The 72,089-nt window shown below is 36.3% G+C and overlaps 2 protein-coding genes across 6 annotated transcripts; both read left to right on the forward strand.

Moving 5' to 3' along the window:
* Positions 1-15,461: 15,461 nt before the first annotated feature.
* On the forward strand, positions 15,462-57,127 carry LOC125242274. Of its 4 annotated transcripts, none has more exons than XM_048151034.1 (4): positions 15,521-15,537; positions 26,043-26,172; positions 38,860-38,945; positions 39,778-40,226. In XM_048151034.1, the coding sequence occupies exons 3-4, from the start codon at positions 38,930-38,932 to the stop codon at positions 40,158-40,160; spliced, it is 399 nt and encodes a 132-aa protein (XP_048006991.1). In that variant the 5' UTR covers positions 15,521-15,537; positions 26,043-26,172; positions 38,860-38,929; the 3' UTR covers positions 40,161-40,226. The 4 variants fall into 4 exon arrangements, with proteins under 4 accessions (XP_048006990.1, XP_048006991.1, XP_048006989.1 ...); XM_048151032.1 differs by lacking the exons at positions 15,521-15,537; positions 26,043-26,172 and adding exons at positions 36,872-37,003; positions 56,805-56,938 and having other exon boundaries at positions 39,778-40,161; XM_048151033.1 differs by lacking the exon at positions 26,043-26,172 and having other exon boundaries at positions 15,462-15,537.
* Positions 57,128-60,869: 3,742 nt separating this feature from the next.
* LOC125241890 lies at positions 60,870-71,666 on the forward strand. Of its 2 annotated transcripts, XM_048150586.1 has the most exons (4): positions 60,870-60,913; positions 64,251-64,577; positions 67,707-67,832; positions 71,225-71,666. In XM_048150586.1, the coding sequence occupies exons 1-3, from the start codon at positions 60,892-60,894 to the stop codon at positions 67,787-67,789; spliced, it is 432 nt and encodes a 143-aa protein (XP_048006543.1). In that variant the 5' UTR covers positions 60,870-60,891; the 3' UTR covers positions 67,790-67,832; positions 71,225-71,666. The 2 variants fall into 2 exon arrangements, with proteins under 2 accessions (XP_048006543.1, XP_048006548.1); XM_048150591.1 differs by lacking the exons at positions 60,870-60,913; positions 64,251-64,577; positions 67,707-67,832 and adding an exon at positions 70,330-70,935.
* Positions 71,667-72,089: the final 423 nt, after the last annotated feature.

Consider the following 72,089-nt stretch of genomic DNA (forward strand, 5'->3'; position numbering starts at 1 on the left):
CTTGCAACTCAAGGGATGTCACATGCGCGTTGCCGACCCATTAGAAACTTGTACACTCCTTTTTTGAAGAACCCCATACTGCATGAATACCGAATTTCACATGCCGAATGGCAGAATATAGTATAATATAACTATATAAGTGCATGCTCTGTATCTGTATCTTATGTGTATGTTCTTGTGAATAAATCATTCATTCATTCATTCACGGCGTTAGTGTAAGGCCTGAGTGCACGCTTATATTGGGCGTGCAGCGAGGCGGGGCGTGCGGCGTGCATGTCAAACAATTGAAGCTCATGCAAGTGTGCTAACGCCGTGTCTTGCGTCGCGTCGTCGCGTCTCATACTTCCATATCGATAAGGTTTGATTTCGTATGCATCGCATCGCCGTCGCGCGACCATCGCGCGACCGTCGCCCACGCAAGCCACGGCGTGAGCCGACATTGCATAGGGTGGACGCACGCTCGCCCGCCCCGCCAAACGAACATCCACTCAGTGGAAGACCCTGGGTACCGTGAAGTTCTAAAGCTGTTTATTTTAGATCGAGAGAATGAGACACAGCTACATCAGTTACATAACTCCGTCTCTCTCAACCTGAATTGAACGGCTTCAGCACTTCATGGTAAGTTAACTTCGTTTCTAATGGGTTGGCAACGCGCATGTGACACCCCTTGAGTTGCAGGCGTCCATAGGTTACGGTGACCGCTTTCCATCAGGCGGGCCGTATACCTGTTTGCCACAGACGTGGTATAAAAAAAAGCCTCCAGCCGGCGTATAATGCTTCCAATTTTATCATTTACATGGATAAAATATCCGTCACGCTTAGGCGAGTAAATATGTCAGTGTGAGAGTGACAGATGTTTTATTCACGTGGATAAGTGATAAAATTGGAAGCATAATACGCCGGTAGGTCACACACATAGTACACTGAAACGTATATAACTCGTGGTAGGAGCTGAGGGGGCCGATTTTTGAGTCTCACGCGTTCGAATTCAGAAAATTGTCACTGAAAATAATAAGCAAGTCACCGTTTTCAACCGGTATTTTAGTGACAAAATTCCGTATTGAGATTTCATTTCAAAAATCGCCCCCCATGTCCGTTTATAATGCATGACAATTACAGGATTTCAATGGAAACGTGAATATTGCGAGCGAGAACGAATGCACTAATGGTGTTGTGCCTCTGGCGGTCAACACCAGTAGCCAAGATAACATTAGTCTGCAGAATAGCAGGCACTGGAAAAAAAACAATTGTCACTCAATTATGATGTACTTACTTTGTGTACTTATTCACTAGTCACCCAGTATAAAAAACATTGTAAAAAATTCCATCCTATTGGAATTAATTGATCATTTTGTTTTTTATTTATAAGGTATTTAGTTTTTTAGTAATAATAGTTCCAGTATAAGTACATCACTACTCTCGGCATTCGATATTATGCTGACAACCGTGACTGCAGTACTATTTTATGTTGCAGTTAAATAGGTATCTCATAGGTAAGCGTGCTCCACCGTAGACCGCATCATCACTTACCATCACTACCATCAGGTGTGATCGTGGTCAAACGACTACCTATTCATACTAAAAAAAAAAAGTTAAGTACACTGGCTATGATATTAAACTCAACAACATAAGTGTCACACGTTATAATTATTTTCTATTTCAAACCTTGATTTTTTTATATTATTATTATAAATGTGCTTACTCTTGGCCATAGACTAGCCAAAGGCAAAGACGTGGCTTCCGATGGAGTGAGCTCGCCCAGAAGATGCCCGTTAAGTGTTCGCCGTTGATTTGAAGGTTAATTAGTGATTCTGAAATACAATTTTGTTCAAGCTAGCCTTTTTTTAAATTTTACCTGATTTAAACATAAAATTTCCATTATTATTATCTCACACAAAAGCTGTCTTAGAAATAGGTTTAAAGTCCTAATAAATATTTATAACAATAGACAGCAAAACGTGTCTCCCAAAACTGGGACTAAAATCGCCATCATATATCCGTCGTGTGACGCCCGATGTGCTTATGTCGACGTAAAAATGGTGCAACGTAAATAAGTAAGAACGGCCACATACGTGCAGTTGCTCACACGAAGGCCGATTCAGAATTGACTATTCGATACATGGTTTTGATTGTGATTTAATAAGACCGTGTAAAGACATCTTATTTACAAATAAGTTTAACCGATTATGCATAAGGAAAAGCCTTAGTTACTCACCTTCATTTATGTGGTCCTACAAAATTTTGTGGTAAAAAATACTTTTTTGCAATAACTCACTAGTTACTTTTCGATATCTACTTATCAACGAGGATAGTTAGATTATGCCCGATAATGGCATCATCGCCATCAAAGCAGCGTTTTGTTCTGAGAAATAATAAGTAATTTTTATTTTTTTAAATGCTTGTAACTCTGAAAGTAGGCGACGAAATCCAGAAAAGTTTATATGACATTTTACTCTTCTAATATGATGACGAATACGCTGATAATTTTTTTCGGTTTTTTCGTGTGTATTTGAGTCAGAATAGGCAAGAACACGGTATCTTTAATAATTCAGCGGGGGTTCTGCCGCAGACTGATATTTGGCTGTAAAAGAAAGGTAGGTACGTCAACGTGTTGCAAATGTTACAATTTTATTACGTCTTGTTCAAAATTTCGGACAAATTCTAGGTGTTTTCTGAAAGAAATAATTGCCTTGCCGCAAGCCGTCACTGTCAGTATTCAGTATGTATTCTCGGAGCGAGATTTTTTTTGCACACACTAGACAACATCAAAATTTGATATATTTAATATAGGGTACACCTTTAGGCATCTTATGGGCGATCAATCCATCGTAGGCCACGTCTTTGCCTTTGGCTAGTCTGTGGCCAAGAGTAAGTCCATTTATTATAATAAGAAAAACATTAAGGGTCAAACTCGTAGTAAGACTAAAATATGTACCTAATTAAGTAGTACCGATTTTTTGTTTTAACCTATATTGTGATAAAATAAATACGGATTTTTTTACATAATGAGCGTGAACGATTACGATTGTCACTTCGGCTAAGCTGACCCGTACCAAAAATTACCATAACTCTAATTATTTTGTTCATAGTGCTTGATCTATGTACTTTAATCTAGTATATTTGTGGCTACCTAACTTTTTAATACGTTACTGCAAGGGTGCTTTGGATGGCTTCCAATGATTTGTCACCATGTCTGTCACGTTCTGACAAATATGTAATTGACGCAAGACAAGTGACAAAAAGTCGACTATGACGCGGCCACTGAATAGTGTACTTATAAACGTTACGGAAGTACATTGTGTATAAGCGGAAAAAAATAAGTTTTGAAAAACCCCCGACCGCGACATAGTGGACCAATTTAAATAAAACATGGCTAAGAACACTCCCGACTAACTCAGCTTTCAAACGAAAACAAACTAAATTGAAATCGGTTCATCCGTTTGGGAGCTACGATGCCACAGACAGACAAACACACAGACAGACAGACACGTCAAACTTATAACACCCCGTCGTTTTTGCGTCGGGGGTTACAAAAGAAGGATCACGAATGAGTATGTTTGCCTTTAATAACTCGAGCGAGCCGCCCGTGATATACCTACACAACGTTTTTTATCACACTCGGGAAGTAATAACCAAATTTTAAACTAAATTGTATTGAAATACCTACGCTGATATTTCGAACATTACGAGCGAGTGTGATGAAATCTTCATGAAATTTTAAATATGTTCAAGTAAATAAATTTATGACATAGTAATTTTTGGTTGTAGTGCGTAACCGTTTTGAGGCGTTGTAATATTCTACATACAATACGCTATACATATTAAAAAGTCATGGTACACTCTCAGCCCGGTAGCACCCCAAGCTGTAAAGTAAATGAATGATTAAACAGCCCATGTCGGACAGCATTAGAGGTCTCGCCTTCTTACAGTTGCACATACTACCTCTATATGTGCCCACTTTGGTAGGGCCGGTAGCACTGTCAAATAAAATCAATGCTTATTACAACTTGTATGAATTTAAACAAGAATAAGTAGTTACGCAAAACCGTTTTCATCCACATGAAAGCGTCATTAAAATGAAAATTGGATATTAATAATTTATTTATTCAGTTTAGTATCGCAATATAATTGGAAACCTAGTATTTAAAGCTGCGCTTATAAGTTAAGTACAATATTAAAATGTATAGGTATTATGTATCCAATTTTCATTTTATTGCCTCGCGTACAAATTAACTAATAGTATAGTATGAATTTTTTGAAACGAACGTTTCTAAACAAAGGTATTGTTCCTTTTGTGTTGAGCGGGAGCTTCTGTATTTGCACGCGCTAAGACAACAAGAAGCAACTGTATCCTGATAATTGTAAGGTTCAAATCTGTACAGCAGCAAATTTGAGATAGATTGTTTTGGAAATGTGAAGCGATAGACCACACCGCTATAGGTGCGAAAATACAGCGCTTCTAATACTTTGATACTTGATGGTGTAAGTATAGTACATATAGTTATAATAATCATCGGTAATATGTCAGTCTGTATAATAAAAATAACACGTTTAAACAGCGAAACTACGATTAAAAGGTTGATAAGCACCTGGCACCTTAAGGTGTCATCGCAAAGTGACAATAAACACTGATAAGGTTTTTCAATCTGACCGCCATTGTTATGTTTTGTTATAAATACGGTTTACGGTTTGTTTAGTTATTTATGTTATTTTATTTATCAAGACTTGTACCTAATATTTATGTAATTACTATTTATATATTGCTATATACAATTGTTGATTGTTAACAAAATCATTAATAAAAAATAACAGTGATAATATACGTGTTTCATTACTTACAGCACCACCACCAAGTATCAAAGTATTAGAAACGCTGTATTTTCGCACCTATAGCGGTGTGGTCTATCGCTTCACATTTCCAAAATAATCTATCTCAAATTTGCTGCTGTACAGATTTGAACCTTACAATTATCAGGATACAGTTGCTTCTTGTTGTCTTAGCGCGTGCAAATACAGAAGCTCCCGCTCAACACAAAAGGAACAATACCTTTGTTTAGAAACGTTCGTTTCAAAAAATTCATACTATAATCTTTGCTAATGATATGTAAGCTTGACCTGGGTGCGTAGCCGAATGGCACAAACGCTCACGAAACGCTCACGAAACGAAACGCTAGTAGATATCTATCTCTATCGCTCGGGCATATTGGCGCGACAGAGCCAATCAAACTGGCGCGGCGTTTCGTTTTCGTTTGGCGTCGGAGAAATGCCATTCGGCTACGCACCCTGATTCTATTTTTACATATTAGCTTACATGTTTGATGGATAAATCATCATCATCATAAGGCCTCGTACATCTTGACAGATGATTTAAACAGCGTCTGAATGCAAGAGACAACTTCTCTCGTGACTATATAGACCTATCCGGGAGCGATATGAACATCCGCATTACGGCTGGATGATAAATATTTCTTGAATTATAAATTGACAGGCTAGAAGCGTTTTGTAGGCTCGGCTCATTTTTATACCCCACTAATATTAAGGCTGACACTTGTCATTTTACGTCATTATAATGAACTCCAATATTCTACAAAAACCTTTAAAACCGGACAAGTGCGAGACGGTTTTACACACCGAGGGTTCTATACCATCAACCAATTTTCACAGTATCATGTTTTAGTACTTAAACTGGTGCGTTTGCCTTAGACCTCCCTTAACTCTAGATCTTACTTGTGATTTTTGATTAATATTTGCGTATATGTTTCCTTCCTGAAAAACATATATTTTTATATTTTTGCAGGCATCTTATAAAAAAATTTAAACATCGGCACAAAAATAATTGATTGGTCATAACTTCACCGAAACGAACAAAGCTCTTAACTTTGTTCCATTTAAAAAATATAGAGGAATATCACAGTCAGGTATCAGGTATATTAAGTAAATTTTACGATATTTTGAACTGCGACGGTATAAATAATATATCACAGTACGGTTCAAACAGAGGAATATACGTCGTGATTAAAACCTCAATCAATCTGAAGAGTTAATGTGGATCAAATAATACTGTCTCTGTAAACAAAAAAAGTTTAAACAAGCGACATTTTCGACAATGATATTCAACTCATATCCTATATAAAATTAATACTTAAGGTAGAATAGAATAGAATAGAATAAACATTTATTCGTGAACACAGACAAGACAAAGAACACATAATAACAACAAGACAGAAAGTGATGAAGTGCCACGAAATGGCCTCATCTCAGCGTGTTGCTGGTGACTTCCAGCGCTGATCTTCCGATGAGACCATCAAGTGAGAAAGATTCACGGAGGGCAACAGACAGAAGAAATGCAAAACACATATACAAGAAAAATGGACTACAGTTAAAAAGAATAAAATTGAAAACGTTACAAGAAAAATAACAACAGGCTGTGATATAAGCAAGATCTAAGTATACAAATAAAGAATAATAACAAACAGAACAGGACAGAACACATTGAATTTATTAAAAGAAAAAAGGAAAGCGTCATACACCAGATCGCACACACAGCGTTCTATCGTTTGGTCGTACCATACTATGGCTGTTCATTAAGGCGGCCATTGCTAGTTGCAACTAGCGCCAGCGGTAGCTACACTAACTAAAAGGCAGGTTCTGTCACTACAAGACAATAACAAACGTAATTTTATGTGAAAGCTAAAAATCATTCAGTATTTTTTATCATCCTGTAAACTTATACATTTGATTTCGTTATTCAGTATTTTTTATCATCCTGTAAACTTATACATTTAACATCGACGGCATAATAATCATGCTGCAGAAGGAGCGAAAAACAAGTGGTAAACATATTAAATGAGTAATTAACTATTAGAATAGGTAGGTATTCCGATATGATAAACTTCGAATCACGCTTTAGCTATGTTTCAGTTTGCCCATTGTCTACGGAACCCCAAAATAGCCGATTAAACTCCGAAGAGCTTAATGGCCCTAAATGATTGATGGTTTGTTTCTCTAGGAAACTGAATGATAAGATCTAAAGCCCTGCATTTATTGCAACGTTTAAAAAGGGTATCAATCTTCTGTATCGAAGTGTCATTTTTGCCACGCCTCGATACAGGTTTATGGGGGGTTAAAAGCGTTTGTCATTTTTTGTACCCTAATGGGGCATTCCACGAGAACGGTTTGCAATATAACACTTTAAGTTCTAGCGCTTTGTACACATATTTAAAGTCACACACAGGTCGAACGCGATTAATTAACATTATTTTTACCTTTTTTCCCAACGTTTCGGCCAGGTTGCACTGGCCGTGGTCGCGGAAGACTGACGTCCCAGCAAAGTGTCACCGGAGATGTAAACAACACAAAACTACCCGATATTAATTTATATAAATGTTCGGGGTAGACAAATAAATATAATCTACCCGCTTTTAGTTATTGTTTATTTCCCACCGCACGACACACAGCACTCACAACATCCGCGCACTGGTCCGAAGATAGATCTTTTGGTTTGAACATTTGAATCACTGGTCCCCATGTTGGCGATAATTAATCGATTGATGTTAATTAATTGCGTTCGACCTGTGTGTGACTTTAAATATTCCACGAGAATGTCGCAAACGTCATGCAATTTTTCTAATACTTCTGAAGATGCTGAGAAAGCTAAGTGGTGTCTGACAACCTTTCATGACTTGGTTAACAAATTAGCAGTATGTATTTTCTCTAGCTTTACCTACGGATGATTCAAATAACTGCCATACAAGACAAAAGCATGTCGTAAACGACATTCTCGTGGAATGCCCTTGATTTAATAGCTTTAGCATGTGTTGAAAATGAAACTGAAAGTTTAAAATACAAAGTTTTTTTGTCGTAAACGATTCGGTAAACCTCAATTTGTATGCGACTTTGAAGAACGCCTCAAGCGGGTCGTTTTGAAACCACAGCTTTAGATGCGACAGATAAAAAGACGAATCCATATTTTGTACTAGGGCCTAGAAGAATACAGTACCTATTTTATATGATCGTTGAAAATCGTTTTATGTTGTTACACATCCAAAGATATTATGGGCATATTTTTATTTTCTTGTCTGTCTTACTTTTTCTTCCAAATGTGGGATTTTTTGTACTTTTTCTACTCAGAATCATGAGTTTCAATTCCGCAGAAAAAGAAATGTCTCACAATTTTTTTTCCGCTGAGTTACAATTTCTCATACAACTTGTTTGATCGTTACTCAGAGGAAGACAAAAAAATATATAGTCATTTTTTGTCTCCTAGTAGAATCAAAAGAGCTCATGATTATCAGTAGAAAGAGTGAAAAAAATTCCAGAATAAAAAAAGGGAAATCAACAACAAAATAAAAATATGCCCATATACACTATGTTATTATGGAGCTGTTGTCTTACTCGCATACATAATTAGTAAATTTTATAGTATATAAAAGTCATAGTTAAGGTTTTTGCTCAATAATATACGAATTAGGTTGCCCTGTGCTGAATATGCTAAACAGAAATTATCACCGTCTTCAACACTATCCAAAGCAACTTCAACAAAGCACAAAGCGTTACAAACTAACCGGCCAACTTAAGTGGCAGCTAACTGTAGTTTAATAAGTTCACGTCGCCCGCTCCTTAAGTTAGCCGGTTAGTTTCACTGCAATTCATAGATTAATATTATTTCACTTTAAAGAAATGTGACGTTTTAGCTACTACAAAAATATAATGGAAAATTTACCCAGCAAAATTACAGCGTGACACGTATTGATGCCGAAAATGTCATGCTTTTGACATTTGACTTAAACTGCTTCTAACTGCATTACTTAACACAATTGTCAAAATGCATGTAAATTACAACAACTTAGAAGCATTTATTCATAGTTTTTATTTCACCGGAACATAACATTATCGTCAACTTTTCTGTCACAAATGTCGAAACAGTACATTTCCTTATAAGTGCGAGATGTATGTCATTACTTCACGAGTCTCGAGACATTTTGCCACAAACTCGAGACGAGTGAAGAATGATATTCTCGCACGTGTGACGAACGACGTTTTTAATACAGTTGCAAAAAAAACACTACTATAACGTAATAAAACAATAAACAATCCGAACTCCCAAGTTTCGCATTGACATTGACGCATTTTTTGAAATTTAAGGTTTGAAACTTGCGTTCATATTTTCGATTTTGCTATTCATCCAACACAATTTATTTATTTCATTGTGTGCCATAAAAAACATGAACATTTACGATTTGGGACGATTGTTTAATATATACCTACATTTTAATTCAATCGACCATTTACGAAGTATTGCAAATAACATAAAATAATTATGACAAATCGCGTAACATATTAAGGTTTTTGAACGTGCTTGCATTAAGTTGGTAACATTGGTAAGACGCCACTACTTTAAATGACAGACGACGCGTTTCGTTTCGTTCCATTTCACGTTCTGTTTACAAGACTCATTATGAGCCACTTTTTCAAAGTATAAACCATTTTATAAATTATGTTTAGTATGACTAAAAATAAACAATTACATATGAAATATCAATGTTTTAAACATTAATCACTTAATAGTATGTTTAAAGTTTTATTCCGTCTTAGTCAAATATACTAATATTAAAACAGCTCGGTATGTAGTCGTAAAATGGAACGCATACTTTATACGCACGAGTACGAAAAAAAACAGCAACTGTATTAAAAAAGATGTTGCTGCCCATGTTATTTGTGGCAGCACCGCAGTCAGCAGTAACGTCACACTGCTATACTACAGCACAAGCGCTAGTGAAATCATGCTAAATTTCCTTCTGAATTTGACTATAGCACTAACAAACTAACCGAGCAAGTTAAGTGGCGGTTAACTGTAGTTTAATAAGTTCACGTCGCCCCCTTAAGACGGGGACTGCATTATTCAGGGGTGGACATGTTCACTCGATTCCTGGATTCGGACTTCAGTGTAAATTGAGCCCATTTTGATATACAGGGAGTTTCAAAAGTATGGATACATTTTAATAAATTCACTTAAAATAGAATTGGTAAGGTGCATTGAGACGATAAAAAAACAACTTTCGTAAGACAGAAAATCGGTTGTGATCCTGCCTATACGTAGAGGTATAAACGACGTCCTGTGTTCTTGTGATTCGAATCTCGGTAATGTGTTATGAACACAAATGTTTTTAAATTTAAATACCTTCTTGAGCTAACCAGGTAACCATTGGACTATACTAAGTTAATTAAAAAAATACTTCTAATGTACTTATTTAAATCCGGTCCGGGTTGGCACCATACCCTAGGTTATTTAGTGTTTAAGTTTGACAAAGCCTGTTGCGGATTATTTCGTTTGTATATAGTCGACAAAGCCTTTAGCTGATTTGTTTTATGTCCACTTGACGAAGCCTGCGCTGCTGATCACGATCTATTTTGTTTTTATTGGATGGGTTTTGGGTTTAGTTTTAATTTAGTTTTTTTTATTGTATTTATTTTGAAATTTGAAATTACCAAATAAATAAATAAAATAAATAAAAATATTTTATTCAGTAACAAAAATATCGATTACAATTTCTGTGCTGGTGCCTCTTTTTAAGTATATTAGATACTTGTGTTAAGAGAACACCGCTCTTCCACAGGTTGTTTTACTTACAGTCTAGTGTGTATGTTCATACATATACCATACCTTTTTATTAGAACAATCAAGACAAGAGGATTGCATGCTATAAACTAAACAGTATATGTGGAGAAGAAAAAAATATAAGATGCCTAATACAACAATTATCTTCTTTTACCTAATATAAGTAACTAATTTTCTATTTTGTGATAGATTTGCGGTTATATATATATATTATATATATATATACATATTATATAATGTGTGTGTGTGAGTGTGTGTGTGTGTGTGTGTGTGTGTGTGTGTGTGTGTGTGTGTGTGTGTGTGTGTGTGTGTGTGTGTGTGTGTGTGTTTGTGTGCGCGCACTTGATGTAAATTTTATATTATTTTATCAACTCTTCAATTTCATTAAAGCTTTGAGCCTTCAACCAGTTACTTACTTTATTCTTACACTCTCTATACACGCAAGGATAAATGTCAATTTCACTATTTATTTTATTATATACACAAGCGGACTGAAATTCGTATTGTCTTTTAGCAAATACCGATTTTGTTAAAGGTGCAGAGATTGCATTTCGTTTCTTACGCCTATTCGTGTCATTAGTAATAATTTTGTAATTTATTGTTTTGTGGCGTTTCAGGACAGCGTTTAAAATATATAGCCTCCTAATAGATAACAGATCACAGAGTTCGTATAGATCTTTCGTAGGGAACCTAAGGGGCTTAGAGTACATTACCTTTAGTAGAGCTCTTTGAGCTCTCTCAACTTCTAGGAATTTCGTTTTTGTAGCTCCACCCCAAACCGGTATACAATAGCTGAGAATTGATTGTACTAAGGACACATAAATTTGTTTCGACAGATCTTTGGATGCAACATGTCGTATATTCTTAAAAATATAAATTAGTTTTCGTGTTCGAGACATAATCAGCTCAGTGTGCACATGCCAGGTTAGTCTTTGGTCAATCATTACACCAAGATATTTGGTGGACTCTACTTTACTAATAACTGAACATGAACAACCAAGACCAGGTGTGTCGGGACAAGTATGTATTGTGATTGTAAAATTAGACGTTGGTTGTGTCCTGTCATACTTTGTGAAACAGATGTAATTTGTCTTTTCAGTGTTAAGGGTTAGCAGTTTGGTTTGTAGCCAGCGGGCTATTTTTGCGAGACCTCGCTCTGTCGTTTCCTTTACTGCATCCCAGGTTTCTCCCCAGAAAACGACTGCCGTGTCATCAGCATAGGTATAGATGGACCCTTTATCGATTTGCAAATTACACAGTTCATTGATGTAGATGAGAAATAGAGTAGGACCAAGTACACTACCCTGTGGGACTCCATAACTAACAACACTTTCATCGCTCACATAATTATTTATTTTTACGCGTTGTTTTCTGGTTTCAATATAGCTACTCAGCAGTGACAACGGGGTACCCCTGATACCTATAGACTCCAAAGTGTTTTTTAGTATTACAACAGATACAGTATCGAAGGCTTTTTTGAGGTCAAGGAATACCGTGATACATTTTTTATTGTTGTCTACAGTTTTCACAATTTCAGAGGAAAGAGCGGTTACGGCATCCTCAGTGCTAAGACCTTGCCTGAAGCCGTATTGGTTCTTTGATAATATGTTATACTTGTCTAAATAATTAATTAACCGTATATTAATGAGCTTCTCTATGACTTTTGAAATTGATGACAATACTGATATAGGCCTGTAGTTAGAGATGTTATTTTTGCTCCCACCCTTATACACCGGTGTAACCAAAGCCATTTTTAAACAATCAGGGAAGACACCCTGTTCAAAACATAGGTTAGCTAGACGAGTCAAGAGAGGGACCACTATACCGCTTATTCTTTTTAAAAATTTGGTAGGGATATTATCCCACCCAGGTGCACTTGAAGACTTCATATTTGACAATATAACGTAGACTTCATTTGGGTTTGTGTTATACAAAACAAACGAGTCTAAATAAGTGTTAGCATTACGGCCGATTAGAAAAGGTACTTGACAACTGGGAGGTATTTGTTCAGCAAGATCTTTACCAATACTAGAGAAGAATTGGTTAGCAACGTTGACAGAGTCCATTGGCGACGTGCTGCAATCGAGTAACTCTGTGCTTTCCATCTTTTTTGATTTCCTGTTAGTAATATCATTTACAGTCCTCCATAAAGATTTAGAATTCTTGCTCGCCTTTGATAGTTGGTCCATGTCATATTTACGTTTCAGTTTTTTAATGAGCCCGTTGCAGAAGTTCCTATACCTTTTGTACGTAATTTTCAAAACAGTATTTTCGGGCTCCGCCCGTAGCTTTTTCTGCATGTTATTTCTATGTCGTATGCATCGAAGGACACCCGGGGTAATCCAGGGCTTAATAATACGGTGGCTTCTTGACAGTACCGTAGTGGTGGTATTTTCTAAAAGGCATTTCCTAATGTGAGATATCAAAAGATCTGTTAGTTTATTTGGATCATTAATACTAAGTAAATGTGTCATGTCTTCCTTTAAGAGTGAACTAGCTGCTTCCTCAAAGTTTGTATTGATTTTAGTTTTCTGAATAGATTTTGTGATTATATTACTACGTAGTTTTATTAAAACCATAGAGTGATCAGTAATATTTGCATCAAGTACTAAAATGTTTACCTTGGAGTGACTTTTATCAGTTTTAATCATGCAATGATCGAGACATGTTTTGCTTCGGGTAGGAAGCATATGCCCCGGGAGTACTCCATGCATAGCTAAAATGTTTAAATAATTAAGTCTATTTTTGCGGTCATTGGTATTTTCACTACTCTTGTAAATTAAATTTATGTTTATGTCACCACAGATTACAATATCTTTGCATGTATCAATAGTTTTTAAATGCAGATTTAACGTATTTAGAAAGTTTTCTGCGTTACTTATGGAAGGAGATCTATAAATACCAAGAATTTTCTTGCCCAAAATTGATATTTCCAGGCAAGACGCATGAGCTAATATTATTTCCTTTACTATAACCTTGTGAGTATCTTTTATATATGCAACTACGCCATCGTTCTGGTTTAGATGATTAGTAGTGCAATAACTAGTATAGTTATCCAGAGACGGGATGGGTTTATTTTCGCTTATTCTGCACTCGCTAAATATTATTATATCGGTGTTGAATTCAAATTGTGAAAATGTTACTAGAAAGTTTTCTATGTTGCAATATATGCTACGTATGTTTTGGGATATTATTGTTAGATCAAATTGGTTGAAATCCAGGAGTTCAGTAACATCTTCACAACTGCACTCCCTAGACTGAGCAACCGTAAAATCGTCTATATTGTTAATTGTGTTGAGCGTATCATCCATTGATTGAAAATAAGGGCTGTGTGTTTCCTGCGGCCGTTAAGAACTTTTGCGTGAGGAAAAAGCTTGCGTATACTGTGCATTTTACTTGTGTTAAACTGTTTTTTGATTTATGTTTATTTTTTAAAAGTGTCATGTGAGATTTAGATGTGTTATTGTATTTGAGAGAGTATCTTTGTGTATAGATTGATAAGGACATGCTCGTATGGTAAGCGCCGTAATTTACATCAATTGTTACTATACAATAAGACGACGCTGAGAATAGTCAGGACTCTTGGAACAGGTTTTGAACCTGTGATTCACTTGTAATATGTATAACTCTTGATGTTGCATTTTTTCTTAAATAAATTTTGCCAAAAGACGACCAACAATAAGTATAATTTCTCGATTTTGCCAGGTCACGGGCCAAGAAGCTTAGTCGGGCTGCCTTAGGAGTAAGTTGCTCTGAGACATAGATAGGGCTGTGTTCTTGTCTCGTATGACCTAGATGTTTCGCGCTGAGCTTGTCGTTGGAGTTATTCAAGTTATGTTTTTTACATTTTTGTAATAAATCCACTTTCCTCATAGCCGATACCATCTCTACAATGATAGGTGCATTTTGTATCTTTTCTTGTTTTGGTCGCACCCTGTATATATCAGATATATCTGAAGGTGATACTTGACTACCAACGGAAGAGGAGAGTCTTACTACCATATTTACCAGGTCGGCACTAGTTTCATTATCCAGTTTTGGTACATTTTTAATTTCAATATTTTTCTTGCGTCCATCTCTCTGCAGGTCTTCAAGTCTCTCCTCCAAGAGATTAATGTATTCCCTGTCCTTCTTTTTTTCCATCTCCAGTTTCTCTACTTTCTTTTTAAGGTCTTCCATTTGCGCCGAAACAAAGTCGACAGACTGCTTTATATTATTGTTAGATTCCTTAATTTCCTTAAGAGTGGGACTGATTTTTTTGAGCTCCCTGCCCTGATCTTTAATTAACACCATCATCTGCCTCATTTCTTCCTTGAGCTCAGAAATCACAAACGCCCACGAAACAAAACGCTCGTAGATAGCATCTATCTCTATCGCTCTTGCGTATTGGCGCGACAGAGCCAGACTACCTTTCGCGGCGTTTCGTTTCTTTTCGCGTCGTAGAAATGCCATTCGGCTACGGCACCAGGTTGGTTTGAAAGCTGACTATAGGTACAGATACAGATCGAACTTGGAATGGGCGCTATTTGAACTTGGCTCTCAGTAAGTGTTTCACATTAACGCTGACAGCCACTATCAGATGGTGTGAGCCAGCTTTAGGAACTGGGGGGTTACCATGACGTACTAAAGACGTTCAGTTTAGGTTGAGAGAAAGGGACACAGCTATAGCAGTAACATAGCTCCGTCCCTCTCTCTCAACCTAAACTGAACGGCTTTAGCACGTCATGGTAACTACCCTGGTCCCACCAAATGCGAGGAAACTTACAGTGGACAGACGGGAACGTGTAAATAAAAGAAAGAGCGAGCGATTTAGAGGACTAACTATTTAGAGGATAACTCGTTCGCGCCATCGTCGTCTCTCGAAGCTGGCTATGTGTATGGACCGAACTTGGAATTGGCGATATTTGAACTTGGTTCCAGTAAGTATTTCTATCGCTCACAGCCACTATCAGATGGTGTGAGGCAGGGGAAAGGCCAAGATAACTTCTTTGGAAAGTAGAGATTTTTTAATCTTACGTGGCATTTTATTTTAAAGCGGAAAATTAGATTTTTTCTATCGTAGCATGGAGGTTCAGGGTGATTTATTTATTTATTTATTTAAACTTTATTGCACAATTGGAAAAAAAAGTACAAATGGCGGACTTAATGCCTTGAGGCATTCTCTACCAGTCAACCATAGGGCCAAACAGAAATTCGCGAATGTGGGTGCAGTGATTGTACAGTTTTGTCTTATTTTTTTAGCTCTCGTTTTTTTTATTGACCCTCTTTAAGAAATTACGCTACAACGCAATTCAAAATACTACATCAATCATTTAAATAAAATTTACATCTAGCGTCCTAATCTGGCTAACATAGTTTAGTTTAATTTATATCATAATGATAAATTACATTATAAATTATGCTATGTTAACCTATATGAATTTACATTATGATCGCCAATATAAATATAATTATTTCACATGCCACAAATAAAAATATAATAAAATAATGTAGGCGAGAGGCTGGCAATATGTCACTGCAATGTCACAGTTTCGTATTCTTTCAACCCCTTATTTGCCAAGAGTGGCACTGAAACCTGAGTATTTTAATGTGCTCTGCCTATCCCTTCATGGGACACAGGCGTGATTGTATGTATGTATGTATGTTATTTCACATACATTCATTCAATGATCTAATGTCAATAATAATAATCAATACAAAAAGCGTAAAAATAAAAATGAAAACTACCGATTTACACGATAAACTGCATTTACAAATAATCCAACTAAAAAATAAATACATAATTGAATAGGTACCTGTCAAATGAAAAAAATCTAATAGGTGATCGTCATATTAGAGGTAAAATTAGTTAGAATTAATATCAATAATTAAGAGAAAAACAATGTCAAATAATATCAATTTGACATAACATAGTGATCAGACTAGTTAGCGCTATCGCTTAAACACCATCAAAGTGGCCCCAAATTGTCTTATAGCGACCCCGTTTACTTATTACCAGAGCGCTTTGTGACTTTTTCTTTTAAAATTCACATCTACAATGTTACCCCTGAAACCCGATATTCGATTATAAGCCATCTGCTTTCCAGTAACACAGATTTCCCAGCAACAATCTTCCTATCAGTAGGCAGTACGAATCACCCATCGCCTCGGCGGAAAGATTCATTCCGACAAATCTCATTGTTATTCGTGACAGGGTAGCTGTCAATATTTTCCATATAAATTCATATATTCACGACACCAGCGGGCAATTTTCAGACGATGTTACCATGTAAATGAGTAAGGGTAGCGGTGACTGGATAGCTGATATACATACAGATTTGTGAGATTTGTCTGGTTCGAGTCTGGTGGGGAATCTGTCAAAATGAGGAAGTTAAAAACGGCGAATGTTTCTTCAGGTACCTGGGTAGCCGAATGGCACAAACGCTCACGAAACGAAACGCTCGTAGTTATCTATCTCTATCGCTCTTGCGTACTGGCGCGACAGAGCCAGACTCCCTTTCGCGGCGTTTCGTTTTCGTTTCGCGTCGCAGAAATGCCATTCTACAGGGCCTGAAATGTATAAGTACTAAAATTACAAATTGTAGGTATTAGAAGTCAGATGAATTTCCAAGTTGAAGTCGTAAAGTTCGTTATAAGAAATTTGAATTATGAAATCTTACGTGGACTTTAAATTACAGTTGTCCAACAATTCTTGATACTTTTCGTTGCTAGAAATTAAAAAGCGTATTTGAATAATAAATCTCAGATAACAGAGTTTTTTTTTAATTGAACGATTTAATACAAAATGTAAACTGTCTTCCAATTTCGTATATTATAATTATAATTTAATAAATAATACAGTACTAAGGTTATTGGGATTTCGGAGGATGGAAAAAAATTGGAGCGAGTTGGAACATTTTGCGCGAGTCGTCTTTATAGAGCGGGAACGTAGGGCCTTGTCGATCAGAGCTAATATGATTGCACGAAGATTTGCTCGGTGTTCAAATGACAGTAAAGTGACGTTGTTTAGAGCTTTTTGTACAACATTTTATACTTGCAGTCTATGGCGAAAGTTCAATCTTAAATCGTATAAGGCCCTACAAGTACAATATAATAATGCATTTAGGGCGCTGATGGGGCTGCCGCGATACTGCAGCGCATCGGGGATGTTCGCGGAGGCGCGTGTGGCATGTTTTAAAGCTACTATGTGCCTGCTGCTTCTCTGGTGCGGCGTGTGCGCTCCTGCTCCAACAGCGTCATGTCAATGATTGCGAACAGGTTTTGCCCTTATGTCGCATTTTGTTGTGGGCTTCATGCACCTGTGGTTGACACACATTTAATTTTAATTTAATTTATCACACTCTGAGCGAAAGAGTACTGATTAGATACTTTAACTGAATTTCTGAATAAAAGAACTATATTATTTCGAGCCGAACTAATGAATGAAGGAACATCTAGTGAAGTACTTCATTAGAATCTTTCATTCACGAACTATTAATTAGGTACACTCATTGCGGTGTTTGGTTGGTCTTGAAAATATATCACCATGTAAATGGCCCTTATAAACGGTTATCCTTCTACTTACATCCACATTTGACCCTAAAAAGTAATATTAATGATATGTGAATGTTTTAAAATTGGGATCTCCGGAAATTGATGTTTCCTTATTAAATGGAATATGATTTGTTGGTCATTTGTTCTTGTTTCTGTTGATGGCTCGTGGAAAATCGTAAACTTTTTTGCAAAGGAAGAACGGACGTATTCAAATTCAAATAAACATCATAAGTTAGATCTGTTAACGGTATGAATGGGATTTTTAATTAAGAGTAATTAATAATTAAAAGGATTTCTAAACTACGTTTAGCCTACGCTGAGTGCTTACCATCAGTCGTGTTGTATGCTTGTTTACCACGGTATAAATTAAAACTTGCTACAAATTTAAAATCCGTTGTTCGTAAAAATTTTATTCTTAAATTTAATTTAAAACTAATCAAAGTAAATAAGTTCATCTTAGTAGGATTAAATCGTTTCAAATCTCTATAAATAACTTACATTTTCTTTGTGAACTTACTAATACTCTTAAGTATTGTTAAACGCTAGATTTCAAGAGTACACTTGTGAACTGTATTAAATTCTTTAGCACAAGGTTTATAAATCTTAAAAGGGCTTAAAGTTGGTTTTTAAGTACAAAAGAGAGTTTGATAAACTTTCTAAACTCTTACTTATTTTACACCGTTATCAAATAATCAATTAATTATTGTCCAATTTAGTACAAAATCGTTTGAGGAGGTTCCTGTAATTTGTGTTGAACTCAGGGTGAATGGCTTAGTATTAAATTCTATACAATGTACATCATTGAGTTAGTATCACAGAAACAATGTAAAATTAACATTGGAGTAATCTCTTGTTCACGCTCATGGAAAACTAATTTTACCTATCCTTTGAGACTGTTTTGTGTTTCACTTATACCTAATGTAAGCAAGAAAGATGAATTCTGCCAAAGTTCAAAAAATATGTATTCACCACACCAACTGGTAAAGGCTATTCGAAAAAAGATAGCAAAATTGCATTTTATCCACAAGAGTGCAAAGTAATTTCATACAAATTTTAACTTGATGTCTTAAGCTGGCTGGTAGAATTTACCTATAAATGATGATTTTGAATCATAAATATTGAATAAATTGATGGATTTGATTTAATTTGATGTTTTATAGTTACAATTTTGTTCGTGTTGGTGTGGTGAAAAATGTTGTGTTTCACTCAGTGGCAAAGTTTGTTTAACCTACGAACCCTCGCAACGCTCAAGATACCACTTTTTGAACCACTCGCTACGCTCGCGGTTCAATATTAGAATCTTTCACTTGCTCGGGTATCAATATTGGCACGTGCGGTTAAACAACAACTTTGCCCCCTTGAAAAACAAATAACTACTTATTAACCTTTTCGCTGACAGTGCTTCGCCTGTCGACATACTGTCACCGAAAATATATATACGGATATGTCCTTTCTGCGGCAGTAGTTCGGCTGTCGACGTAGTGTCAGCGAATGGGTTAAACGACCACTTAAGTAGGTGGCTTATCATCAACTGGCTGAATTCACATATTGTTTTGTTGTTGCGTCGCGTCAGAATGATTATAATATAAATAATTTTAAAGAAGTCAAAGGCTTTAACTGTTCCCAATAAAAAAATAATACGATTATGATCATCTAATTATCTCTTAATATCGTAAAAATCACGGAAAATTACATTAGCTGTATGGAGAAAATGACCAATGCTCCAAACGGTTACTTTGATATATACTAGAACCAAAAATTACATAAGGTACAGCGGGGCAATACTCGACTAGGGGACAAATTGTAACTAATCCATTTTTTCCATTATTAAACTATGATGTTGAGTTCTACATAATATCCACGCCTACCATAATATATATAACCGGTGGACAATATATTTATTTATATGATAATATATAAAACAATATAAAATGATGAAATCAAAAACTGAAACAATCCAAGCAATAAGTGACAATGTGGCCGTCGGTGAAAAGACAATTTTGCTCACGCTTTTCAAGACCATATTCCAATTGTCGTTTTGGTGCATTTTCTGTGGGCCGGTGTGTATGGGCACGTGGACGATGTGGATAATCTATTTAATAATGCAAACATTGTAAAACATGGAAAAAATGGACCAGTTACATTTGCCCTCCAATCAAGATTTTCTCCGCTGTACCTTACATAAATTTTCTGTCACATTTGAGCTCTCGAGTAGAGTAACAGCCACTTAGTTCCTTTTTGGTAGCTCTAGTTACCAGCTGTCACCTTTATTTTACTTGACAATAGAGTAGGTACACTGACAATTTTAGAGCAATTGAGTGGGTATTTTAAAACGTCAAAATATCATGGTAGGGGCTGGGCTCTGTTAATTTAAAAATCTTACACCAAAACTTGCAGTCTAAAGAAACAGTTCCGTAATTTCTTTCACTACAATGCGCCATTCTTTAACTTCAGAATTCAACGTAAGATTACTTTTCAATATTTTCCTCGTAATTTAAGTTTTCAAACAGCCGAGATTTCCCACGGGGCTGTGGGGACGAGTTATTTCCGTCTGTTTTCTCACTGTTTGTTTCGTAAAATTATAATGTTTAAAGGGTCAAGCTGACCGTCATGTGAATGAATATAATATAACTTCATTTATACACCGTGTTTTTTTTGTTTTCCGTTAAATTCGACACGTCGTTGGGTTCATTATCAGGAAACACCTGTATATTACTTTTAGTTAAATTCGCAACAAAAAAATCATCGCTTTCATACATAAGAATGAAAAGAAAAGATAAATAAGAATAAACATATAAATGAATTTATTAGTGTATTTAGTAGACCCTTAAGAATTACATTCAAGTTAGTGTCAAGTGATTTACTGCACATGTCAAAACAAATAACTTTAGTAAGTGGTAAAGGCTGTCACACACGTGTTCAGTAATTTTTTTAATAACTCTATAACCGTAAAAGTTAAGACGCATGTTTCTTAGACACAGACCAACCCCTATAGACATCCATTACAAGACGACTCGCGGTCGCCAGCCTTCCTAGTATTTGCACTGATATAAGCGCGGGCGCTTGCCGTGCCCGATCAGTATCGACCAAGTAACAGACCCGAAAGCAGCGCGTGTTTTTAGCACTAAAAAATTGGAAAAGGGTATTTTGATGCCTTAAAGATGTCCACCTGTAGTGTGAAATGGTGTGGAAAGGTAACAAGAAGCTCAAATTTAAAAACAGACGGCATTACATTCCACAAATAAGTCATATTTATAATTTATTCAGAGCCGGCATAGGTCAACTTACATTGGCCACTTACGCGTCAGTAGAGGGACAGTCATACTTCTGTCCCTTTTCATCTGGCGCGACTGCCCGCAGTCCTTGAAACGGCCAATCACAGCGCGCTTAACACATTCCCCGCCCGCTCCTCGCACCCCAAACACTGGTGACTCGTATCGCGAACAAAATATACAAGATTGCCACTCTATAGGAGGTTCTCTGTGTTCTTAGATAAATTAATAGTATATGATCTAAAGAACCTTCCCTTAAAGTTAACGGAATTAAATAAAAACAGGGTGTGTGAATGCACGCCTGTACCCAAAAAAGGGCACATGAATCTGCTGTTTCAGTGCCACTCTTGGTTGAAAAAATAAAGAAATTTTATTGTGTATCAGTGCAGTGACAGGTAACTAATCCATCGCTCACAACACAATGAAACCCATATGCCGCGGTCGATTTCTGCCCCACTCATCATCCTCCTTGCGTTATCCCGGCATTTGCCTCGGCTCATGGGAGCCTGGGGTCCGCTTTGACAACTAATCCCAAGATTTAGCGTAGGCACTAGTTTTAACGAGCACTAAAATGTTGCCAGTTTTTAATTTCTACTCTTTTTGGTCAGACTGTAAGGACATCACGGGACGTTATGTTGAGTGGTACCTACTTATTTATAGCATAAACAGTATAATCGTGTCTCAGTCCCTAATTCCTTAATCACTTGTCAATATACCCGCAGATTGGTGTCTAATTCGGATTACCTGTCCATGATGTCAGCGGTAATCCACGTCGGACTTATTGTACAAGTATGTACCAATCACTGAGTGGACATGTGTCGTGTCGGTTCAACCTTGTCCGGTGTGGTTTACATGATCGGACTAATGCTTCTGTGTCTACCATGAGGTTATAATGCGTGAATTGATAACGAGAAGCAGAACCTAAGTGTAAAATTAATAAAGTCTGAAAAAACGCTAGTACAGTTAGCGTCAAAAGTAGCGGATCAAACAACGCACCAAAAGTATCTGACATCCTAAATATATTTTCTAAATATGTGCGGTCAGAATTGGAAGGTCAGATGGCAGTCGCTGTCGTAAAAACTAGTGCCTATGCCAAATCTTGGGATTAGGTGTCAAAGCGGATCTCAGGCTCCCATGAGCCGTGGCAAATGCCGGGATAACGCAAGGAGGATGATGATGTGCGGTCAGAATTGTCAAAGTCTCATTATTATTTTTCAAATTGGCGTTCTAAAACTTTTAATCTTGTATCGAGAAATAACACTATAAGAATAGGAATATCTAAGACTGTAAGTACTACAACCGTGACAAAAAACACAATAATCTTGGTAAGTATCTACAAAATATACCTTCCATTTTTTACGCTTGGATTTTCAACATAAGCCTACTCGTATTATAAGGACATCACTAGTCGCGTCCCATCCCTACGCATCGCTACGCATATATAGAATGTCACTAAGCTTTTATTTAGAGATTCCGTTCAATAAACTGTATAATTAATAGTGGTATCCTGGTGTTTTTACTCTAATAGTATATATTAAGATATTCCAAATATTAGAAGTAACTTAGCTAAAAGCTAACAGTAATTTCTTTGCTTTCTTTAAAACTCCTTGTCAATACAAAAAGTATCAACAAAATACGAAACTAAAAAGTTGTTAAGAAAATAATCAGTTTACTCGTCGTTCACAAACTTTTCTGTTTTGCTTTGTATCGCATTTTATCATTATGCGGGAATATCTATAAAAATGTCAAGAGAAAATGGAATATTCTAAGCAAAATGTCTCTGTAAGATAAAGACCCAAAGGCTCATTCAGATGTAACAACTTGTTACTATGATATATTATTGTGTTTGATACCTGAAGATTCCTAATGGTGACTTGTGTACATTAATAAAAAATATTCGAAAAACTCTGTTCCATTACGAAATGTTTTCTTGCAGAGATTTTCTTTACATTTATGTGTGTGATATACAGTGGAAACGTAATTTTTTGGGACGTTGTTAATGAGCTTGGAGAACCCAAAAATATCAGTAATAAGAGGTATGTATGAGGTTGGAAAAGTCCAAATAAATATCGTATCAAATACAATCAAAACTAGTAGCAAGTTTATACATTTGAATTGGTCTCCCGTTCCGAATCTAGTTATCTTTTTACAATATGTATTCCTTATCTTGTCAGTAGTTGCTCCAGAATTCTTTTTCACAATGCGTTAATATTTTACAAAGTTGGTGGTATATAAGCGTGCAAAAGTCGCCTATTGGACGCCTGCAACTCGAGTCAAGTGATGCTGATAGTGACATTTCTCACCGTATCAAAACACTACACTTTAGGGATAACAAACAACTACACAAAATCCACCAGAATCAATATGCGTAGATTGCATAGCAAACGGGAACTGCTTCCGCTGTGATGTGTCCTAGCACACAAAGCCAATAAAACTGACAATCCAAAAACCCATACCTGTACACCTAGGGAACAAATCAAATTATTTTTTATTGAATATTTTTTGATTTGTTCTTTTTTTTAAACACCGACGCAAAAACGAAGGGGTGTTATAAGTTTGACGTGTCTGTCTGTGTGTATGTCTGTCTGTCTGTCTGTCTGTCTGTCTGTCTGTGTGTGTGTCTGTCTGTGGCATCGTAGCTCTCCAACGGATGAACCAATTTTGATTTAGTTTTTTTGTCTGAAAGCTGAGTTAGTCGGGAGTGTTCTTAGCCATGTTTCATGAAAATCGGTTCACTAGGTCGCGGTCGGGGGTTTTTTCAAAATTTTAATTTTGTGGTTAGGTTATTGCAAGTAGTCACACTACTATATATATATATAAATTATAAATTGAAATAGATATCATACACGAAAGAAAAGACGGCAACACCCGGCTCGCCCACCAGTGGGCTTTGTAGTTTTTTCTTTCGTGTATGATATCTATTTCAATGTATATTATAACACATACCTGTGTTAAATTTTTTTCTTACGTATGCACATTACGATGGCACGGACCCGAAGACATAAGAAATAAATGTTCTATTTTACGAACTCAACGTCATCTAATCAATACGCATGTTAGCATAAAAAATGCCTCATGAAATTTTTATTAGCGAGCAAATGTCGCATATATTTTTTACTGCTATACAGGGTTACTTTTTAGTCAGTTAACAAACTTCGTATAAATGATCGCTAAGGTAAATGAAATATACGTTTTGTTTTATTTTTATCCCATCTCAAATAAAAAAAAAGAAAATTGCACCCAAATTATTCCACAAAAACAGTAGAAAACTTGGTCACCCTAGTTACTGACGGCAGCGGCGGAGGCGAGGAGTGAGCGGGGCACTCGCGCGCGGCCAGTGGCAGCGCTTGCGCAGGGGGTGGGGAGAGGCGGGTGGGCGGGGAGCTGAGCGGCGTCGGCAGGGTTCAAAGATGGCAGCTTTTGTTCTTAGCCGCGCCGGTTTTACAGCGATTACAAATTTTCCTTCATACTTTCACGGGCTTAGGACCGTCAAAGCCCATGTCGATAGTCAATAAAAAACATTTAACATTTTAAGACAAATTAATTCACAGAAGAAGTCGATAAAGTGAAAAACGACATGTGCTTAGGCAAATTGGAATCAGCTAAGTATTTACAATAATCGTTTGATTTAGGTACTTACAAATGGAGTCCATTTCTCCTCACTTAACTCACTTACACTAATTAAATTGTTTGCAGACATGACATGGGAGACGAGCATTAGGCAAACCGGTATTTCTTAACACAGGCAGTATCTCTGCCTCGTACAACCTACGAGCCGCTCGCAGATTGTTATTAGCCCTGGCGTACACTCTCACCATTTCATAAAACTCGCGGTTTGAGTACATCGTTTCGCGTTAGCTCACTGGCGTGCGAGGAAAACATAAAACGACTATCCGTAAGAGAGCGCGGCGTGAGACTGAGGGGCGGTGTTTCTTTTGTAAAGCGGCGAGCGGCGCGCGCGCTCCCCCGTCATACCCAATCATGCGCCGGCCGCCGCTGAACTCAAATGAACCCAAAATCAGCTGTGTGTAGGGTGTCCGTAATTTGTAAAAATTATGAGGAATCAAAATAAAAAAATAATAAATCTTAAAAATAATGTTTTTTTATTGAAATGGGTTCTATTAACGATACTGAATTCAGGGTTTTTTTTTTGTAAGGTGACTAAAAAATAACCCTGTATATCACTTATTTGGTTCCAAAAATTTACGGCGTACATTTCCGTCGCAAAGAAATTGGGTGATATAATTCAAATATATTGTTTTCTTGGGGTTTATTGTGCGTTTTATTGTAATGGCTGGAAAATTTCTGAATATGGTACAAGGTCTGGGTTGTCGTTAAGTTTAATGGATTTTTGAAGTTTACGCTTCTAAATTATTAATTGCCGTATACATACTCGTAGAGTGTTTCTGCGATGTTAGAAAGATATCTGCCAAAACTAACGTTTATTAAGATAAAAAAATGTTGATGCTAGTATACCCATGTCGTATCAAGAGCTAATATTTGACGTATGTTAAAGAATGAATCGGAAAATAAAATAAAAAATAAAATTCAAAAATCAAAGCTCTAAACTTTTTTTTTTAATTAAGTATTATTGACTAACTATTTTTTTAATGAAATAGGCAGCAAACGAGCAGACGAGTCGCCTGATGGGAAGAGCCACGCCACTTATGCGTTGCCGACCTTTGAGAATCCTAAAAACCTGTGGCCTTATTTTATTGACTTGTCATATCAGGCGTCACTTTCGCACAGGTAAGTACATACTTGTTGGAACGTGACAGACATCGTGAAAAAATGATCTCAGCTGTCCATCATAGTCTTACTGCTTCATGAAGAACCCCATATATTTAGTAATTTCCTTCCATTATTCTATTTGATCATCATCCAATATCTCATTAGCCTGGTCTTACAGCAATGACTGGTCTGACGGCGAAGCAGCGTACCGTGAACGTCTCAACTCCACTCCGAGCCGAATTGAAACTTTGCCCTAATTTATTCCGAACGATCGAAATTCTACACCTTATCTGGTGTCGGGTTAGTTCGTTTTCCACTTATTGCGTTGTTAGCCCTTGATGGAATTACGCTTTTATCTTGAAGGTTTTAAGGTCATATTGGTCCGGAAATACCACAGTTGACCTTCGTTCCACAGTTTAGCTGTGCGAGGCAGGAAGTTTCTGGAGAAAGGCACAGCAGACTGCCAGCAGTGCCAGCCATCTAAGTGATGAAGATAAAAATTTTGTTACTCTTCCATAAGGTTACTTTAGAAATTTGATTTGAAATATTTTTAACACAAATCTGTTTTCTTTGTGACCGACCGAATCTAAGAAAAAGAACTTAACTAATAATTGATTTTTAGCACCTGTATGACGACGATTTTGATTATTATGATTTTACTCGTGTATCAATGTCAAAATTGATACATCGAAAACTGAAATGAGATGAAACTTATTATTTAATCACATGATTAAAGGTAGAAACGAGACTAACCCGAGACGCAGAATTTAGAAACTCGCTAAAACAAAGATAAATCTGAATTGACTGGGAAGATTAATGTTAGAACTTTATGATGGACTCGGCAGCGCCGCTGCGTGTCAATTTTCACCAATACCTACTTGGCCGATTTTTTACAAGAAACTTGAGAACATTCATTTGGATGACGAAAGGCTTCCATTATTGGAGCATCAGGTTTTCATTTGTTTTTGGTGCCGAGTTTTAAATGGGGGAAAAGTTTAGATTAAGGGCCGGTTGCATCAAACCGTATGTCACCGTTAAAGCGTTCGTAAAATTTTATTGTATGGGAAGTTCTGATATATGTCTTTCAAATGTGGTTGATGCAACTGGCCTTAATAATGAGAATTGTGGATCTGGTAATTGTGATTTGATTATAATACTGTCAATCAAATACATATTTTAAAGTTAGATCGTGTCATTCACGAAGACTTCCTTCATACGTGAGTGTGTTTAGTAAAACGTCCCACTTTGTCGCTTGGATACCATAATGATGAGATGCTTGTATCTTTATATGAATAAATTGACTGGTGGCTTTATAGCAATTGACAACGTGGGACGTTTTACTAAACACACCCACATATTATTATCATGCATTAAATGTTAGCTCACTCTTGTCGCACACGTCTTTTGTTAAAAAAAAGTCAAAATTTCGCTCTCAGTGCAACACAAACACAGTGTTTTGACAAAATTGTTTAGATTTCTGTGTATACTTACTTGTAATTGTTGTAAATCAGTGTAATGAGCAAGAGCATATTGTATAAACAAACATTAAATTGCTATATTCCTGTAAGTGTATTGTACTTAATAATACATATACGGGGTGTTTCAATGAACGTAATACAAAACATGTTTTTCAAACTCGTCTTCCTATTGCTGAGACACTATGTTAGGTCGCGTGTTATTAAATTAGTAAATAATCATTAATATCATTGTTTTCCTAATAGTCATACTTGTTATGGAGAATTTTTGGCCAAAAGCTGCACTTTTGGATGAAAGCAAGCCGCTTTGCATGGTGATAGTAGACATCATAGTAAACGATTTTTTCCCAGGATATCGAAATTTCATCCCTTAGGAAGCCGAGCGTAGCGTGGTGTTTTATGAAAATTAAAAAAATTCTATCTTTTTATTGTATCGTCCGATTTTGACAAAACGTATCTCAAATGAAAGGTATTGATTTGTGTAATTTAAAAAAAATACAAAGAAAAAAAAATTGAAAGAAAATTAAGAAAAAAATAAAAAAAGTAAATTTACGTCTCGCACTGAATAACTTCAAAGAATGACAGACAAAATGTACAATGTCGATATACGAGTTTTTTTTAATCGAAGACAGATAAACTTTTAGTTGAAAACTCAAGACCGCATCGAAATCAGATGAGCATTTTTTAAGATACAAGTTTCCAAAGTTGGGAAAGATCGCTTTATATGGCCAATTTGAAATTCCTTTGCCAGAAAGTCAGAAATAATATGTTTTTCTGACACAGAAAAATACATAGTAACAGTACACATCAAAATAAAATTAAAAATTCCGAGGATATTATAATTTCATCCCTTAGAACGACGAGCGTAGCGAGGTCGGTTACGAAAACCGAAAAAAAAATCTCATTTTTTTGTACGTCGTTTGATTTTGACAAAACATGTTTCATTTGAAAGGTATTGCTTTATGTAACTTAAAAAAAAATATTGAAAAAAATTTGAAAAAAAATGTAGGATTTTTTAAAAAAAAACCTTAATTTTCGTATCACACTGAATAACCGCAAAAAACGGTAGACACGGTATATAATTTCGATATATGATTCTTTAAAATTAAAGACAAATAAATGCATGATTATAAACTAAAAACCGCATCGAAATCGAATCAGTAGTTTTTAAGATGCAAGTTGTCAAAGTTGGCTTAGTTTGTTTATATGGTCGCTTATAAATTCCTTAGCTAGAAAGTCAGAAACATTATATTTTTCTTACAGTTAAAAGTATGCATAGGTAATAGACATCATTATAAACATTTTTTTACGAGGATATAAAAATTTCATTCCTTAAAAACCCTTAGAAAGACGACCCAATAAAAAAAAACTGCCTTTTTTTGTTTTTCGTAACAGACATCGCTACGCTCGGCTTTCCAAGGGATGAATTTTTTATATCCTCGTAAAAAATTGTTTATTATGATGTCTATTACCTATGCATACTTTTAACTGTAAGAAAAATATAATGTTTCTGACTTTCAGGCTAAGGAATTTATAAGCGACCATATAAACAAACTAAGCCAACTTTGACAACTTGCATCTTAAAAACTACTGATTCGATTTCGATTCGGTTTTTAGTTTATAATCATGCATTTATTTGTCTTTAATTTTAAAGAATCATATATCGAAATTATACACCGTGTCTACCGTTTTTTGCGGTTATTCAGTGTGATACGAAAATTAAGGTTTTTTTTAAAAAAATCTTACATTTTTTGTCCAATTTTTTTCAATATTTTTTTTTAAGTTACATAAAGCAATATCTTTCAAATGAAATATGTTTTGTCAAAATCGGACGACGTACAAAAAAATGAGATTTTTTTTTCGGTTTTCGTAACCGACCTCGCTACGCTCGTCGTTCTAAGGGATGAAATTATAATATCCTCGGAATTTTTAATTTTATTTTGATGTGTACTGTTACTATGTATTTTTCTGTGTCAGAAAAAAATATTATTTCTGACTTTCTGGCAAAGGAATTTCAAAGTGGCCATATAAATCGATCTTTCCCAACTTTGGCAACTTGTATCTTAAAAAATGCTCATCTGATTTCGATACGGTCTTCAGTTTTCAACTAAAAATTTATCTGTCTTCGATTAAAAAAAACTCGTATATCGACATTGTACATTTTGTCTGTCATTCTTTGAAGTTATTCAGTGCGAGACGTAAATTTACTTTTTTTATTTTTTTCTTACTTTTCTTTCAAATTTTTTTCTTTGTATTTTTTTTTAAATTACACAAATCAATAGCTTTCATTTGAGATACGTTTTGTCCAAATCGGACGATAAAATAAAAAGATAGAATTTTTTTAATTTTCATAAAACACCTCGCTACGCTCGGCTTCCTAAGGGATAAAATTTCGATATCCTCGGAAAAAATCGTTTACTATGATGTCTGCTATCACCATGCAAAGCGGCTTGCTTCCATCCAAAAGTGCAGCTTTTTTTTCATAACTAGTATGACTATAAATCCTGTTATTTTGGTCGCAACATGGTTCCCCTACCTAGGTTGTTAAGAGAAAATAGTTCGAACCTGTTTTGTAGTATAAACTCACCTCTTTGTTTAATTACTTACCTAAACGGACATTTTATGAATAAAATGCATTTTGACATGTTACCTGTCACAATAATCAACACCTTGATAACCAGGGAGCGTACTTTTCGTGCCGATGACATCAATTTGACGTCACGCTCCATATAGGGTGATCACAAATAAAATTGTTTTATTGTTAATTATTAATCATTAGTCATCAATCATTTTAAGTTATAAATCTCTTTGCATGGTAATGAATGCAAGAAGGATGGTGTGCTTTACGTTAGAGAGAAATTCTCTTTTCTACGTATTTCTTGTAATGTGTTGTTAACAATACTATTTAATTAAATTTATTTATAAAAACAAATCAAATAATTTTATTCACGTTTCACATTTCAAGTAGGTATTATTTATGCCATATGTAAATGGACTACTGTATTTGAAGTAATTTGTATATGTTGAAAATATACCAATGTAATTGCACCTCCATGTTAGGTCTATTATTTGTGTTTATGACATGTGGTTTAAAAACTAACTTCCGGGGTTCGATATTCAAATATATGTGTCATTCGTGTAAATGCAATGGTGGTTTGTTGATCTAAAATAAAACTCATTATCACAATTAAAACTGTTTTCTTTATTTAATTTCATCAGGTTATGGGCCCAGCCACAGCCTGGCGCATATTCCTGTAAAATTATCTAAAGAATTCAGGAAGTATATCGTCAAATAAAATGTGTCGGCGAGAAGTATAAAAGTGAGGTATAGGACGCCATTGCTGAAAATTTATAACTTGCTCGGCGCTCAGAGTAAGGAAGGACAGCACGATGGATTTGAATTTAAATACAAATAACAGCTTGATAAAGTTGGAAGGCTCCAGTAACTGGAATATATGGAAATTTCAAACAACCGTATTGTTGCGAGGTCAAAAATGGTTGGACATTGTAGAAGGAAAGACGGTAAAACCGGAAGAAACTGGCAGTGAACAGGCTGCTTGGGAGGCAAAAGATGCAAAAGCTCAGGCTTTGTTGGTAACGCGCATGACGGAGAGCTCCATGATGCATATATTATCATGCTCGACCTCAGCTCAAATGTGGAAGAAACTGCTTAGTGTGTATGAGCAAAAAACGGAGACGAGTATCCATATTGTAGAGAACCGTTTCTTTCAATACAAATACGAAGCAGGAACTGAGATGTCAACATTTCTGTCAAAGATTCAAGAAATGCAGAATCAACTTACACAAATGGGCGAGAAAGTCTCTGATAAATTCGTTATTACGAAAATTTTAATGTCGTTGCCAGATGAATATAAACACTTTGTATCCGCTTGGGAGTCTGCCCCCGATGACAAGCAAACTATGGATAACTTAGTGGCGAGATTGTTAGTAGAAGAGGAAAGGGTAAAAGAGAAGGGCGAAGGGCGAGAGCCAACCTCGTCGTCGTCAGCTTACGTAGCGAAGAATAAAAAGAATGCTAAGTGCATGAAGTGTGAAAATTTTGGACATTATGCCAGTGAGTGCAGAAGTAATAATAACTATAACAATAGTGAAGGTCAAGGACATAATAACTTTAATAAGTGTTTTTATTGTGGAAAAGGTGGACATAACAAAGCACAGTGTTGGTTTAGAAAGAACAAGGAACAGAATAAAAGTAACGCGTTTGTGGTGTCTGATTCAATAGGATCCTGTAATAAATCGCTTTTCATGGTTGACTCAGGGTGTAGCGAGCACATTTGCCGCGAACGTGGATTATTTTCGACATTTACCAGTGTAAACTATGATTGGAAAGTCGAAGTAGGTAATGGCGCGGAACTTAGTGTGCTAGGCCACGGACAGATGGCGGTTGAAGTGTATAACGGGAGTGAATGGATTGATACAACCATAGACAATGTTTTGTTCGTTCCTGAAATGAAGTCTAATCTCTTCTCTGTCAACCGAGTGACAGATAAGGGTTACTATTTGGTGACAGATGTCACGTCAAGCAAAATTTGTAAAAATAACGAAGTTTGTGCGGTCGCAAAACGAATTGGGAAGGCGTATTATTTAGAATTTCGTTTTAAAAACAATGTGGCGAGTGTTGCTAAAACATTGGAAGGTACCTTGATCGAGTGGCATGAAAAATTAGCACATCAAAACTTCGATCATGTCAGAAAAGTGCTTGAGAAAAACAACATTGATGTTAAGTCTACCTCTGTTCCCAAGTGCGAGAGCTGCCTCGAAGGCAGGATACATCGATTGCCATCTAGTAAAAGCGAAAATGCGACTACCAGAACGTGCGAACTAATACACGCCGATACTTGTGGCCCGATGGAAGTTGAGTCTTTGAGCGGTTCAAAATACTTCGTCGTATTGAAGGATGACTTTTCGAACTACAGAACAGTTTATTTTGTGAAAAACAAATACGAAGTGAAGGGTTGTATTAATGATTTTCTGAATAAGGCGGAAAACATGACAGGAAACAGAGTTCGAGTGTTTCGTAGTGATACAGAGATAAACAGAGACGTGAAGGAGATGTTGTCGAGACGCGGAATAGAACATCAGACGCGGAATGAAATAACAGAGCGAAATGTCAATGCTGAACCCGAAATACGTACCCTTGTCGAGTCTGCTAGAACCATGCTGAATGCCAAGAACCTGCCAAAAGAGTTGTGGGCAGAGGCAATAGCAGCAGCAGTATTTGTACTGAATAGGACTGGTAAAAGCAAAGACAGTGAAAAATCTCCTTATGAAGTCTGGTTAGGGAAAAGTTTTGACATCCACCAGTTAAAACCCTTCGGTACTCCAGTATATACTCATATTCCAAAAGAGAAGAGGAAGAAGTGGGACCGAAAAGGGGAAAGCGGATTGATGGTTGGATATGGAGATACTGTGAAAGGCTATAGAGTGTACTATCCTGATACAAAGAGTGTGGATTTGAAGCGGGACATTGTTTTCTTGGAGAGTATAGAATCAAAAGATGGGAGTCAGCAGGAGGTCACTTTGACCATTAAAGAAAACACAGAGAGAAAAACTGAAGAGCCTTGCACTGAGCCAGAAGGGGAGTTGTCAAGTGTCAGTGAGAGAACAGCAACTTCAAGTGCAGAGGAATCAGGAAGTGAATATATCCCATCTGGTGATGAAGTTGACTTGAAAGAAATACCTCCACGAAAACCAAGTTCACGGATAAGAAAACCACCTGAATTTTACAGCTATAATTGCCAGAGTGTCCGAACTACAGAAAATGAGCCTGATACATACAAAGAGGTAGTGACCCGGCATGAGGCTGTTGAATGGTTTGAAGCTATAAAGGGAGAACTGAAGACATGTGAAAATAGTGACAACTGGAAAATAGTGAGTGATCTAGGAAGTGAAATAGTGATCAGTAGTAAGGTAGGAAGTGAGTGTTTAAGAAAAGTGGTAAGAAAGAGGCTATGCAGCATAAAACCAGGTTAGTTGCTAGGGGTTTTGTGAACAATGACATTAAATTTAAATGACATTTAGGCTGTTTGTAATAATTGCAACTTAATTTGCTAAAATAAAGAAAAGTACCTATTAGTAATAAAACTATTGTCAAAATAAATAAGTCTAAGGGCTTTAATGTACCTGTTAGTGTTAAAATGAAACTTTTACATTTGTAATGATAAAAGGAAGGTTTGTTTATTGTTTGTTAGCTGTTTCAGTAGTGAGTAGATAACAGAAGTGTGCAAATGATTTGTCATTGACAGCATTATTAAAGGATACTAAGATATGTCAAACATACTCTAGATTTGAAATTTATCTATAAATGTTAAAATGGTGTTTTTAGAGGCATTTTGTAACTCAGACTGGGTGGAGGTTTGAAAGATAGATAATCCACCACAGGCTATAAGCTTTAATTTTTCAAATTGCTTGATATTTTTTGAAAGAAACAAATATGAGTCAGTTTATTTTATTAACAGAATTGGAGTATGTTGTAAATGTTAAAACTAGTATTGTAATTAGTCAGTGAAGCTTGTTGGTTGATTCATTTAATTTAAAATATATAAGAACCAACCAACAACCCGCAGACATGCTATGTAATTGCATATGTAGCATGTAAGTTAGTTGATATTGTATTTGAGAAATACTGATTAAGTCTTATCTTGTTTTAAAGTGTAATTACATTGAGAAGGGGTGTTGAAAATATACCAATGTAATTGCACCTCCATGTTAGGTCTATTATTTGTGTTTATGACATGTGGTTTAAAAACTAACTTCCGGGGTTCGATATTCAAATATATGTGTCATTCGTGTAAATGCAATGGTGGTTTGTTGATCTAAAATAAAACTCATTATCACAATTAAAACTGTTTTCTTTATTTAATTTCATCAGTATACGATTAAAATGATTGACGAATAATGATTAATAATTTACAATAAAACTATTTGTGATCATCCTATACGGAGCGTGACGTCAGATTAATGTCATCGGCATGAAAAGTACGCTCCCTGTTGATAACTGTTAAGACACATACAACTCACGTCATGCCATGACGTCACAGTGAGTGACCATATGACACTTCAAGAGTTGGATTTATTTATTCTACAGGTTGTGCTGGCTCCGCAGCGGAGTCCGCGGCAAAGGCTAAGCACGCAAAGTACTCCGCGTAGGAATCGGCTTACGACTTTGTGCCGGTGGCGATTGAGACGGCGGGGCCTTGGGGCTCAGAGGCTCGCTCCTTTTTCAAGGAGTTAGGGCGTCGTTTGCGGGAGAGGGGCTGCGATCCTCGTTCTGGGTCGTATCTGGTCCAACAGGTCTCCATTGCCGTCCAGCGGGGTAATGCAGCGGGAGTAATGGGGACTTTTGAGCCAGGTACGATCCAGGGAGGAATATTTTAGTTTTAGTGTATGACATGATTTGTATTGACTTAATTTAATTTTACATTTTAATTGTAATTTTGTAACTATTAATTATGTGTTTGTATTGTTATGTTTATATTTATCAAGAATAAATGATATTATGTATTTTATTTATTTTGTTAGAAAATTATCAAAATTTAATTACGTAGAATTTTAAGACCTGGATACGTGCATTGTATTCTACGTCGTTAATACAGTCGGAATCACGTGTTTTGTATTACGTTCATTGAAATACCCTGTATATTATTTTCATCACGTCATTTGTTAGTTCAAGGATGAAAGAAACCCATTTTTGTCAAGGTATAGTTAAGCGCTGTAATTCTCTTTTTCAAATAACTTGAAACTAGGGATGTACCGACTAGTCGCCGACTAGTCGGGAAAGCCGACTATCCGGCCACATTTGTAGTCGGCGATTAGTCGGCGACTAGTCGGCAAAAAGGGCCGATTAGTCGGCACTTCATTAGTGATAGAAAAACAGTACAAAATTAAATTATCAGCTGAAAATAACGGTTGTATTATGTAGCTATTAGTAATTCTTTTTTCTTGTCAAAACAACAAATATCTGTTATCAACACAGAAATAAATTTCCTACCTAGGATTATCGACTTCATAGGCAGGATCACTACCCACTAAGCCAAGCCGGTTGTTAAAAATGGAAAATGTAAATAAATATTGTCATGAACCTTTGAAAATCTGTAAAAAAACCATGAAAGCGCGAACGAAGGACCAAAAATGACATTCAAAATGTGAATTTATCGAAAATTATGTTCTGACCGACTAGCCGACTAGTCGGCCGACTAATCGGCCACCCAAGCGCCGACTAGTCGGTAGTCGGCCTAGTCGGCCAAATCAATAGTCGGTACATCCCTACTTGAAACACGTGGAGTGTATTAAAGGAAACAATAATACTAAATATAAACGGTCAATTTACCTTTCGGTTTCTTTGACGTATTTTATTAAGCGACGGTGCTTAAAATGTCATTTAAATTTCAGTTATTCATGCTAATTGTAGTTAAATACAAAAATAAATATTGGTATAACAGGTATTTTTGATATGTAAATATCAAAAGTCCATTAAATTTCTTCTTTTACAATAGATACCTACACCGCGGCCCCGGGTTCGAATCCCGGTAAGGGCATTTATTTGTGTGATGAGCACAGATATTTGTTCCTGAGTCATGGATGTTTTCTATGTATATATTATATATATCGTTGTCTGAGTACCCACAACACAAGCCTTCTTGAGCTTACCGTGGGCCTCAGTCAATCTGTGTAAGAATGTCCTATACTTATTTATTTAATAAATCATTTATAAATCATTATTCATGAAAAATTGTACAAAAGGTATTTTTCTTTCAATCCATCCATTCATCTCCATTCTTCTTTTCCATAGATACCGGCACAAGCAATGTGTAAAGGTATACATGATGCTCGTAGTAAGCAAACAGAACAATTTTAACAGCGTATTCCTGATCCCATTTTTAGGGTTCCGTTCCAAAAAGGTACAAAAGGAACTCTTATGGTGCGACTGTGTCCGTCTGTCACATTTCTAAATATCTCGAGAACTACTTATATCACCTTGAAAATATAAATAAATAAATTATCAGTTATTCTTAACTATTAATTACCACATTTCAGAGTAGTTCATTTAAAATTGAAAAAAAAATATGTTCTTACTGTTACTTAGTGGAAACCGAAAGTTAACATGAAATATCAGGCAATATCACAATAGGCTTGTTATTAGCCATTTCAATTACGAGATAAGAAAATTGAAGAACAATTTTATTGATACATTAAATTTTTGCAAACATATCCACATTGCAAGCGTTTCGCAATATAGAGAGAGGTACAAATAATACCTAAGAACATATTTTTTTTAATAAATAAACAACAACAAAGGAAATAACGCGATAAGAAAAGTATTTCTTGAAGAACACAAGGAATTTTATACAAAGGTAATGCATTGTTATTTAAATAAGCTGAATAATTTAGATGGTCGACGAAACGTAAGATTCAGTGGGCTATCTTACCACGCTGACAATGAAAATTTTGTCGTCATCGTGACCTCAAAAAAATCTCTTTGCGATCATATTTCTATCATGAAATAAAAGGCCGACCACCTGCGGCAATACAATACAACTACAACAACGGTTTGCTCACATGTCCGCAATGTCCGCGAACATTTAGCTAGCTACGTCAGCCATTTGCGAGCACATCAGAGCCGGCAACGGACTTGAAAGCAGTCGCCGTGGCCGTATCGGCCGTGGAGTCATTATTTTTTCTATCATGAATCACTTCATTTTTCAATACACCTGCTGGGCAAAGTTGAAAGGAAAGCAAGTGGTCTGTAAGTAGATGTAGCGTTATCTTGCAGAGCCTGAACTGCTCGAGCAAACGTCACACACGGAATTATGAACAGCGAACATTAGGAGTCGTTGCAAACCGCAGAATTAGACAACCATCTTTTTCTAGTTTTTCGTAATAACAGTGTCATCATAAATGTATGTTCCATTTTTCCTGCAATTATATCGTCCTTCGAACACCTACCGGACAAAGTTGGACGGTTTGGGAAAGTGGTCTACACGTACACTGAGAGAAATTTGCATTGTGAATTTAACAAGTTCGACTTGTTGCGGTTTATCCGTTTGAATTAGCCAAACGTATGTTTAAAAAAAATATGTGTCAGGTTGTTTTTATAAAATCGACTTGTTGATTCAAATATATTGCCGATTCAAATGACAAGTAGCTTGTTGTTTGAACCAAAGAGCACGTAGGCGCTATTTTAACTAAAAAACTTGTTGAACGAACATGAAAACTGGTTGTATTTTCTCTCATTGTAGTGTTATCACACGGTCATGTAGCCTCAAATGCGAATGAACAGCGATCTGCAAACTAGATCGCAAAGATTTATAAGCTTTCTCAAAAATTATGATCTTTCATAAACCTGCTGAATGTGCATACATTTCATCTTCATACATACCTAGTCTATAATTGTTAGACGAAGTTAGAAGCTTTAGTAAGTGGTCTGCAGCGTTATCTTGCGGAGCCTCAAGGGTGCTCAAACGCCGTGCACTGAATTATGAACAGCAAACTTCAGACGCCGTTGCAAACCGTAAAATGGTGCATAGGTACAGACATATGTATTTCCAGAATTTGTTGGTAGTCAAGATATCGAAGAACTGTTGCATAAATGTTTAAAATTAAAAATATAACGTATTTGCTTGAAAAAATTACAAAATAAAACTAAGTTGTATATTTAGATAGCTTAAAGTCTCATAAAGGCCTTTATCTGTAAGGCAAATTAGTCAAAGTATCAAGGATGCTGGCGGCATTTCTTCGTATCAAATACGCACCGCACCAAGGTCATCTACTCAGAGTCTACCCTGTGTGAGAACGAGAAAGTTATTTTTTCTTACCTCTCATTTACCCGAGAAAAATAGTTTCTTAGCTACTTTGCGTTGTGTAAGTTTTAAATTACACTTAGCAATCTGTCTGGTTAAAATAATTATATATACGGTCAACTGGGGTGACTTTAAAACGGAGGGGCTACTTTGAAAATTTAGTTTTAAAGTCATAGTGTAAGTAAATTCGGGATTTTCTAGGGTACATTTACAAGAGTATTTATTGATCTAACTAGTTTTATGAACAGTTTCAGTAAATAATGAATAATGTTAATTTCAAAGCCGTTCAAAGACCATCAAAGTAACCCCAAAATTTCCTAAAGTCAGCCCGGTTGACGTATGATTGTGCAGTTATCATACGGTATTTATTTGTTTCCAGTAATGAAACGAATGTGTATTTTTATTTCTAGGTTCAAAGGATACAATTAAGAATTTAATGGAACTTCTGGAATCGGCTGAAGATTGAGTAAATAGTCTACAATGTGGATTTTAATTGGTATTATTCTATTCCTGATTACACATATAATATTTTTTGCATATAATAGTGCTTTATGACATCAAACGAATTCAACTAATTAATAGACTCTGCTTGTGAATGTTTGGTCCGTTTGGTTCAAATCCCTGCAAGGACATTTATGTGTACACCTATACCTAACATTTTGGTAAATACTTCAAGAACTATGTCAGAAAATATTTTTAAATTAAAGGAAAAATTCACACCTCCAGCAGGACTCGAACCTGCGACCTTGGCCTTGCCGGGGCCATCGCGCTTTCAACTGCGCCACGGAGGCCTGCTGGATGTGTGAGAATTTATCCATGCCTTCCCTCAATTCTCAACCGCCTTAGGGTGGCGTTATAGCAAACATCTACCCGTAAGAATAGATATCTTAACAGGCACTGGAGTCTCAATTTACAATCCTGCCGTAGTCCTGCCGGAGGTGTGAATATTTCCATTTTTCCTTTAATTTAAAAATATGTAATATCGCTCGCAGACGTTTCTGCATGATAAAAAACAATTTTATGTCAGAAAATGTTATTGTAAATTTGCCGATTTTTAAAATGTTTTGATTAAATAAATAATATAAGTATATAAACTTTCATGTTACAAGAATAAAATGATAAACAGTTATTAAATGCGCGGGACCCGACCAAATCATACAAGCAAATTGGGGTAATTTCAAAAGTCGTTTAATTTCCAAAGTCACGTAAAAATCAGCATTATTTCCATCATATCAAGATTCCCCTTTTGAAATTACTTCAGCATTGAAATGTGATTCGAAATTACCTCAATATTATACACTAAATTAATAATTATTATATTCTTACAGCACTACTATCAACTTTCATCACCTGCATAACAGCTCAAAAAGACGCCAAACTCAACCACCAAATAATGGCAGAATACAATCTCATCTATCCCTACGAATGGCGGCAAGGAGAATTCATAGACTTGGAAAAAATGCTCGACTGCTACTGTCCCAGAGTCTACTGGCCTTGCTGCAGCAGTGAGGGCGTCACCTATCCGAATCATTGCGTACTAATCTGCGATAAGAAGTCCTTGAAGAGATTGGGCCCCTGCATTAAGTATAGGAGAGATATGGACCAGGTTATGACTATTGTTTTACCGAGGGATTGGAAGAATACAACAAGGAAGGATCTGGAGCATGTGAAGCCTGGTGATTTTATTGTTGAACGAGTTGATAAGTGGTAAGGTAGGGATAGTCATTTTACAGTTTGTTCAGGGATTGTACTTATAAAATAAATGGATTTTAATTGGCAGTTTTATTGATGAAAAATGAAAATGCAAGCTCAAATTACAAATCATTTATTCAGCAAATAGGCCACAGGAGCACTTTTAACGTCAATATACAAGTTGAACTGAAATTACAATTGATAATACTAACTCTAAGTTCTAACTAAAGTATTACGCTACTACAATGATTAGAGATGTATAAGGTCTCTAAACGTCGATATTTAACTAAAAACTACACATAATAATAATTATAGAAAAGTACAAATACAAAAAAGAAGTCTAAAATTACTTTAGAGATGCAAATGACTCTAAATGTCACAACTAAAGATAACAATATGTATACTTAATCTAATTATCCTTAGAGATGTATAGGGTCTCCAAGAGTCAAAATCGTATAGGTTATCAAAATATTAACTAAAAGAAAAGAAACAAACGAGAACCGAACAAAGTGTCCTCAATTAACCGATGTGACAATCGTTCACGCTCTGCACCGTAGCGACATCTCTCTTCCGTATTGATGCATGAGGGAGCCAATTGCGTGAGTAAGCCAGAAGGGTGAAATGATTGTTAATTCGACACACACTTTTCACAGGCTGTTGGCCGTCCGGCAAAATGATATTTTTTTTTTTTTTTAATTTAATTTCATGACGCATTGGATTATCTGTAATGTCATTGAAATATGTTTTCAAATAAATAAATAAATAAATAAATAAATAAATATTCAGTTCGCCTCTTAGGTTGTAGTAATGCCTTATCTATTTTCGGCCACTTGCGCCAACGAAAATGGAGGGTTAACCCGAGTTTGACAGATGACAGCCCACTAACCCTGAGTTAAGTGGCTGGTGGAAGAAGGCCTTAAAGGCGAATATTTGTGCCAATATCTTTGATCCGACAGTTGCTCATTAAATAGGGACGTAGGTAAATTGACAAATGTGAGTGTGTTTAGTAAAACGTCCTACTTTGCCGGTTACCATTAAAGCGAGATTTACTTGTATCTTTATATGAATAAACTGACAAAGCGGCTTCATAGCATTCGACAAAGTGGGACGTTTTCCCGTGCACACTCACAATTTAATAATTTTTATCAATTTACGTATAGGTAAAACTATTAAAAATTTAAAATCTCTCTTTCTGAAGCCTTTGCACCTTAAGTAGTCTCTCATTTCGTCAAGTAAAATATTTAAGATAATATCTCTATGTCATTTACTTAATTAATCTCCAACTTCAGACTTAATTAATATTAACTACAGTGTTATTCATTCCAACATCAGTCTTAGGTAATTACTTAACCTATTTTATGTCATGTATTTCAGACCTAAATTGATTAATAACAAACACTATTAGCAACTACAAACTAGTATACTAACTCGTTACAAGTTCGTCTTGAACACTTTAAGCGAATCTTCGCTTTGTGAACGAATAATTAAGTTCCAAGTTTGCCTGAGCAATTGTATTTCTGTTATACAACATTAATTAGGGTGTCAACACATGATGTACTCAAAGACTGACTTGGAGAAGTGTTCAAGCACCATTAAGAGGACTTTGAAACTCAGGATATTAGAAAGGGATAAAAGATATACCACGCTTTGAGAAACATGCGATGGAAAATTTCATAGCCCGGGTTTTGACCTTCTCAAAAAATTCTCAATATTAAAAGAGAAGAATAGGGTAAGTCTCACGACGATTAGTCCGTCGGACGGTAAAGGACTCTCAGTTCGTTGGTTTTGTCACCGCCGCCCAAATCTCAAGGCAGGAGGTTATCAATCTGTATTTTTTTTTACTTCTTACTGATAGGCCATCGTCAGTAGGCTTCATTAAGGTTTTATATAAATTTTCTGGAGTCAAAAAACCGTTTGCAATTGTCAGGTAGCTATATGTATTGTTAGAACTATTACCTACATTGATATGGTCATCATGGTAACGGTCTTTACTTTTGAATTGTTTCCTTAGAATCTGCCATAGGATTATTTTTCTAAAATTGGCATCAACATCTTCTGACATGCCATGTCTTCTGTTGTTGATGTCAGCAGGGCTAGCATATGATTGTCGCTAGAGTATGTCGCTGCGAGATAGATCACATGTCTTTTTAACCGCCTTCCAAATCTCAAGGGAAGGGGTTCTCAATTCGTCTGTATTTTTTTTTTAATGTTTGTTCCTCGATATCTCCGTCGTTACTGAACCGATTTTGAAAAATTTTTTTTTTATTGAATGTATATGTATACAGATTGGTCCCATTTTTCTCAGAACCTAGTTCTGATGATGGATTCCTGGAGAAATCGAGGGAACTCCTCAAATCTGAAAGGCATACATATGGTGTTTTTGTGTTTTTAAAGGAACAGCATGCACTTACGTCCAGAACAGTGACATTTAATGCAGTGGATCTGCTGATGGAGAGTGAGCCGCCCCTGGTTAGAGTTCCGTTCTGATAATCATTCTCATCTGTAAGTACTTCAGAATCATCCAAATTTCAAAATTGGTTCAGAAATGACGGAGATATCGAATAACAAACATTAAAAAATATACAGACGAATTGATAACATAATCCAACATTTGAAAGTATTTATCACCAGAAGCCCAAAGGAAGGCGGTTTTTTTTTTCTTAAAAATTATTCTAATTGTATTTAGTTACATAATGGTGCACTGGTTGGCTGCCACACTGGCTGTTAATCCATACTAATATTATAAATGGGAAAGTGTGTGGGTCTGTTTGTTTGTCCGTCTTTCACAGCAAAACGGAGCGACGAATTGACGTGATTTTTTTAAGTGGAGATATTTGAAGGGATGAAGAGTGACATAGGCTGCTTTTTGTCTCTTTCTAACGCGAGCGAAGCCGCGGGCAAAAGCTAGTGTTATATAACATTTATAACAGTCCAGTGTGGGAGCACCATAAGGACAGTCCATCTCGCGGCGACATACTCTTACGCCAATTACGTGCTAACCCTGCAGCCAATTATTATAATATATTATATTGACGACCGGTCTGGCCTAGCGTTTAGTGACCCTACCTGCTACGCCGCGGTCCCGGGTTCGAATCCCGGTAAGGGCATTTATTTGTGCGATGAGCACAGATACTTGTTCCTGAGTCATGGATGTTTTCTATGTATTTAAGTATTTGTATATTATATATGTCGTTGTCTGAGTACCTGCAACACAAGACATCTTGAGCTTACCGTGGGACTCAGTCAATCTGTGTAAGACTGTCCTATAATATTTATTCATTTATATATTGAGTATCATTGTTTTACATTCAAGTCATAATTAACCTTCTAGAATCATATTTGCGCAGCATATTTCAATTACGAGACTATTTAACTGCAAATTAGGCCTACAATATCTTAATTAACTATTTTACAACCGTCTTAATGTGTATTATGAAAACACGTGGCATATTAACCTGATCCTGCGAAAGGCAGTATTGTAGCTGAAATCTTTGTTTATCAAACTTTACCATAAATTCCTCGGTTTGGGAGCAAGTCATGGAAATTCACCGACTTGTTATTGGTTTGATGCTATGTAAGTATTACTTTGTTTATAAGAATGTAATTGTTTAATTTTGATGATGATAAAGATTGTTAACGGATATCCGGTAGGGTGGATCAAAAAACACTTTTTTGGAATTAGCAAACCTAATAGTTATCAATCAATGACCCTTAGTCTATGAAGCCTTTGTGCAAAATTTCAGCTTTTTTAATCAACATCTTCATCCCCCGCATTAGGTTTGAAATTTTGAAAATACATACAAACCTGAAAATTCAACTTTCAGATAAAAAAAAAATTCGGCTGTATTATGTTAAGTATATGTTATTGATACATATCAATATAAGAAACTACCAAAAATTAGGAATAATAGCATCAAAAATCGCCAAAGTTCGCCTAGTTTCAGTACCTACATTTGCCGAAATAGCCGCTAAAATACCGAAAATTTGCGATTTTTAACGCTATTTTCGCAACTTTTGGTAGTTTCTTGTAATAATATGTATCAATAATGTATACTGAACATAATACAGCCGAAATTTTTTTTTGATCTAAAAGTTGAATTTTCAGGTTTGTATGAGATTTTCAAAATTTCAAACCTGATGCGGGGGCTGAAGATGTTGAATAAAAAAGCTGAAATTTTGCACAAAGTCTTCATAGACTAAGGGTCATTGATTGATAACTATTAGGTTTGCTAATTCCAAATAAGTGTTTTTTGATCCACCCTAATATCCGGTCCTTCATCAAGCTTCAAACCTATCAACATAATTTATTTCATCCTACTCCAAATAATTTTTTTTAGGTTCAGGTTCTTCTGACAGAAACCTTCACCCTATCAAATAAATGTCGATTTAATATGATTCAGAATACCCTCATTAATTATGATTTTAAACAATTTTTCTATGGCCTTCCTCGGGTCCATCTCTGTACTTTTTAAGGTACGGTGGTTCCTTGGCAGAGAGGGCGGTGTCTTATATGGGATGTAACGTGTGTGAGTACATTTGCTGCATCCCATATCAGACACACAGTTAAGACGGCAGGCTCAGCGGCAGAGACTGCCGCCAAAAACAAACGCCTGAAGTACTCTGCCTTGGAAGCCACTTACGACTTCGTGCCCTTCGCGGTTGAGACAGCCGGGCCCTGGGGGAGGCGCGTGAACTCTTCCGATAGATCGGAAAGCGCCTCAGGAAGAAAACAAAAGATCCCCGTTCTGAGTCATGGCTTGTCCAACAGGTCTCCATCGCCATACAGCGGGGTAACGCTGCTAGCGTGATGGGGACCTTTGGACCCGGCATGGCCCAGAACGGGTTCCTTTAGGTATCCTACCTTTTTTTTATATATGTAGTAATATTTGTTTTTTAATTTTATAATTGTATGGTACTTATTATAAGTAATTAACTATTTATAAATGTTGTAAGAATCCTTACGAAACTTAAAAAACGTATATTTTCGGTAACAACTTTTGTTGGTTGACCATAATAAAATAAATACACAATCGAGTGGATATGAGCTATCTGTTTTTAGCCTTCTTATTTGGTCGTATAATGTTTTTACTTACCCTCAAGGCGCCTTTTTAGGTCAGATTTAGTTTACATTTAGGGGAAGGTTGCTATCATTGGACCACTTAACTTCGCTGCTCTATTCATAGATTTTATGTCAAAAAATAAAACTACTTTGAGAAGTTTTAATTCTTGACATCTATTTATGAATTACCTTATTCACAATAAAAAATATATAATAAATTTCGAGAAAATTCGAGAAAAGGTTTTCATAAGCTATTGCCTCCTTTGGACCAGAGTCTCCTTCATTGGACCACAAAGTCGCCACCAATAGACTTAGGAAATTTAGACCAATGGTTGGACCATTCAAGACAAGGAAACTTATGGAAATCGACAAAAAGTATTTTTTAATGAAATATTTTTTATAAAAATATAATTAAAAAATATATATATATTCTTTTCATATGTAGGTATAAGTTTGTTCTTACATAATTATTATCTATTTGCGCACGGGTAAATAATTCTAAAAAAAAGTTGCCATGATTGGCCCGGTCCGATGATAGAACCCACAGGTGTGGTCCATTGATAGCAACTAGGTATCACATCACAAATAAGAATATTAAAAAATAGAGAAAACAAATTCCTGGAAACTGTTGTTGTTTTAAATTTGCTCATTAATAAATATTTAAGCATTATACGTCAACACACAAATTCAATTGTCAATGTATTTATACTTTCGTGATTTTATTCCTTCGCGTAATTTAACTTCAACAGCGCTCGAAACACACTTGGATGCGTCACTCTTTTCCGGGAAGCGAGGCGCAACTGAGGTTACGGAGTGGCCCAAGGTGAGGCCTAAGGTCACCTTGTACCTTACTGGATTCCATCTAGCACGATTCGATTTAGAAATATTTAAGTGGTCCAATCAAAGCGCTGGTCCAATGATCGCAACCTTCCCCTATTAAAATACCTAAATTAACTGTGTTCTTAGGGCGTAAGATGTATGACTTCTGGGCTTTAGGATAAAGAACACTTGTTTCAGACACTTGTCTAATAAAAATATAAACTTTTTTTATAGATACGGGATCTATAAAAACTTCTCTCAAAACCGAAAGCGTAGTTTCCACATTCTCGCTATTATCTTTCCCACAAGATGTCCCTCCCGCGGCAGTCATAATTTTAACCCGCACACGAAATTCCATAATGAAAATTGTGGAACACCTTTCTACACCAACAATACTACTCTCACACCTTTTTCCTTGAAAATAAGGTTAGGTTTTAAACCAACATGTTGGCAGTATTTCGTCTTTACACGTGCATAAATGATACCCAATTTTTAACAACGGCCAGTATGGTGAAAGTCGTAAAGGTCGTTATGTTGGACCTGGGTCAGGAAAGGGTTAAAAGGTTAGCATTCTTGGCATGCGGGTTACTCGGGTGACTTTATTTCTGAGCCTGTACCATGTTTTTTGACGTTTTAAAAATTAAATACGTTTGCGTGCCACTTTTTTCAAAGTTGTCCAACCCCAATTTTGGAAATGGAAATTTTTATGTGGTTTCCACTCAGAATCGCGAGCTCTTTCAATTCTAATAGGAGAAAAAAAGTGTCCCAAGGTTTTTTTCCCATTCCGTTACCATTTTTTCATACATTTTGTATGGCGGTAACGGAATGGAAGGTTCGAAAAAATGCATGGAAATCTTGGGACATTTTTTTTCTCCTAAATAGCGTAAAATATACCCATGTCACAAAAAAAGTGGGGTGGACAACTTTTAAAAGAATGGCCCATCTCGATGGTGGAAGACACTGGTCTCACGAAAAGCGAATAAACGATGAGCTATCGGGGAGAGAATCGAACAAAAGAGTCGCTCCTGTGTAAATTACAATCCTACCCTCTAATCCACAGATGTCATATATACCATAGATCAAGCAAACGTATCTACTTAGCGTGTCAAATGAACTCAGTGAAATCCACTGAGTTGTCCGTCTTTAATCGCAGCTTGCAGCTTTCGGGCTTCAATTTTTGTAAGTTGAAGTCAATCAAAACATAAAAAATGCCTCGTTACGTGATATTTAATTGCAACAACACAAAAATTATGAACAATCAAGAGCCTGAGACATATTTAAAATTACAGGCAAGAAACAACTTCAGTACAAAATTTGACACGCTCGGCCCCTATACAAATAGATGAATTTGTTTCTTCTATATAAATAAAGTTCTGTGCTCTAATCTCTGATTTTCGCTCCCAGCTCGGGTGGTTACCGATCCGCCGACGTAGAGATGTGCGTGTTCTGTCCTTACTTTACAACGTACTTTATAACCCCTGTTCTCCTTCTTACCTTACCGAGAGATTTAAGTATCTGGCTGAGGGCAGTGAACACCGTTTACGTTCAAGTGCGAATCTCACGCTTGCTATTCCTATGAATAATACACGTACGTACGCAAAATCATTCACGGTGCGCGCTGTGAAATTGTGGAATGATTTGCCTCTGTCGCTCAAACGGTCTCAGTCTGTGACATCATTCAAGGTGAATCTGAAGAAACTTTGGCTTTCTGAACAAGTATGATAATGGTTGGGAATTTTATATATATATATATATATATTATTGTATGTATTGATATGTTTATATATTGGTTAGGTACTTATTTTGTATTATATCTATGTACTCTAGTATGTAATTTATTTTATAGTGTCATTTTGTATTTATGTAGTTTATATAATTGTTAGCAATATTTTGGATTACTTTTGACCTTTATTGTACTCCTGTAAGTTTGTCTATCTTACGTACTGGAACGATCCTCTCATCTTCTCCAAGGTTAGCTGGAAGAGATCCCTTATAGGGATAAGCTCACCTTTGTATCTCTATTCTTACAAATTGTATATAAACTGTTGTACACAATAAAGTGATTACCACTAGTACTACTACTACTAATAATAATAATCCTATCCGCCTACAATCCTCTCTGCTTCGCCCAAAGGTAGTAGTAGTAGTAGTAATAGTACATTGTGCAACAAGAGAAGGAAGTTTAATATTACTAACAAGAGTAAGTTAAATCGCGACGGTTTACCGGTGGCTAGGCCGTAACTCGTTTTTGGTGGGACCAGTGTACGTCACCAAAACAATAGTACATTACATCAGAGGCCGGGAAAATGAGGATTTCCGGCCAAGTGGGTATATACGGCAGAGCGAGCGTGCGAGCGAGGCCGGATAGGGATACGAGGCCGGGAATCCGTTTTCACGCCGAGGCATGTCTATACATTGTTATAGATTTTAATAAACCGTGTTTAGGCCAGTAAATTTACTGACTATAGTGCTTTTCTCAAACATACAATGAAATAAAAAAAATGCTGTAAAGGACAATATTTTATAAAAAAAAGTTACTTTGCACTTTTGCAGGCCTAGGCCTAAAAAATAATATGAAATCCCTTTACAGTTCTCTCGAGTTGTTGCGCCCAAAAAGCGATACTTCCCAGCCCATTTTAAGGAACGTAAAGACAATATTTCATTGCATGTTTGAGAAAATGTGATTTTTGGTTCTAGTAAGTAACCTTCGCCTCGCTGTTCAGTTTTTCCATTTATGAATGTAATTTTTCTTGAGCTCGAGTAATGTATTCTAAAACATCAGAAACAGATAGTAGAGGTTATGTTGTCACAATGTTAGCTTTTATGTTAGGATTTAAGATTCGTTTAGCGCGCTTTCTGGAAATGGAAGAAAATGTAGGAACAATTTTATCGTTGGGTTAAAACATTTCACCTAAATTGTTTCCTATTACTTTATAAGTAAATATATCGTCGCCTAGCATCCATAGTACAAGCTTTGCTTAGTTTGGGCAAGTTTGGGGCTAGGTTGATCTGTGTAAGGTGTCCCCCAATATTTATTTATTATTATTTATCCTATTTAATATCACATACAGGTCGAACGCGATTAATTAACATTATTTTATCTTTTTTCCCAATGTTTATCGTCCTACGTTAATCGCGTTCGACCAGTATAGTGACTTTAAACATGTGTACAAAGCGCGAGAACTTAAAGTGTTATATTATTAAAGTGTTAAAAATCTACAAATAATATTTCCTTGTGACACCGCGTTCGTAACTCGTATAAGTATCTTGTTTCGCATGTGTCTCTTGACCCATTTCTGTCGACCGACTTTCCTTCTAGTAACACGTTGGCTGTCTTAAGGCTAGGTTATCTATTGGAAAGGTTTATCTGGTTTAAAAAATGTTTCTTACAATGTTGGGTGAGAAGAAGAAGAATGTGTCCGCGCATATTTCCACGGCGACACAGGTAAGCGACAAAGTGAGACGTTTTGCCGGCTCATCAAATTTAAGGATAGCGAAAAAAATACTTTGTCCGAAACACTTCATTTGTTTCACGCATTAAATAAACAAATAAATATTGTATTACAAATAAAGTTGTAGCTAACATGGTAAATAAATAATAATAAATATTGGGGAAACCTTACACAGATCAACTTAGCCCCAAACTAAGCAAAGCTTGTACTATGGGTGCTAAGCGACAATATACATACTTAAATATTGGGTTGGTAAGAAAGTAATGAGCGATCGATTGTATTCCACATAAAATTTTTGAGAGAGTTCTAGAATCTTCTATGGTCGAAAGTATATAAAGGGCGAGTCGCACAGTTTCTCGTCAGTCATTCACTAGCTGTCGCCGAGCTAATATAAGGAAGAAAATGGACGAATTAAAAGTGCATGTAAGGCATTGCTTACTATATGAATTTCAGTCTGGCCATTCAGCCGCCGAAGCAGTGCGTAATATATGTCAGCGTGTTGCTCCTGAAGTTGTGTCTGAGGCCATGGCGAAACGATGGTTCCAGCGGTTTCGTAGTGGCGACTTTTCATTATCAGATCAACCTAAGTCTGGTCGACCGGTGAAGATTGATGTAGCCAAATTAAAAACCTTAATTGAAGGAGATCCGAGGCTAACGAGTCGTACTCTTGCTACCGAGTTAGGCTGCTCTCATGTCACCATAGAAACACATTTACACGAGTTGGGAAAAAACTACAAATACAGTGTTTGGATACCGTACGAACTTGATAGAGATCAACTAAACCGCCGTGCCGATATCTGCATACAACTTCTGTCTTTTCGCCGCACATTCAACTGGTTGGACCATCTTATCACTGGAGATGGAAATTGGGTCTTATATATAAATCACACACGCAAACGTCAGTGGCTAGCTGCAAACGAAAAAGGAATAGAGGCACCAAAAACAGAGCCTCACCCGAAAAAAGTTATGCTGTCCGTTTGGTGGGATATTCATGGTATTATTCACTGGGAACTCCTACCAAGTGGATTGACTGTTACCGCATCAGTATACTGTAATCAGCTTGAAAATTTAAACCAAAAAATCTGTCAGAATCGTCCATAGCATGCTAAAGTTTTTTTCTTACACGACAATGCTCGCCCACACATTGCAAAAGTGACTCGGCTAAAGCTATTGGAGCTAGGTTGGAAAGTGATACCTCATCCACCGTACTCTCCAGACTTGGCACCTACGGATTACGCATTGTTCAGGTCGCTAAGCAATGCCTTGAATGAAAAAAAGTTCGATGATCAAGCCCATCTACGACAGTACATAGCTGAGTTTTTTGAATCTAAACCTAAGAACTTCTTCGCCGATGCTATTCATTCTTTACCAGAACGATGGAGACAAGTAGTAGAAAACGAAGGCCGTTATATTTTTGATAAATGATTAAAATAATAAATTAAATAAAAATTACAATATTGGTTATGATTCGCTCATTACTTTCTTACCAACCCAATAGATACATCATACATAGAAAACATCCATGACTGCGGAACAAATAAATGCCCTTACCGGTATTCGCACCCAGGACCGCGGCTTATCAGGCAGGGTCAGTACTGACTGAGTCAGACCGGTCGTCAAATGCATAACATTGTCACCATTGGGGTTGAAGTTGCAATGTTAAATAGAGTAGGATTAGGCACGCCATGTCATCATCATTACTTGCCAATTTCCCATTATTTTGGGGTTGGGGCAGCATTTCACTCTCATGCCATTTTTCACACAGTCCATCCATCTTGTCTTAGGCCTCCCACTACCCTTAACCACCCATTTTGTAACATTACTTTCATCCCTCCACATTACATGCCGGTACTATGCTAATATATCTGTCACCTTCTCTCTACGAAATATAAATTGCATTATACATCTATAAAGTTGTTGCGCTAAACGAGCCACTGATCATTGTTTGGAGAGTTCAAATGTGAAGGCCAGACACACTTCCTCGTTTGACTTAACCGTTATTACTTAAAATAAAAAATAAATATTCGGGACACCTTACACCTTACATATGTACAATTTACTTCAACACAAAAAATAGATTCGTATAAGGTAAGTTTGAACGTGTAACTGAGAACCTCACCTTAACTTGAAGGCTTAAGTACGCCTTTCCGGCATTTCCTCGAATGCTTTACTTGAATGACAACTAGCCTACTATTAATGGGTCGACCCTTGAAATGCTTCCGGGTTTGATTCCCGAGTGAAAACGATTTTTTACCCTAATAGGGGTTATGTCATAATGGGGTCTGAAGTCACGTTTGTGACTGAATTATCCTATTATTCACATTTTCTATTATATACGCGGTTTCTAAAGACACGTAGCGTGATGTGAATCTGAAAAAGTCTGTGTCACTCGAGAAGTCGCATGCCTTGATTCGTATTTTCATTCTATTAAAGGTGAGGTTTGTCATATTCAGGCGACATCGTGAATGGCACTATCCGTAACCGTTGGACCGCGCGTGAATGGATTTCTTTACTCATTTGAATCAAAGCTGTGTCCCTATTTTTAAATGTTATGATAAATCTTCAAATCAGGAACTAAAAATCGGTAGTTTAATAATATTTAATTTTACTATAATGTCAATATACACTGGTCAAAAAGAGAAATAAAAAAACAAAGTGTGATGTAAAGCTGCATTTTTGGTATGTTATTTGGGGTCCTTGGGGGAATGTAGGACTATATTTTGCAAGCAAAAAAATGGTGTGCTAACTTCGTAATTTAAAAAAAAAAGTAAAAAAATCAGACTTTTTTTGGTTTTTGCCGTTTTATTAAAAAACTATGCATTTTTGGTCAAAAGTTGCTTTGTAATGTTAAAAGCGCATGAAATTCCAAACAGTTTGACATCTTTTTTATCAATGTCCATCAAATATTTTTTGAGATATGAAGCGTCAAAAAAAGAGCATTTTTCCCCTTTCTATGAAAATATTCGTTTTGCTAATATTTTGAGACAGATATCAGCAAAACAACTCAGGCTATTACATAAATTGTAAAATAAAAATGTAGAAAATTTCAATAAGACCAAAAGAGTGCCAGTTATTTAAAAAAATATATTATATCATAAGTCTAGTATAACTGGATCAGAAATAATCGGTGGATGGTAATGGCCAAATGGGATAGTTTACATATATTTACAGGAGGCGTAGCGGAGAACGAATTATTATTATTTGGGGGCTGTTCAAGTATTACTCAGACACATATTTGCGTATATCAAATCAACATTTATTTAGTAAGTTAAGTTTACGGTCAGAAAGACCTCGGGCTCGCCGCTTGGCGGAAAAAAATATTTACGAGTAGAAAACCCTCATTAATTGAATCAGATTGTTCCGAAATTGTTCTAGTACGAACTGGTTTTTAAAGCATATCACTGAGGGTCAATAACATCGATGCAATCTCACGAGCGTTGTCGTGGACGTGCCCGAATCATAGTATTCTCCGTTTAACGAAATATCAGTACATAGTATGTGTTGTATTGCACGCGCAGGTCTCTCACCGCCGCGCAGGTGTAGTCGGACCATAACTCGACAGTATACACGCTTGTACAAAAACTGAGGAACAGCTGTCTTTTTACGCTGTCACTACATTTGGCGAATCTTCTAGCCAACATGTTTGCCCTTACTGCGGTGGCTCGCCTCTGCCTTTCTATGTCGTCCTGGTCTTTTAAACTGGAGAACTAGATGTGGCCAAGATATTTGACTTCGTGTACTCTCCGCAATTGAACTCCATCAAGCAAAAGAGGTGGTACATGTGTGGGCATATGTGCTGCCTCCATGAGCATAAATTCAGACTTGTCCGGATTGTATCTCATGTTATGCTGGCTGGCGTATCTCTCGCATTCTGCAAGTAACTTACGCATAGCTCCCACAGATGGTGCTAGTAGGACCATATCGTCTGCATATGCGATGTGATTTATTATTTGCCCATTGATGGAGCAGCCAACCTCGGTACTGGTCAAAGCCTGCGACAGCCCATCCATGTACACGCTGAAGAGAGCCGGAGACATACTGCCTCCTTGTCTCACGCCACAGTTTAGCCCGCTGGCTGTGGACAGAGTTGACTTCCATCTTACTACGTTCTTCTGCTGGGAATACCACTTCTCCAGTATCTTAATAATTGGCGTGGGCGCCTTCCGTTCCCGTAGTTTATTCCACAGCAATTGGTGGTCAAATACAACTCAAGTGGACTTTCTATCACTACAGGAGTTGTGCCATCAAGATGCAGAACCAGGAAAATGTAACTAATTCTGTTTTATTTTTCTAATTTACTAAACTTCAAAATTTTACTGTATTTTATTTCTTCATTAGTAATAGTCAAATCGATGCAAAGTTAGCTTAGACAATTTTTTCAGATAAACGCATATCAAAGAAAGTAAGATCGAATAGATAGCACTTTCAACCTAAAACTTTTAGCGTAAACTATTTTATACCTTAACCAATCTACCAGACTCTTGGCTTCTCTATTTATAGATTTTTTTAACCGACTTCAAAAAAGGAGGAGGTTCTCAATTCGACTGAATTTTTTTTTGTATGTATGTTACTCGATATCTCCGAGGATCGTGGACCGATTTTCAAATTTTTTTTTTGATCGAACGGGTATAACCCCGAGATGGTCCCATTGGCACCAAGTCGGGGTCTGATGATGGGATCTTGGAGAAATCGAGGGAACTCTTCAAATGTTATAGGTACATGTAATGTTCTTAGTGTATTTTTCAAAGGTACACCAGTATTTACGCCTGATGGTAATAATTTTATGTGGCTGAGCTGATGATGGAAGGTCAACTCCTCAACGGTTAGGAGTTAAAGGATAATTCTTTCACTACTGTACATATATTCGGACTGATACATATAATATCACTAGGAACCACTAAAAATCAACAAATAAATTAACTTTTTAACAAAAAATAAAACCGCCTTCAAAAAAAGCGTGTTACAAAACACGGAGAAACTAAAAAGCCAAAAATAATAAACCTTCGAATTCAGATTTCTTATCGGATTGCAATAATCTAAACATCCAAATTATAAACAAATCAATTATTTTTGGAGTCGGGGCCAGCCTGCGTATGGTTGGGTGGGGCAAACAGGAAATAGCAAGGCGACGAACAGGTCTGGTACCGACTACAAAAATAATTGATTTGTTTATAATTTGGATGTTTAGATTATTGCAATCCGATAAGAAATCTGAATTCGAAGGTTTATTATTTTTGGCTTTTTAGTTTCTCCGTGTTTTGTAACACGCTTTTTTTGAAGGCGGTTTTATTTTTTGTTAAAAAGTTATTTGTTTACCAAAGTAACTATTCGTCTTACTGACCTTTATTTGCACTAAAACTAAAGCAAAATAAATTTTATATAATGTTATATTGCAATATATATCATATCCTGAAGTATTTTGCAGATATTTGTCTAAAAATATTGGCAAAACGCTACATTTTATAAATGCGTCAAAAATTAACCTTTTTTGACGCTTCATATATCTCGAAAACTATTTGACGGATATTGATGAAAAAGATGTCAAACTGTTTGAAATTTAATGCGCTTTCAACGTTACAAAGTAACTTTTGACCAAAAACGCATAGTTTTTCAATAAAAAAAATAAAAACCAAAAAAGTCCGATTTTTTTACTTTTTTTTTTAAATTACGAAGTTAGCACACTTTTTTTTTGCTTGCAAAATATAGTCTTACATTTCCCCAAGGACTCCAAATAACATACCAAAAATCCAGCTTTACATCACACTTTGTTTTTTTAGCCGATTTTCATGTAAGATTTGACCGGTGTAATATCCAAAGGTAGCAGACCTAGCACAAAATTGACGCGATAGTACGTGTGTCTCGCCGCATCTTAGGTAACACGTTTTTAGGGTTCCGTACCAAAAAGGTACAACAGGAACCCTTATGGTGCGACTCTGTCCGTCTGTCTGTCCGTCTGTCACATTCCTAAATATCTCGAGAACTACTAATGCTATCAACTTGAAATTTGGAATAGTTGTGAACATTGTGAACCTCTACAAATAGAAGGTATAATTTTTTTAAATTTATTAATTTTAATTGTAGAAAATGGCCAAAATGAAAGGGGGGCAAACTGTAAATTTCAAGTTACTAGGTCAAGTGGGGTATCGTTAGAAAGAGCTTAAATTGAACGTAAATAAACTATTTTTTATAATTTTTTTGTTGTGGAAAAAAAAAGAATTTTGAAGGAAAATGTAAAAAAAAAATACCGTTCCCCCCCCTTATCTCCGAAGTTTACCAACGAAAAATTATGAAAATTTTAGGAAACATTGGTTTTATGCTAAATATTACAGGAAAAATATAATCGTGTTTGTATCTTGAAAACGTTTTTTTAATTCACAAAAAACTTTTCAGATTTTTACTTTTAATTTACCCACCTTTGCGGATGTATATAGTACTTCAAATTAATACGAGATGTTACGTAAATCATCTTCTTTCCAATAAAGTACAAATTGTTTAAATCGGTTAACATTATAAAGAATAATTCCTGAAAAACCAACATACTATGGTCGCGCAAATTAGTTAGCGAATTCACCGAGAGACGGCGCTATACACAATAATGCTCATTAGTACCTATACTTTTGTCTTCTAGTCAAGTCGTTAGAGTTATGTGAAAACATGAGATTATTTTAACTGGGGAGTTTGAAAGTTTGTACGGAACCCTCGGTGGGCGAGTCCAACTCGCACTTGACCGGTTTTTTCTTATCATATTGACATAAGAAAGGATATTCTATAGATGGCGATATACATAATTCTCGCGCCAAACATTTCAGTAGCTGGCCCTGATAAATGCAAAATGATCTACTAAATATGTTAAGAGGATACAGGATACGACTATTTCTTCCCTGGTTTTTGAAGAAAGAGCAATGATTTTTTCAACACAGATTAGATTTTTTTTATATTCTTATTTTTAAAGACGCTAGAACCCATCAAAAATTTCCAAAAAATGCCTTATTGATTATGGTGCAAAAAATGTGTGGTACTTATTCAAAATTGGTAACAATTAGCCAAAAAAACTAAACGGTCCGACACAGATAAGTTCATTGTTATTCAGATTCTCAAATTTCGTTACGATTGATTAAGTTTTGAAGGAGGAAACAGTCGAGACCGGAACCTCGGTTTTAAATATTTTTTTCGCAATATCTTTTAATGAGTTGTTCTGAATGGACATTTTTTTTTTCGATAAATCTAGTTAATAACACGTATATTTAACTAAAACTCCCAAATTGAAAGGGGGGCCTTTCCATTGAAGCATTTTCGCTCCTGTAGCGTCTTAACAAAATCTTCAAAATTCCAGCATTCTTCATCGGGACCGCCGGGCAAAACCTCTCGCCGTTCAACTTCTTCTTCAACCCTTGGACGACGGACGTTCAGTCTTTGAACACAATAAACATTACTAAACCCAGCTGCATCGAGTGCCCTCGTGTCTACCTACCAGTCTGTGCCTCCAACAACAGGACCTTCACCAACGAATGCTTCATAAACTGTCTGAATTTTAGAAACACTGATGTTACTAACTTCACCAAGGTCAAGAAGTATAGGATGGGGCCTTGCGAAGTATTTGAGGGCACTAATGTTGTGTTTTAATTGTTTTGAGGTTTTGGAGAAATAAATCTGATGTTTTAATGATATTGCGGTTTTATTGCTGATAACCCATTCATTGCTAATCACGACACGTTGTCGTTCTGCTTTTCGAAACAGCTAATGACAAACAAATATATGAAAGAGGCGCGTTCCTACGCACACAGTTTAAGCTCGTGTGGGCTAACGTGTACCATACTTGTATGAGTGAGATGAGATGGGTCGACTGGTCGCGTTCTTGACGACGACGGGTGGGCACTTTTAGCGGGAAGCAGGGAGTGGCCATACTGTACGAACAGTACTCTTTATTATACAGTGCTAAAAGAAGTAGACTAAAATGATAATTATATGACTGAATGAGTCTGTAAAATTTCTCAGAACTCATTGACAATTCAACCATCTTTAAACTCCCCGCTGCAAATTTTATCTATATTGCAAAAATCAATAAGTCCAATACGCTTGCCTTGCATTGCCTTTAAATCCGCTCTCAAATATTTAAATATTCCGACATTTCGATTCTTGGAGCGGAAGCCATGTGGTCGCATGAAGAAAAATTCTCACTCAGAACGAGGAAATGCAATTTTGCGACGACTTTGACATCACGGGTGGTGATTTCGAGGATTTTAAGGAGCCGATTCTAAAATTTCTTGAACACTAAAATCAAAACATACGTACGTACCTAAGGTATTACAGTAGGTATGTATCTCAACGAAAATAAAAACACTATGAAATTAACCCGTTTAACGTTTACCTCATACTGAGCGACTTTTACTACGGGACCAACCCTGACATCCCAAAAATAAACTATGCTGTTTCTATTTTTTTTTTCTTTTTTTTATAAATAAATGGGCTTACTCTTGGCCACAGCCACAGACTAGCCAAAAGCCTACGATGGAGTCAGCTCGCCCTGAAGATGTTCACCCTAGATTTGAAGGTTTTGGTCACGTGAAGCTGAATTTTCTATGAGAGCTCAGTCTCGGTCAAAATTTACTCAGTGTGACCTAAACATATACGGGTTTTAATGTTTTCTCATTGTTCAGATACATTATGTACTTTATATAATTCCATAGCAGACAAATAAAATCTAAGACGAAAACGTACCTCAAAACCTATGTAATTGTAGTATTGAAATAGCTATTAGACATAACCGAAGATTTTCAATAGCAAAATAATAATCTGAATTACCTAATGTAATACCTTTAAACGAGCTATTATATATTTTTTTAATACCTGCGATCTCGGAAACAGCTTGCTATGTATCGTAAGTAATGTTTTGTTTAGGCCATACATCTTAGCGTATACGTAATAAGGTTCATATTGAATAGTCGACGCTACGTCATTAAACAGAAGGCTAGTGGTCGACAAATTCGCACGGTTACCTAACTGCACAGGTGGCTCAGCGGCATAACGCCAGACACACGATCCGACGGTTGGAAGTTCGATCCTCAGCGGCGCAGAATCTTTTTCTATTTTTTAAGGATATTTGATTTACTTATATTATTGATACATGGTATTCGGAGAGATTCCAGCTCAAGCCTCCGAAATATTAGTACGGTTGTTGTGAGAATAATGTACCCGTCATAAATGAAATTATAAATGTAAAATTGGATGGCAAAATGCAGTAATGATTAAATTACGGATATAATGTTTTGTTTCCTATGTGTGTGAAATTGTGGTGAAGGGATAAGTGCTAATTATAAGAATCTAGGGTTCAGTTTATAAAATTATAGCTTAGAAATACTAGTGCACAGTTAAACTATATCCCTTTGTTTTAGCCTATGGACATGCCCTTCATGGTTCGGTTAGATTGCAACCTGAACGTAGCAATATATGTAAATAATTATCACGCTAGCCGGCGCACTTTGGATTAGCAGGATTCCCAAACCGGTGGTTTAAACTCCTCTTGGCGCTCAACATCTAGTTTTAGCTTAGCTTAGTAATTAGTCTTAGGTACTAGTTTGTATTTTAATTAGAATAATATTTTTACTCAAGTTACCGACGTTTTATTGTTGCACCCAGCTTAAACACACGTAATAAGCTCCAACGATTTCGCTGAGTTATGTGCGGGTTTTGCAGAGTGAAAAATCGATCTAGCTTAGTCCTCTCATTTCCAAGGTGTATCCCTTCCAATTATCTCTTTCTTTGATCTCTTCTCAAAGAAGATCGAATGACGTTGTCAAATCGCTAAAATAGAATCGGCACCTTTTATCATACTTTGTAATTTTATAGCTTTCATAAATGCATGTTTTGGAGCATCCTTTGGTTATGTGTTTTTTCGTACAAAAAATAAAATAAAATAAAAAATATCATTACATTTTTTATTTCTTCAATAAATTGAAATGAACATCACTTTACTATGTAATTAGATCCTGCTCATAGGACACAGCCTAGTGCTTCAAATTCTGAAGGTGTCTATAGGCTACGGCAACCGCTTACCATCACCTGGGCCTTATGCAACATAAACGTAAAAGAATATTAGATGAGTTACGTTGCTTTGTCGTTTAAATATAATTTTGGTTATTTTAGTTTATATAAATGTATTAGGTATATTTTTTTGTTATTATGTATAAGTTATATGTTATGGCTGTGAGGCCTGGTCACTAACACTGAAAGAAGAAAGTCAGCTCCTGGTAGCGGAGAGAAAGATTTTTCGCAAGATCCTGGGACCTATTCAGAGAGACGATGGCACCTGGAGCATCCGGAAAAATGCTGAGATCGAGGAGTTAGTGGCCGAACCCAATAACATCGGCGAAACGAAAGCCCACAGACTTCGCTGGTTCGGTCACTTACTTACAATGGGAGACGATCGGGCTGTCAAGAGAGCTTTCTTGGGTCGACCGGCTGGTGGCCGCCCGGCGGGTCGACCCAGGTACCGCTGGGAGGACAGTGTGGTGGCGGATCTGCGTCGGCTTCAAGTCAGTGACTGGCAAGAGGCTGCGCAGGATCGGGACAGGTGGCGATCTCTCGTTTCGGAGGCCAAGATTCACTTTGGATCACTGAGCCAAAATAGTTAGTTAGTTTATAAGTATGAATTTTTTGAAATGAACGTTTCTAAACAAAGGTATTCCGTAACATCCGATCCGAATCCGAAATAAGATCCGTCATAACCGAAGATCTATTTGTATGGTAGTTTACGCACTATACTCGATCTCCGCATATCTAACCCATATTTTTTTCTAGATTTTCTAAAAAAAAATGTAAATTCGAATTTATTGTTATGTAAGTATAATTTGATGACTGAAAATTTTACTCTTGCTGACAAATAATACGATTAAGAACCTGGTAAGGGGCTAATTTTTTTCCCTCACTTTTACAACATTAAAAAAGAGGTCATCGCAATAAAGTCAAAGTCAAAGTCAAAATATTCTTTATTTAAATAGGCTTACAATAATAAGCACTTTTAAATTAAACAATTAGGTATAGGCTACTTAGTTTCTAGTCAAATGAGCTTCTTTTTAAGAACTGTCAAAACGAATTTGAACGACTTGCTAGTATGGAATTAATATGAAATCAATTTGAGTGACGTCACGGTTAACTCTTTTACTTTATATATTTCTACCTGACTTTTTAAATAGAAAATTTAAAAGGTATAAAATATTTTACTTTAAAGTACAGTCAAGTTCTTTATTATTGCTACTTACTCGTCTTACTCATACTTCAATCATAAAAAATATTGAAATAAGTACAATACTAACAATTCAATCTTCGAATAGTCATAAAACGTAAATTAAAATTAGCATTTTTGATATTGGCTACCTATTGATATTGACATACCTATTGGAATTTTTAATATTAAACAAAAAATGTTATTGGTACAAACTACTAGTAAGTTAAATGACGATTATAAAACATAGAGATAGGTGGCTTAGCTCGAATTTTAACTTAGTGGTTGCGGCTTCAAACCCTGGGTCAGAGATCAGAAATATTTATTGTTTAAATTGTGTAGGTACAGAAAGTAACACTAGATACCTACATTTTTGAGGAGTATCAACAGTTTTACCCTTTTCGGACATAATACAATGTACCATACTTTAAGCTAAATTTTAATTTATGTTCACAGAATTATAAAATTCTTTTCTGACCTGACACACAGGTTTATCCTAGTTCGGGCACCGGACTTCACCACAAATCAAATTTAATTATGTATTTGATTAATTTTAGCTAATGTAAAATTAATGTAAATTACATTTTTTTGTGATTCATGAAATAAACAAATATAAAATAAAAAAAATACTTATAGAAAACTTTGTCTCATAAAAAGTTTCTTAAAAGTACAGTACCGGCCAAAAATATATCACATTTGTGTTATTCAGGCAGGCAACTTTTTTGTACATTTTTAAACCATTTTTACCTTCCTACATCATGAAATAGGCAGTATCTAGACTCTGTGGGCGAGCTATAAGAGAACCTGGCTACAAATAAAGGGAGTTCTTTAGGTTTTTGTAATTTTTGTTCCCTAGACACAATATGACGGTTTCGTATAATCGGATGTAAACCCGAAATTATCTCTAAAATATCGTAATAAACCTAATGTGTATAAGAAACTGAAGATGCCGAAGACACATGGGTCAAAAAATTTAGACGCCAGTCAACAAAAAGCTATCTTTGCTGGCTACAAACAGGGGCGTACCTATAAAGAGCTTTCGCAGCAGTTTAGCATATCAACATCGACGGTAACGAAGTTACTCAAACGTTTAAAGTCTCCCAGGTGTTCAATTATTCACAATAAACGCGGCAGACCACGTTGCACTACATCTGTAGTCGACCGCAATATTTTGCGTGTCTCTCGTGCAAATCCTCGGTTAACAGCGACGGACATTGTCAAAGAAATATCAACCCCTTGGCAGCCAAATCCATCTATAAGGACTGTCCGACGTCGTTTGCAGGACGCTGGGTTACACGGACGACGTCCTGAAGAAACCGCTTATATCTGAGAAGAACAGAAAGATACGCGTAGCTTGGTGTAAAGCACGTGAGCACTGGACACCGCAACAGTGGGCCGATGTGTTATGGAGTGACGAGAGTAAATTTATGTTGTTTGGTAGTGATGGTATTAAGTAGATCCGTCGTCCTACCGGCACCAGATACAATCCTGAGTATCAACTTCCTACTGTAAACACGGATGAGGTTCTGTTATGGTGTGGGGTGCTTTTTCCGCGAAAGGAATGGTTCCACTTTACAGAATTGAGGGCATAATGGACCATAATAAATACTTAGATGTTCAGGAAAATGTAATGCTACCTTACGCACGACAATTTCTGGGCCGTGGATTCATTTTCCAGCAGGATAACGATCCAAAACACCGTGCGAAACGAGTCACAGAATGGTTCGGGCGGCGACGTGTGACTCTAATGGACTGGCCATGTCAATTCCCCGATTTAAACATAATTGAACCGCTGTGGGAAGAGGTAGAAAGGCGGTTGAGAGGGAAAAGACCCACTAATGCCTATCAAAAGTTTTCACAAATCGAGGAAGAATGGCAAAGAATCCCTCAATCTACCATTGACGCTCTTGTGGAGTCTATGCCTAGACGCTGTAAAGCAGTCATCGATGCAAAAGGCTTTGCTACAAAATACTAATGTATTTACAGTATATAAATTAAATATTATGTATAATTATTAATTATTTTCATTTTTAGAGGTACTTAAAGCCAACTTCACTTAGTTGGGGTGAGGTCGTGTTAAGTTATTTTATGAGTATACAGCAATTTTGTCATAATTATAAATATATATTCATTATATAACTTTGTAAACCAGTAAGTAATATAGGTATGTATATATTCTAGAAAAATAACTATACTTCTAACCATAATTTTTTTACTTAAAAAATGCTAAATGTGATATATTTTTGGCCGGTACGTACCTATTCGAAAGTTATAAACGAATTGTCATTTGAAATTTTGTCAGTCACTTTTCAGTGAAAGAAAACCTCGTGAAGAAACCAGACTAATCTGAATAGGGCCTAGTTGCAAGCTTAGTCGGAAAGTCAGATGGCTTTTGTAAAACTAGTACCTCCGCCAGTGCTATAGCGAATTTTTTTTTAATACCCAGATCACCATATAAGCTATATGTGTAAGTGTATATAGTTGACTGGTAGAGAATGCTTTAAGGCATTAAGTTCGCCATTTGTACAATTTTGTGTCTTGCAATAAAGTTTGAATAAAATAAACCTACCCAAAGCCTACTCTATGTCATCACACATGATTTCCCGTAGACATTTAGTATGGGAACGCAATCGCCTGAACCATGCAGTGTCAATGTACACAATCAGTTCTCGTATAATTTAGAAATATTTATAAAGAAAATAGTTTTAGGGTTGAACCTGGGCTCTTATATTTATGTCTATATGACGGTGTATGATGCTACTCAATGAGGAGGCACACTCAAAGGTTATGACAGATGGCGCCACCCTATTAGTCCATCGCACAGGTAAAGAATTTCATACGTAAGAGCGAGAAGATGATATGTTTTTTCCCGCTCTCACAATGTGAGAATAGAACTTGCACAGGTGCCGCCTGGTGGGATAAAATGTCAGTGTACACTGCTCAAATCATGCTATTTTACCAATAAAATCTGTCATAATGTCTGGAGACCATGCGCTGTTTGTAAACGCTTCTTAGTGCGTTGCATGGGTATCCCTTGGGGTATCCCGGCATTCGACACGGCTTTTGAGAGCCCAGGTCTCATTTTGACTAGTTTTATGAAAGCGACTGCCATCTGACCTTCCAACCCGAAGAATAAGAAGGCCTTATTGGGATTAGTCCGGTTTCCTCACGATGTTTTCTTTCACTGAAAAGCGACTGGCAAATATCAAATTAAATTCCCCACATAAGTTCCAAAAAAGTCATTGGCACGAGCCGGGGTTTAAACGACCTCCGGATTGAAAATGCGGTGTTTGGGTAGTCTGTGTTTAACGCCGTGGCTAGCGTGGACGACGGTCGCGTGACGGTCGCGCGACGGCGATGCGACGCGACGAAATCAAACCTTCGATCTCTATGGAAGTGTCTTACGATTGATAGGCGATGCGATGCGACGCGACCGCGACCGTCGCCCACGCAAGCTACGGCGTAATACGACAATGGTACACAGAATAATAGATTTAGAAAGAATTTCAAATCACTACGCATTCAATTCAGACTGTTATCTCTTACTACCTTTTGTAGTTATTTTGCTACTTATCACGTCTGTGTGCTTTGGACAAAGAGGTCGGATGACTAGAACAGCACCAGCTGAAAAGCATACTGTAAAAAGGAAAAAATATACAACACCGACTACAGAAGCTTTGGGATTTATATATTACAACAAAGCTGGGGTTCGGCAATGGCAGCAAGCGTACTTTAGTCCACCGATAGACGAGGCCATACTGCTACCCCCTTTGGAGAAAATACAGAATTGTGATGACTGCCCCAGGATTCATATACCCGTTTGTGCTACTAACAGGATGACGTACACTAATTTATGCTATCTGAACTGCGCAGCGAGACTTTCAAGTGAGTAACGTTAAATCTCGACAATAGGCTAGTTTCCTACTAGTCAAATCAGATTCTTTTTAAGAACTGTCAAAACGATTTGCTAAATATGGAATTAATATGAAATACTGAGGAGTGACGTTACGGTTAATTCGTTTACTATATATCTTTCTCTTTGACTTATTAAATAGAAATTATAATTAATCATAACTACTGTCCATATTTTTTTTTTTCAATACAAATGGTGTTTTTTACGCACTAGTGCGAGAAGTGGTTCATTATATTATATGCCAGGTCGAAACTTCGGAGGGCCATCTGTACTGAAAAACGTCATACGATACACGCGCGAAGAGGAAATTCGTAACTCGTCTCCATTTGAAACACTCCCTTTGGTCGTGTTTTAATTCAATTAATTATGTCAGGTCAAAACTTCGGATGGCTATCTGTACTGAAAAACGTCGTTCGATACACGTGCGAAAAGGAAATTCATAACTCGTGTCGATTTAAAACACTCCCTTCGGTCGTGTTTTAATTTATCGCCACTCGTTTCGAACTTCCCTTTTTACGCACTTGTATCGTAATGTACTATTAATTATGTGGTGCTATATTTCGTGCACTGTATAAAATATTTTATTTTAAGTACAGGAAACTAGCCTATTCATTTTTAACCCCCGATCAAAGACATATGTAACTCCGTATAGACACATTTCTTCCAGTACTATGGTATCTCTCGTGTTCGTCAACTTCGCTCTTCTGGCAATCTCTCTCTGTCTATACCATCCCACCGTACTGGCTACATGTCCAATTCCTTTTCTGTTCAAGCTGCGCGTCTGTGGAATAGTCTCCCTGTCAAAATTAGACAGTCTCCGAATAGGTTTACTTTTAAAAAATCCCTCAACACATTTTTTGCTAGCAATTCAGATAATTCGTAGTATGTCTGTTTTGTACACCTCATCGGATTGTATGTATTATATATACTTATATGTATGTAATTTTATGTATTAGTATTAATATCTCGTATATGTGTATGTTTATTCCTCTGTATTTTTTTTTTGTTGCATGCATTGTGTCCTTAAAAGTAGGTACCTAATATAGTTCTTTTGTTTTTATAATTTTGCACCGCCTACAACTTCTCTGTTTTGCCTAAAGGTTGACTGGTAGAGAATGCCTTATGGCATTAAGTTCGCCTATTGTACATTGTGTTTCTTTGTTCAATAAAGATTAAATAAATAAATAAATAAAGTCTAAGAAAAAAACGTAAGTACTGTCAGCTGCACAAGTGCATGGCGAATTTATCAATGAATTCATTTATAATTTCTCCATGCACTTTTGCAGCTGATAGTAGTACCTCAAAAACATAAAGAAAAAGGTACGGTGGCCTAGATGGCGTAACACCTTTGGGGGACGCTCGGTGCATAGGTGCCGCTAATATTATTATTTGACATTTTAACACATATCAAGCTGTTCAAAATTCTACCTATAATTCTACCTACCTCAAAATCAAAATCAAAATCAAAATACCTAACCATATATATTTAAAAGATAGGTTTCCCCTCCCCTCGCGCCTCGCTCCGCCCGCGCGGCCCTCTAATTAGTTGTTGACACCTATGACAGACTGTTATAAGACATGTGCGAAAACGGTTGTGCTTCCGTGATGAAGTGTGGACCCCAGCCAATCCTGCCTGCAATTCCTGACTCCCGGAGAGAAGGTTAGTGCATGTCTTTGACCACCTTGACAGATTTTTGTATTTCTATTTTGCCCCCTCTTGTCCGTTCATAAACACAAGCTAAGAATATGATCCAAATTGTCAAAACTAAGGTTCAAAAGTGTTAAGCCTGTGTCGAGAGGATGGCAATGTGTGATTAGTGATAACATTTTACTTTGACAGTAACCAATCCTCTGTGCCCCGACGCAAAAACGACGGGGTGTTATAACTTATAAGTTTGACGTGTCTGTCTGTCTGTGTGTGTTTTTTTTTGTGATACCGCAGCTCCCGAACGGATGAAATGATTTAAATTTAGTTTTTTTTTGTTTGATAGCTCAATTAGTCGGGAGTGCTCTTAGCCATGTTTCATGAAAATCGGTCCACTGCGTCGGGGTTTTTTTTTTTCAAGATTTTAATTTTGTGGGTAGGTTATATAGTCTCTATTGCTTCCCATAAAGCCTTAACTATTGAATCCATACTTATTATTTGAAACGGGAGAGTGTGTGTGTGTCTGTTTGTTTGTCCATCTTTCACGGCAAAACGGAGCCACAAATCAATGTGATTTTATTAACTGGAAATGAAGAGATGGACCACTGTCACTACATAGAGTACTTTTTGTCTCTTTTCATTCTTTTCAACCGCCCCCCCCCCCCCCCACTTCCCTAAAATAGGGGTGGAATTTTGTATGGAGCATACCGCAATTTTCGAAGATAGGTGGAAGGGATGGAGAGTGACATAGGCTATTTTTTGTCTCTTTCTAACGCGAGCGATGCCGCGGGAAAAAGCTTGTAGTAATATATAAATGGTAAATTAATATCGTTTCACACGGGACTTGTAGCGGGAAGTTTAATGTTATAACTATATTACCACAGAATATATAATAGTACAAGTACAGAAGGCCCACTGCTTTGATGTTCACGAAATGCCGCCTTTTTAAATACCTACAAAATTCTTACAAAGAAACGAGCCGCACGTGCGCGGCGTCCGGTGATAGGGTTACCAATGGATCCAAACGAATTAATACTCACATAAAATGTTATACTATTTATTCAAGTCTTGGGTACTTTCTAGGTATATATACTGTATATATTTTTGTTCAAGTTCCAACATCACAAGCCTTATTGAACTTTTCTGTGGGACTTAATCAGTAGTAGATCTAAGTAAGAATGTCTTATGGTATTTATTTTATTCAATATGTCTATTTAACTAAGTATTATTAGCCATTCCACAAGCGGACATCGCTTAAAAAAACCTCGCGACGTAAAGTAACAATAGAAAGTGCGAACGTGCATTCCGTGAGAACGCGCGCCACCCCTGAGTAGGCCGCGAACTCGCAGCCGCCAGGATGTACTTGTAACGCGGCGATAGAATCGCGGAGTGAGCCGCCCCTGATATTACTAACAAATTATCATTTCTGTAAACTAACCAACTTTATTTTCATTAGATAAACCTAAAATAAAATTGCTGCACATGAATAGTTGTTTTACATGGCTGGACGCCTATGATGACATTATTATGAAGCGATAACGCACCAGGTTTTCAAGATGTCCCATGAAGTAGAATTATTATGGTAAGTAACTTAATGGTGAGGAATATACTACAAACGCTAGGAGCGAGAAAGACTTACTTTTTTCTCGCTCTCACGTAAAAAAGTTCATGAGGTCGTTTGTTAGCCACTTAAGGGGGGTGACGGACATTACGAGCATACTTGTCTTAGGGCCACTTTCACCAACGAAAAAGAAGGGTTAACCCGAGGGTTAACCCACCATTTTATACGGTATTTGACAGATGACAGCCCACTAACCCCGAGTTAAGTGGTTGGTGCAAGTGGGACTTAAAGACTTCAAACCGGTTGAATCGTCGACGACCATGCGCGGCGGTTTTCAAGTACGCGTACTTACGGTGACACACAATCGAAAACAGGTATTCGAGCCATAAGTACGCGTACTTGCTCGTAATACGTCTGTCATCCGCAGTATCAGAGTCTGACAGGCCATGGCCCGGAGAATAAAATTGATCGTTGGATCCTTTAGTTATTTAAACGAAAGGGTACCAATTCCAAGTACAATCTCCGCAGCAATAAACACCATAACAGACTTGTTGCCGAAGCGCACAGACTTGCTAAGTCAGAAAGACATATTTACCACCTAGGACCCGCCGTGTATAACCGCTTGCCTGACAATAATAATAGAAGAGATGCAGCTACCACCGCCATTTTTAAAGCCAGATTAAAAAAGTGGCTGTTGCTCAAATTGTTTTACGATTATGACGAATTCTTTAAATTGCCGTTGACACTTTAATAATACGATAAATATGTGATAAATATAAATAAATATACATAAATATAAATAATTATAACTGTATACTATAATTATAACATAGTATAACATAGATATTGTTTATACCAAATGAAATAAATATATTTTGAGTTTAATACACAATAATAACATAATAGTGGCATTGAAACTTGAGTAGTTTCATATGCTGTGCCTACCCCTTCATGGGATACAGGCGTGATTGTATGTATGTATGTATGTATGTAATAACATAATATACTATTTAGTACTGACATGTAACGATCTGTTATCAAATAAATTTCATTTCATTTCATTTCATTTCATTTCATTTCATTAGACTGGATGCTGATACGCAATAATGTGTTATCCCACATGCATTTTCCAATAAGATGTCAACTCAAAAATTTGACAATTAAAGTTGACATTTTCTTGCAAAACTCATGTGGAATAACACATTATTGCGTATCAGCATCCTTAAGTACCTATTGGGTAGGCATCGTTTTTTGAAGGTAGGCAAATATTTACATATGACCCTTTTGTCCTGCTGCAACGCACACAGTTTGTATTTTCTTTTCTCTTTTTTGTTATTGTTGTTTTTTTACTGTCTCAATTGTATTTTACTGCTCTGTCTCTTTTTATGTTGCGCCCAATTTGTGTGTTTTAAATTGTGTATTGTATTGTGTGTGTTTGCAGTCTGCCAAATAAATGACTTATCTATCTATCTATCTATCATATTTATTTACACTTTATTTCACATCAAAAAAATAAGCAGAAATGGTGGACTTAATGCCTTAAAAAGAAACATTTGATACGTGCAGGTGTCGCGATAAACTTACACATCTACTTTATAAGATATACTGACATAAACAACTAGAAGAAAAAGCCAGTAAATAATATATATTTCTGTTAGAATACTTTATAATGATAGCGGAAAGGTGGCTCTTTTTTATTTCGTTTCATTTATTACTAATCTTGTTTTTAAGTTACCGAAATGATGTTTGTGAAATTTAATGGCGGATGAGGTATCAATGCATTTGATCATTCTAAATGTATGACAAAAAAAAACACCAACGACAGCTTGTATGAAATTAGAAAAAAAGCGATATCATCTGTCAGTTTTACTAAGCTATCATTGGTGTTTTTTTTTCATACATTTAGAATGCTCAAATACATTGACAGTTGACACCTTATCCGTCAACTGTCAGTTTTACTATTTTTTCACGCGTGTAATTTGATCACTTAAAAAAAAGATAATTAATAAATAATAGGAAATAGAGTGAAGTTTCCATGATCGTTATAACGTAATCAGAAAAATATATTTTTTCTCATCTTCAAAAAACTTTATCCACCCAATTCAGAGCCCCATCTTAAGGTGATCAGGAAACTCGGTCCTCTATTTTTAGGGTTTTTATCATGCCACCCTAATGGTGACGGCTTAAGACGATACAGGAGGGGTAAATTCTCCATACAAACGCTCTCGACTATTTCCTCCTGGTTTTTGAAGATAGAGCAATGATTTTTTCAACACAGATTGTTATTATTTTCATCTATGTCGGACCATTTTGTTTTTTTTTATATTCTTATTTTTAAAGACACTAGAGCCCGTCAAACATTTCCTAAAACGGCCTTATTAATTATGTCGCAAAAAAGGTGTGGTATTCAAAATTGATAACAATAATCTAAAAGAAGTAAACGGTCCGACACAGATTATTTTATTGTTATTTAGATTCTCAAATTTTGTTACGATTGATTAAGTTTGAAGGAGGAACAGTCCAGAGCGGAACCTCGATTTTAAAGATTTTTTAGTAATATCTCTTAACTGAGTTCTTCTGAATGGACTAGTTCTTAATAACACTAGTGTACGGTGTATATTTAACTAAAATTCACAAATTGAAAGGGGGGCTCCTTTCCATTTTAGCATTTTCGCTCCTGTGGCGTCTTAAGAATTTCGCCACCCCTTTTCTACCGCGGATGTAGTAAATGTCGACCGTGGGATATGGGTTTCATTGTAGTGTTGACGTTCTTTTTCTTTCAAACCTATCGTTACTAAGAGAGCCACTGTAACCTGGGCAGTGGCACGTCTTCTGCCTACACCTTTTGGGCGATTAGTTTATTATGTAAGAACCATTAAAAATATTCTTAACTCAATTTGTTGTTGTCAAATAATTATATATTTTATGTAACTTTTTTATGTTCATTAACTGCCATAAAAGTTACTTAAATACTAAATGGCCATTAAATTTTAATGAGCTTCAGCTAATTGCAATTATTGCTAATTACAGTCCTAATTTTGATCAATGACAATTATATTACATTTTCTTTACGTAAAATAGACGTTGTTATTTAACATGTTATCAAAAATGTTCCGTTTTCTTGGTGAGATTTTTTTACACATAAATATAGGATATTCTTATACAGTATAACTGAATTTCTTGGTAGGCCTGAGAAAGCTTGTGTTATGGGAAACAAAGTTAAGTTTCAATAAGGGTTAGACCGTTTTCACATTATCCGATCTGATATCGGATGTTGGAAGGATTTCAATAAAAAAAATCCAATATGGCGCTTGGGATATGTCGGTCCGACATCTCATATCGGATCGGATAATGTGAAAACGCACTTAGACTGATCGGTGTACGAGGTCCTCTAATATAAATTTGCTTTTCAGTGCTTTTATTAGCTATTCTCGAGACAGGAAGCGAGGAAACCACAACAGAAGCACCAACAACAACAAAAGGTACAACAAAACCAACAACAACAACAAGGCCGAAAGGATGGCGGGGTATACAGTATTACAACACAGCCCCTCCTAAGTCCTGGTTAGAGCAATTTTTCAATCGTATGAACGAGTCACACTTGCCGATTTTGGGCATAGAATTCGTGTGTGATGATTGCCCTACTGTGTACATACCAGTATGTGCCAGTAATGGAAGAAGCTTTACAAATAAGTGCTATATGGTGTGTAACGCATACGAGAATAATGGGGGCGAAAATGTCACTGTAGACCATATGGGCGCATGCTTCGACTATGGCGTTACATGGGACATGGTTTAATTTCTAATTGTAAAATATGATTATAGTATAAATAAACCTGAAATTGCGTTTGTGAAGACAAGAGTTTTATTTAATCCTACATTTTTATCCTTTTATGGCAGTCAACTTGAGATTTAATTTTGTGAGGTTGTACTATTATTGAGATTCGGTTAAATCTTTAATTAGCATGGGTGGAAAACCCTGGTTTTTGTTTCACACAAAAATAATTTGTTTTTGGAATTTTCGTTACTTACTTTATTATTTCTTTATAAAAATAGATAGTCTGATAAATTGTTGTTGTTACCTAAATACTTCATCTCACATAAAAAGCATTAAATAATTCAAAATATTAGTCTGTCTTGATAATTTCATAAGAAATTATTCAGAGCCGTGTTAAGGCACCCCAGAGGCGCAAAGGGCCTTCACGAGCTCGCGCCACGCCTTCCTATCTTCAGCGACCCTTGTGACCTCGCTTCAGCTCAACCCAGCCGCCCGTAGCT

The sequence above is a fragment of the Leguminivora glycinivorella genome, chromosome 2 (genome assembly GCF_023078275.1).
Source record: "Leguminivora glycinivorella isolate SPB_JAAS2020 chromosome 2, LegGlyc_1.1, whole genome shotgun sequence".
Taxonomy (NCBI): domain Eukaryota; kingdom Metazoa; phylum Arthropoda; class Insecta; order Lepidoptera; family Tortricidae; genus Leguminivora; species Leguminivora glycinivorella.

Coding starts and splice junctions, on each gene's coding strand:
- LOC125241890 (XM_048150586.1), top strand. CDS start 60,892: ATGTTATTGGTACAAACTACTA. Junction 60,914..64,250: donor GTTATTGGTACAAACTACTA/GTAAGTTAAATG, acceptor TACCTTTTGTAG/TTATTTTGCTACTTATCACG. Junction 64,578..67,706: donor CTGCGCAGCGAGACTTTCAA/GTGAGTAACGTT, acceptor TATTTTCATTAG/ATAAACCTAAAATAAAATTG.